Raw genomic sequence first — 72089 nt, 5'->3', positions numbered from 1 at the left:
TGAAAATTCGTTTTCATGCTGTTCTTGGAAAAGCCCCTGAGGAAGTTTGGTCTTTAATGAAAATCAAGAAGGTGATCAGTATGAAAAGGGATGTGGTTTTCGAAAACACAGTCCAAAATTTTAAGTATGTGGTTGCCAGGGCAAATGGAAATATCTGCGAATTCACTGTTGCAGATTTTCCATTAATGAACTTGTATGATCTTATACTAGTTGCATTACTTTTGAAAGACAAATCATTCTCATACCTTCAAAACACAGAACCAGATGAATTCAAGCTTGGAGTAGCTCACATCAAGATTTTTATCGAAAACTATTATGAGTGCTTGGCACTAACAAATGTTGAATTAGCTACTGCCAAAGGAATGGAAATTAAAGCTCTGATGGCTCCTACGAAGACTCAGGCGGAATTGAAGAAGTATGCTGATGGTGAAATTTGCCTGAAGCCTTTTGGAATTGTCTTCGCAGGAAAAGACAAAGCTGGAAAGTCTAAACGGTTCTTATTCCAAGCAAGTGAAGTAGAGAGATACTCAACATCTCAATATACGAACTTGATTGTTCGTATGAATCATTGCAAGAAAAACAATGAAGGTGACAAGAAAGAGCTGAAGAAGATTATCTCCTGGTACACGGAGATTCGAAGAGTATTACTGTATTCCATCACACTTCTTACAAATTGAAGACTTCGACTATGATTACAAATGGGGAGATTGTAAGGGTCGAATTGTTGTAATTAGTCGAAGTATGTTTTGGACTCTTCGAATATTTTGTAATGTATTTTACTATGGCACTTTTATTCGAAGCTTTAGAGTCAATGCCTTAGTATATTTTTTGTATGCTTTCTGTTCCCTATAAATAGGGTTATTTACTAGAGTTAGATAAGAACTTTTACAGACTTGTCTACTGTACTCTGTAAAGAATTCGAAAGCATAATAGAGCATAACAGATCATATTTACATCCGGTGTTCAAATATCGTATTCTTATTTGAATTCATACTCTGATTAATTCATTACTCGATTCATTGGTTCTTCAATATTAATATAATAATATCTTCTCTCTCTCTTCATAAATCACTCTGTCAAGTTGCTATGGTGAAGGCAACCCAAAAGGACCATGCACAACCGGGTCAAGTACTTACCAAATATACTTACGGGCTTAGACACTAATCCAACAGTCTCCTGCTTGGATAAGTCTAGTAACCATAAATGCAAACACAATCCGATTAGCAATCGTAGCTCTCAAAGACGCTGTCAAACTCTGATCTTATCAGTAACCTGTCCTTCAGATAACGGATCGTATAATCCTCTGTTCTTGATATCGTGTGGACAATTACATGGAACATTGTCATACTTATTGTCCAACAATTGGTTTCTCGATCTCAGATTCATTTGACATAGAACTTAATTGAACACATCAATTCAGTCCTGAGCGGGCCCGGCACATAAGTGAAATCAAATCATCGAGGGGCCCTGATATCGCTTTTACCCTCTTAGGATAAAAGGAACAGATAAACTTCGACTTATATGCATTTACTATCCACTAATCAAATCATACACAACAATGCGTTTTATAACATCAAGTTACTGATGCGTTTACGCATTATCAATGCACAATCAATTAGCAAACAATAAACCATATATCTAGGTTTTAAGACCATATGATATTACCATCTTGCGATCACTCGTGATAAATTCCATGAAGTGATTCCAGAAAGTGTGGGTTTATTCCAATGTTCAAATCAAGTTCATAAGCACTCATGAACGTTGTAGCAATCTTTTGCTATGTCTAATACACTTTAGACAATCTACACACCAATTCATGACAGTCTTCATTCATATCTACTTCCAACATATGAACGACTGTGGACCGTTTGAATAATTCGATTATTATCAAATAATTCAATTATTCAGGAAGTCAAAACATGCAAAATGAAACAATAGGTAAATGATTAACATAAAACAGTAACATTACTAATAAATAATACCCTTTTATTTAATCATCAAATGTTAATTACAATTTATCTATTACACGTTTCCAAACTATCTAATCTAAACTAATGTTGTCCTTCAGCCCTATGCTCCTAGCGTGCTGCAAGTGCTTAACCCTGCTCAGTCCCTTCGTAAGCGGATGTGCTGGGTTATCTTCTGACGATACCCTCTTTACTACGAGGAGTCCTTCTTCCACCCGATGTCGAATAAAATGATATTTTCTGTCGATATGTCGAGATCTACCGTGATCTCTTGGTTCCTTGGTCAAGACAACCGCTCCTTCATTATCACAGAAAATCTCCATGGGCTCCTTTATGACTGGCACAACTCCAAGGTCTCCAATGAAGTTCTTCAACCATATTGCCTCCTTTGACGCTTCGCTCGCTGCAATGTACTCTGATTCACACGTTGAATCAGCTACGGTTTCCTGTTTGGAATTTTTCCAAGTCACTGCTCCTCCATTGAGGGTAAAGACCCAGCCCGACTACGAACGATAGTTGTCCCTGTCGGTCTGGAAACTAGGATCACTGTACCCTCGCACCTTTAAGTCATCACTCCCACCGAGGACTAGAAACCATTCCTTGGTCCTCCGAAGGTACTTAAGAATATTCTTGACTGTGATCCAATGTTCTCTGCCAGGGTTCCCTTGATATCTGTTGACCATGCTCAAAGAGAAGGCCACATCAGGGCGAGTACAAGTCATAGCATACATGATTGAGCCAACTGCGGAAGCGTAAGGTACTCGGCTCATCTCTGCTATCTCGACTTCAGCTCTCCGACTTTGAGTCTTACTCAACTTGGCATTACTTTGGATTGGTAACTCCCCTTTCTTTGAATTCTCCATACTAAAACGTTTTAGTACCTTGTCCAAGTAAGTATTCTGACTAAGTCCTATTAGTCTCTTACTTCTGTTTCTCACTATCCTTATTCCCAAAATATAGGAAGCCTCTCCGAGGTCCTTCATAGCGAAGCACTTCCCGAGCCAGGACTTAACCTCCTGCAGTGTCGGGATGTCGTTTCCTATGAGTAGTATGTCATCGACATACAAAACAAGAAAGCTTACTACACTCCCACTGGCTTTGACATATACACATGATTCATCTTCGCTTTGCAGAAAACCAAACTCTTTGACCTTCTCATCAAAACAAAGATTCCATCTGTGAGACGCTTGCTTAAGTCCATAAATGGACTTCTCAAGCTTACACACTCTATTGGGATGCTTCGCATTGACAAAACCCTCTGGCTGAGCCATGTAAACATCCTCAGCCAACTTCCCATTAAGGAAAGCGGTTTTGACATCCATCTGCCATATTTCATAGTCATCAAATGCAGCAACGGCCAGCATCACCCTGATAGACTTTATCTTCGCAATTGGTGAGAAGGTTTCGTCGTAGTCAACTCCAACAGTTTGAGTGAAACCTTTCGCAACCAATCGCGCCTTATAAGTGTGCACATTCCCATCCACGTCAGTCTTCTTCTTGAAGATCCACATGCACCCGACCATCTTACGACCTGGTACATTGTCAACCAAATTCCAAACTTGGTTGTCATACATGGGCTGAATGTCACTGTCCATAGCCTCTTTCCATTTCGCAGACTCCGGGCCTGCCATGGCTTCCTTATAGCTGTTAGGTTCGTCCATATTCACTAGTGTACTATCACAAATGAACGTATCGCCTTCCATAGTAATATGAAAACCATAAAACTGGGGTGGAACACTAACCCTTTCGGAACGTCTAAGAGGTAAGGGCTCGTCAATCGATTCAACCGGAGTTTCCTCCTCAGGTTGAGCGTCAGCGTTAGAGGTTCCTTCATCGCTCGACTCTTGAAGCTCTTCAAGATCGATTTTCCTCCCACTGTCTCCTTTGCTTATGAGTTCTCGCTCTCGGAAAACCCCTCTCCTCGCAACGAAGATAACATTGTCACTCGGTCTGTAGAAGAGATATCCAAAGGATTTCTGCGGGTAGCCGATGAAAATACATCACTCACTACGAGGTTCGAGCTTGTCGTAAGTCTCTCGTCTTACGAAAGCCTCGCAACCCTAAACCTTGATATGTACCAACGAGGGAGCCTTCCCTGTCCACATTTCGTGAGGTGTTTTGGCAACCTTCTTCGTAGGAACTAAGTTAAGGATATGGGCGGCAGTCTCTAAGGCATACCCCCAGAATGAGATAGGTAGTGAAGCACGACTCATCATGGAACGAACCATGTCTATCAAGGATCGATTACGCCTCTCAGCCACACCATTCAATTGCGGTGTCCTAGGTGGCGTCAATTGCGAAACTATTCCGCATTCCTTGAGGTAGTCGTGGAATTCAAGACTTAGGTACTCTCCACCTCGATCAGATCGAAGCATCTTGATTTTCCTGCCCAACTGATTCTCCGCTTCTTGTTTGAACTCTTTGAACATTTCAAAGTTTTCTGACTTGTGCTTGATTAAGTAGATATACCCATATCTGCTATAATCGTCTGTGAAAGTCACATAGAAGCGATTCGCATCCCTTGTGGTGGATCTAAAGGGTCCACATACATCTGTATGTATGAGATCCAATAAACCCTCACCCCTCGCACAAGTGCCAGTGAAGGGTGACTTGGTCATCTTTCCAAGTAAACAAGACTCGCACACGTCATCGTCCCTAAGGTCGAATGACTCCAACACTCCATCCTTTTGGAGTTGGGCTATGTATTTCTTGTTGACATGTCCAAGATGACAATGCCACAAGCATGCTTTATCCATACGATTGGAAGAATCCACACACAATACATCATTTCCTAAGTTGTCTACAACCATCACAGTTTCATATATTACATTACAAGGTAATGCTTCAAAATATAAAACATTATTAAAATAAGCATAAATAGAACCCTTTTCATTATCAAATGAATATCTAAAACCTTGTCTATATAAACCATGAAATGAAGTGATGTTTCTAGCCATATCTGGCGAATTGCAACAATTATTCAAATCCAAATCTAATCCATTACTAAGCACTAAGGAGTAAACTCCAATCTTGGTCACAGGCGACGATCTTCCGTTTCTCATGATCAGATTCATCCTTCCATTCTCCACATCCCTATTTCTTTTTAGTCCCTGCAAATCAGAACATATGTGAAAACGACATCCTGTATCAAGAACCCAAGAAGTAGCATGTGATAAACTATTAGATTTAATTGTGTAAATACCTGCGAAAGATGGCTTGATCTTCCTATCCTTGATGGCCTGTAGATATGCTGGGCAGCTTCTCTTCCAATGCCCTATCTTTTGGCAGTAGTGGCACTCTGCCTCTTTAGGGTTTGAGTTGGGTTTAGCAAAACCAACTTTGGTTCCACTAGAAGAGGTGCCATCTTGGGACTTTCCCTTGTGGTGGCCCCTTGAGGGAGCCTTCCTCTTCTTACCCTTCCCTTGCCCTATCGAAGTGATGATCTCGTACCTCTCTTGCCTAGCGCTCTGGTGGTAGCGTTCCAGCAGATCCTGATGCATCTCATAGGGGTACTTGTCCTCATTAGACTTCTGGAGTTCTGCAGTCATAGTCGCTAGCATGATGCAATGGACTTTCGTGGCATCACGCTCGTGGGCCTCAGAGGCCGCGATCTCTTCAGCTGTAGCAGTGTCGATGTCAATCTCCTTTAGCTTCTCATCGATGACATATTCTTTGTCCTCATAGCGAGTGACCATGCGAATGTTGCGGAGCCAATTATTGAAATTGGTCCCATCAAAGATCACTTTCCCACACAAGTTCATGAGTGAGAATGAACTAGAGGATTTTGAACCAGAAGCGTTGTTGTTTGCGTTCGACATCTGAAAAAAGAAAAAGAACAAAGTTGATTAGAAATGAATTTCCCCAATTAATCACCCAAATGAGAAATTAGGGCTAGGAACCAACAACATTATTCACCAATTAGAAAAGGGATGCCGTAATCTAACAAGTAAATAATTTGAAGGCAAGTGAATGTCGATTCACTAATTCTCCACCATGAAAAACGAAAAGGAAATTAGGTTTTAAATGTATTGAAAAACTCCTAGATACTTTGAGATTCATTGAAATTTTCAATGGCATGTTTAAATCTCGATATGCCCCTCTAGTTTGTGACTGGGATGCCGAGGATCACAAAGTGGGCGTGAATAACCATGCAAATGTACATGGTGCCCTCATTGTTACAGTAACCTATTTGGTGTGTCGGTTAACCACACACGCTCCATCGAACTATGACAAACAATGAGTCACCCTTTTCCACCTTTTCTTAGAACCCAATTAATGTGCCGGTTAACCACACACACTCCATTAATATCTTAGCATGGGTGCAAAGTGTAATTTCATGGAATTGCATCAAATTCACTTTTGGCTAAAGTAACTAAGATTGGGAATTTTTGTAAAAGCATTTAGTTACTTTATATAGATTAATTATACTTTTAATGAGGAAAGGTTTGCCCTATCCTACCCGTTCGGCTAACGACCCTCCACCAATCAAGGAAGCGGTGGGTGAGAATGGACACCCATTAAACGACCATTTTATAGGCCATAACCTTATACCCCCCTTATAGACCGGCTTCGTGAATGAGGCGTACTAACGGTAAGACTACCATTTAAGTTATATATATATATATATATATATATATATATATATATATATATATGTATGTATATTAATCTTATAATATTATAAGTATAAGGTTGAATTTAAAAACTTGTAAAATTCTAAGGTTTAAAATTTAAATAGTTCAAATTAAAAACTTTTAATACAAAACTTCAAATTCAAAACTTGAGGACAAGTTTTGAACTTTTCAAAACATAAATGATCAAATAGCAAATAATATAAATTAACTAATTAATTTAATGATTATCTAAATTTGACCTAGTCAATATTACTTGCAACATAATTCAACAATTAATTCAAATAATCAATTATTATCAAATAAGGAAATTATTGTTTAAACAAATGGTAATTATCTTTTGTTTTGTCAAGGATATAGTCAACCATGTGATAAAATTCTGATTTTATTGACCCAAAATGATTTAGGTAAGAATCCTTAAGCAAAACAGCAAGAAATTCCGAAAATCACTCTGACAGACGCTCCGAATCGCCGAGTCCCCTTATGAACTCGTCGAGTTCATACGACTCGTCGAGTCCACAATGGGACTCGGCGAGTCTGTCAGTCAGGGGGCAGAAAAAACGATTTTTCAAGGCTAGAACAATTAAACAATGCATCAATTCAATAGAAATCAATCAAAGCTCTGATACCACTGATGGGTTTGAGGCATAAGAACTTTCCTATGTGCACATGCAAACCCTAATGCTTGGATCTAGTTTTCTCTAATTGAACATGCAATTATCCAAGTCTTGCAAACCCTAGATCTAGTGTATACAATTCTAATTTGACATGAGAATTCAGATCTAGATAATTACCTCTTGTTGCTTGCTTGAATCTTTTTGTTCTTGGAGCTTAGAGTCACAATTGTCACTCCTCTAATGGCTTACAAACACCAACTAGCAAGAGGATGATTTGGAGAGAGGATGTAGGCACAAAATCGGCTCTTGGAACTCCTTAGGGTTTCTGTTAGCCGATTTCTATAGCCTTTAGGGTCTTTAAATACTTGAGCTGCTAGGGTTACCTCCTGAAACCCTAATTGGATAACTTAGGCCTTAAGCAATCCAAGGATCCTTCTAGAGTATGGCTTGGACGAATTCAAGGAGTCCATACACCTTAATTTCGTCCACCCTATAACCCACAAGGATCCATAGCCCAAAAACCAACTATCACACAATTGACTGTTCTAGTCCCCTTTATTTAATTAATCTCTTTTAGTCACCAAATTAATTCCTAATTAATCTATGAATAATATTAATTAAATAATAATATAATTATTCCTTTAATATATTATTCTCATAATATATTAATATAATAATATCTTCTCTCTCTTCATAAATCACCCTATCAAGTTGCTATGGTGAAGGCAACCCAAAAGGACCATGCACAACCGGGTCAAGTACTTACCAAATATAGTTACGGGCTTAGACACTAATCCAACATACAGCCATGCAAAGGCTTAAAGGTTTCGACTTTATGGATTAAGAGGTATTAGAATGACCAGATCTGAAATGTGAGCTTATGTCTTAACCGTTTAAGACCAAAAACATGAGAAGTAGGAAAGTGGGATTTACGTTGGGCGTAATCCCAGTACGCGCAGCATAAGGGGTCGAGCTCCCCGATTCTGTGAAGCTTTCGAGTACGCCCAGCGTACAGAGCTGGTACGCGCCGCGTACTTCGGAGGGTTGACTTTTGTTGACTTTAGGGTTTAGTCAACATTTGGACCTTTGGGCCATTGGAGGGGTAAAATGGTCTGTTACCCTTCTAAGATAATATAGGGAGGGACTAGTCTAGCCTTTGAGAGCCGTATTAATTAGAGATAATTATTTTCTGTGATTAGGCGGAGGCTAGATTAGTATTTCGAGTTCGAGATTATCCGAGTTACCCGAGGTGAGTCTTCTCACTATACATTAGCTAGAGTGGTATCTATGTGCAGACCGGAGGGTCTTATGAGTTATGTGATTACTTGAGATTATATGCATTGTGATTTATGTATGCTATGTGATATTTAGACCGGACCGGAGGGTCCAACGATTTAGACCGGACCAGAGGGTCCAACGATTTAGACCGGACCAGAGGGTCCAATGAGCTAGACCGGACCGGAGGGTCCAACGAGCTAGACCGGACCGGAGGGTCCAACGAGCTACGGGACTGGAGGGTCCCGCTGAGACACATTGACCAGAGGGTCTTACCGAGTTATAGCCTCGAGTGGCATATGTGTTGTATGTGGTATTTTGGGGAACTCACTAAGCATTTATGCTTACCGTGTTATGTGATATGTGCTTCAGGTATTAGCGAGGATCGCAGGAAGGCGCCGACATGATTTGTGCACACTGGCAGAGGATTATGTTTTTTTTTAGATTCTGGGATATGTTTTATTGTGATGACAGTTTATACATATGAGATTTTGAGAATATTATATGAGCTTTATTATGTTTGAAAAATGAAAAATTGTTTTAAAATTTACGTCGTTACAAGTTGGTATCAGAGCCTTGGTTTGAGGGAGTCGGATGCACCTTCGGGCGTATCTGGACTCAAACTGAGGATTTGAGAAAAATTTTCATAAAAGAAACAATTTTTCTAAAAAGAGTAAAAGATTTTGAGAAACACAGAACGGATCAGTGTGTACGATCAGCCAGCGCCCGAACAGTAATTTACCAAAATACCCTTACATTATGTGTTATGAGATATTATGTGATATGCTATGCATGCTAGAGTTGGCTAGGTATTCATATTTAGGACTAGAGTGGGCCTGATTTGTGATGCCTTAGCCTAGGAGTTACTGCTACTATGAGATACTTCGAGAGTGAGTAGGTAGCATCGAGGAGTTTATGAGTGGTCTACTGGGGGGTAGCCTGTGTTTGGCGAGATATAGAGTACTTGTGATCTGGGATCCTAGGAGGAGGACTTGGGGTGAACATCGATGCGTTGTGGAAGGTAGTACAGGGCCCATACTACTGGAAACACCGGATCAGTGAGCAGTCCAAGTAAGAATCCTTAGGGTACTAAGGAACGAGTAGGGTTGAGTTATCGAGTGCGAGTATACTCGAGCGAGTCTCTGATTTCTTTTGTGTTGTGTTTCAAAGACATTATGGTGGGTACGCGCCACACTCCAGAGAGCAGCGGTGTTAACGATGATGAGATTCGCAGGATGATTCATGATGAGGTGGCGGCAGCCATTCGAGCTGAGATACCAGAGATGTTCGGGTCTATCAAGACCACGCTGATTGAGACATTTGATGAGCGGTATGCTGCTCTTATCGATGCTGCAGTTGCTGCGGCCACCGCAGCCGTCGCCGCTGCTAGGCCACAGGGGGGTGACTCGTTGTTGTACCGGCAGTTCAGCAACACGAAGCCACCAGAGTTTGATGGGACTCAGGATCCGATAGCCGCGATGAGATGGATCTCTGACATTGAGGGATGCTTCTACACATGTTCTTGCCCTGAGCATCAGAGGGTACGGTTCGCGCTGAACCAGCTTCACTTGGGAGCGAAGGACTGGTGGAAGTTCGTGACGGCAGACTTCACTCCTGCAGAGATTACATCGGTGACCTGGGAGAGGTTCACCACCATGTTCCGAGATGAGTATGTTCCCCCGGTGGAAAGGGAACGGTTGGTACAGGAGTTCTTGTCCCTCAAGCAGGGGACGAAGTCCGTGACTGTGATTACACGGATGTTTAATGAGAGGGCGTTGTTTTTCCCTGAGCACGTGTCTACCGAGCAGGCACGTATGAGCCGATATCTGAGCATACTGAGGAGGGACATTCGTGACTTCGTGGAGAACTTTACATACCGGACATTTTCCGAGCACCAGGCGAATGCCCGGAAGAGGGAGATTGAGCTAGAGACTCAGCCCAAGGAGGAGGTCGAGTCTCAGAGGAGGGATAGGCAGCCGGCACAGTCTCAGCCAGCAACCAAGCGGGAAAAGCCCGCTGATTCGAGATCTGGGGGTCCGAAGGGCCGCACTTGCGGGAAGTGCGGAAAGAGCCATGAGGGAGTGTGCAGAGCCGGGGTGTGCTACAAGTGTGGAAAGGAGGGGCATTTCGCGAGGGATTGCCCCAAGGGGTTTGCAGTTTGCTTTCACTTCAACCAGACTGGCCATCGGAAGGTCGAGTGTCCACAGCTACTTCAGGGATAAGCACAGGGATCTACACCTGCTGCTAGAGCTACCGAGGTCCGGCTAGCAAAGGCCGAGGCTCCGAAGGCTCGCGGGAGAGCCTTTCAGTTGACAACGGAGAAGGTCCGCGCAGCGCCCGATGTGGTGGCTGGTATGTATTCGTTCATTTACTTTTCTTGTGAGTTCTGTACCTGCTTTGGTGTTATTTGACTCGGGTGTGAGTCGGTCTTTCGTGTCATTAGCGTTTAGCCAGCACATCAGTATCCGACAAGAGGCGTTGAGTCGACCTTTACGAGTTTCTATAGCTGGCGAGCGAGCTACTGATGTGATTCGAGGATGTGTACTCAAGATTTTCGGTGTTGAGTTCCCGATAGATCTGGTACCTATTGCGATGGGGATGTCTGTGTCATCGTGGGCATGGACTGGTTGAGCCGATTCGGAGCTGTTATCGACTGCGAGCGTCAGTTGGTGGCCATACGAGACCCCAGTGGGGGAGTACTTACGGTGTATGGCGTGGGTACCCGATCTGGGTCAGCATTTTGTTCGGCTGCCAGAGCGAGACAGAGTCTACAGCAGGGCTGTAGAGGGTTTGTAGCCTATGTGATGGATACACGAGTTGCCGCAGAGAGGCCGAGTTCTGTCGGTGAGGTACCGATACTGCGAGAGTTTCTGGATGTTTTCCCCAAGGAGTTGCCGTGTGTGCCACCCAAGAGACAGGTGGAGTTTCGCATCGATTTGATTCCGGGGGCGGCACCTATTGCCAAGGCACCCTATCGCCTTGCGCCACCGGAGATGCAGGATTTATCCTCGCAGCTTCAGGAGCTATTGGGGAAGGGATTCATCCGACCGAGTAGCTCACCGTGGGTAGCGCCGATCCTTTTTGTAAACAAAAAGGATGGTTCACACTGGATGTGCATTGATTACCAGGAGTTGAACAAATTAACGGTCAAGAACTGTTATCCATTATCGAGGATCGATGATCTGTTCAATCAGTTGCAGGGTGCGTCTTGGTTTTCCAATATAGACTTGAGGTCTGGATATCACCAGATGAGGGTGCGTGATGAGGATATCCAGAAGACGGCGTTTAGGAATCGTTATGGGTATTACGAGTTCGTGGTGATGCCTTTTGGGCTCACCAATGCACCAGCTGCGTTCATGGATCTCATGAACCGAGTATGCAGGCCGATGTTGGACTGGTCGGTGATTGTGTTCATCGACGACATTCTAGTGTATTCGAGATCCAGAGAGCAGAATGAGGAGCATCTGAGGGAGATCCTTGGACTGTTGAGATCGGAGAGGCCTTATGCCAAATTCTCCAAGTGTGATTTCTGGTTACGAGAGGTTCAGTTCTTGGGGCACCTCGTTAATCAGAATGGGATTTAGTCGATCCGGCCAAGATTGAGGCTGTTATGAGTTGGGAGGTGCCGAGATCCCCCACCGAGATCAGGAGTTTTCTGGGATTGGCCGGCTACTATCGGAGATTTATTAGAGACTTCTCCAAGATTGTCGTTCCCTCACCAGATTGACCCGGAAGGGCGTTGCTTTTACTTGGGGTCCAGAGCAGCAGACCTCATTTGAGACTCTTCACCAAAGACTATGCGAAGCCCCGGTGTTAGCCCTTCCCGAGGGAATGGAGGATTTTGTGGTTTACTGCGATGCGTCTATATCAGGGTTGGGTGCGGTACTCACGCAGAGAGAGCACGTGATAGCATACGCATCGAGGCAGCTGAAGCCTCACGAGACGAGGTACCCCACCCATGATTTAGAGTTGGGGGCAGTGGTATTTGCCCTCAAGATATGGCACCATTATTTGTATGGGGTTCGGTGTACCATATACACGGACCACAAGAGTTTGAAGTATCTGATGGATCAGCTCAACCTGGATGTGCGCCAGAGGAGATGGTTGGATGTGGTAAAGGATTACGACTGTGAGATCCTGTACCAACCGGGCAAGGCTAACGTGGTAGCCGATGCTCTGAGCCGTAGGGTGGAGAGTGCCCCAATTCAAGATATATGTATGAGGATGACGGTGATGACTCCGGTGTTGGATACCATTCGAGAGGCCCAGGCAGAGGCTATGAGACTGGAGAACCGCAAGAGGGAGCGGGTGATTGGACAGGTTTTCGAGTTTATTACTGATAGCCGAGGGCTTATGACCTTCCATGGTCGGATTTGGGTGCCGTTTACGGGTCGGGCACGTAGCATACTGATGGAGGAGGCGCACAGATCAAGGCTCTCTATCCATCCCAGGGCCACTAAGATGTATTTGGATCTGAAGAGAGATTACTGGTGGCCCTGTATGAAGAGGGATGTTGTGTGGGTAGTTGAGAGGTGCTTGACCTGTCGCCGGGTTAAGGCCGAGCACCAGCGTCCGCGTGGTAAGTTGAAGCCACTAGAGGTTCCCCAGTGGAAGTGGTAACAAATTACTATGGATTTTATCACCAAATTGCCGAGAACCGCGAGGGGTGTTGCCGTAATTTGGGTGATTGTGGATCGGTTGACGAAGAGCGCTCACTTCCTTGCTATCAGTGAGAGCTCTTCTGCAGAGAGACTGGCAGAGATGTATGTGAGAGAGGTGGTGTCGCGGCATGGAGTGCCGATCTCAATTGTGTCAGACCGAGATGTACGTTTTACTTCCAGGTTCTAGAAGAAGTTTCATGAGGAGTTGGGTACGAGATTACACTTCAGTACTGCTTATCACCCACAGACGGACGGGCAGAGTGAGCGGATGATACAGACGCTCGAGGACATGCTTCGAGCATGTGTTATGGACTTCGGTAGAAGTTGGGATACATACCTACCCTTGGCTGAGTTTTCTTACAACAACATCCACCATTCAAGTATTGGTATGCCTCCCTTTGAGCTTCTATATGGGAGGAGGTGTCGGACTCCCATCTGTTGGGGAGAGGTAGGGCAGCAAGTGATGGGTAGCACTGAGATAGTGCTTAAGATAACTAAGCAGATACAACAGGTCAGACAGAGGTTACTGACATCCCAGAGCCGCCAGAAGAGTTATGCGGATAGGCGGCGATCCGAGCTCGAGTTCCAGGTTGGAGATTTCGTACTCCTGAAGGTATCTCCTTGGAAAGGAGTGATCCGATTCAGAAAGAGGGGCAAGCTGGGGCCTCGATACATTGGTCCGTTCAGGGTGACCGCGAGAGTGGGTAAGGTAGCATACCGTCTGGAGCTACCCAAGGAGTTGAGTCAGATCCATGATACCTTCCACGTATCCCAGTTGAAGAAGTGTATAACCGATGAGACGGCGGTAGTGCCGCTAGAGGATATTCAGGTGGATGCGAGCCTGAATTACATTGAGAGACCGATCGCGATTTTGGATCGGAAGATCAAGGTTCTGAGGAACAAGGAGGTGCCTTTGGTTCAGGTCCAGTGGCAACATTGGAGAGTGTCCGAGCTGACTTGGGAGCCGGAGTCGGAGATGCGGGAGCAGCATCCGGAGTTATTTTCGGCATGAGACTTCGAGGGCGAAGTCTGATTCTAGTGGGGGAGAATTGTAACAACCCGAAGTGCATGTATATCTCTTTAATTCTTCTTCTTTCCCAAATTGTCAAAATTGGCCCAAAATAGAAAATGATGATAAGTGGGTACGCTGGGCGTACTGAAGAGTACGCTGCGCGTACCCATGGGCGTGCCTTTGACGCGGACTCAACCCAGTACGCTGGGCATACCTTATATTACGCTGAGCGTACTGGGCCCAGACTCAAAACCCTAAATGAGACTTGAACACTATAAAAGGAATGCTATGACCTCTATTCCAGCCACCATTTCAAGAGAGTGAAACCCTAAGAGAGCCAAGCCTTCGTTCTAAGCTTGTGTGTGTGTGTGTTTTGAGCTTGAAAGTATCATTATGTGGTTGTGAAGAAGAAGAGAGGGCCATTATGGAAGCTAGAGTTGGAGTGCAAGCTTTGGATCTGAGCTTTGCAGAGGTTGAGGCACCACTTGTAGGTAAAAAGCTCAAAGCTTAATTCATCATTTTGGATTTGTGCATTATGGACCAATTTTTTAGGGTTTTGTCCCAAGATGGAGACTTTATGAGTAAATAGTCTCCATAAGCCTTGATCTGCCCTATTTCAGTGTATCTTGTGTTATAGATCCATAAAAATCCAATCTTGGACGTTAAGATTAAGTCATGCATGAGATAAGGGCTTAATGAGGAAAGAGGAAAGGTGTTTGGAGTGATTGGTGACCTTTACAGCCATGCAAAGGCTTAAAGGTTTCGACTTTATGGATTAAGAGGTATTAGAATGACCAGATCTGAAATGTGAACTTATGTCTTAACCGTTTAAGACCAAAAACATGAGAAGTAGGAAACTGGGATTTACGCTGGGCGTCATCCCAGTACGCGCAGCGTAAGGGGTCGAGCTCCCCGATTCTGTGAAGCCAGCGTACAGAGCTGGTACGCGCCGCGTACTCCGGAGGGTTGACTTTTGTTGACTTTTAGGGTTTAGTCAACATTTGGACCTTTGGGCCGTTGGAGGGGTAAAATGGTCTTTTACCCTTCTGAGATAATATAGGGAGGTACTAGTCTAGCCTTTGAGAGCCGTATTAGTTAGAGATAATTATTTTGTGTGATTAGGCGGAGGCTAGATCAGTATTTCGAGTTCGAGATTATCCGAGTTACCCGAGGTGAGTCTTCTCACTATACATTAGCTAGAGTGGTATCTATGTGCAGACCGGAGGGTCTTATGAGTTATGTGATTACTTGAGATTATGTGCACTGTGATTTATGTATGCTATGTGATATTTAGACCGGACCGGAGGGTCCAACGATTTAGATCGGACTAGAGGGTCCAACGATTTAGACCGGACCGGAGGGTCCAACGAGCTACGGGACTGGAGGGTCCCGCTGAGACACATTGACCATAGGGTCTTACCGAGTTATAGCCTCGAGTGGCTTATGCGCTGTATGTGGTATTTTGGGGAACTCACTAAGCATTTATGCTTACCATGTTATGTCACACCCCAAAACCGGAACGGCGGAAACGTTCGGGGGTGGAGGACGTCATGTTCAGTATCACAACAATGCAAAGTAGTAAACAAGCAACAACATCATCCATTGCATTAATAATATAATTTCATACAAGTGTGTTCTGTCAAGTTATATAGACACCAAAAATATACATCAAAAATAAAAGATGAGTCTTGAACGAGCTCCATCTTCTCAGAACCTGACACCGGTACCTGTCTACTGGTGACCTGAGAATACAAGTTATTTTGAAAGAGTTTATCAGCTTTAAAGCTGGTGAGATCATAAGTATATTAGTGTCTGTGTTTGTATGAAAGCGTTTGTAAGATGTTTGTAATGTATAAGTTTTGTAAAAGTTTGTAATTGTTTGAACACTCCAAGAAAACCCTATGTTTCCTACTAACAGTAGCCTTCTACCAAGGCATCTAGTATCTGTGTGTGTGTCTCTTGTAAGAGTGTGTATTTTCCCTAATCTGACTATTTTTAACCAAAAATATAGTTCTTACATTATTGTTTATTGTGTGAATATCACAAGGTAAATGTAAAGGGAAAATGAATTAGTACTGTAGTGTTGTATTAAGTAACTACTTCTGTACTAATTACTTTAAACTATTTGTTATTTAAAGTACCATGTGATCGGCCTGTATCCTGCTACCGACTCTATAGTAAAACGACGATGTAAGACGTCGTAAGAAATGACGTTTGGCACCCGTAGACTTGCAAGTCCCACTCTAGCGAGCAGCAAGGTGTAGGATAGTCAATCCAGTATAGATCTATACACAAACTCATACGCTCCCCAATTAAGGAGATTATGGATACAAAACGGGTCAGGACAGGTAGTGTCATGCCCCCGTTAAGTGGCTCACATAACTATATATAATGTATATGTATATGTATATGTATGTGCTAACTGTATTGTGTGTTCTTTCTCTGTCTAGCCTGTATGTTTTGTTTCTCATCACTGTGTATTATGTTTGTTTCTCATCACTATGTAGTATGTTTGTTTCTCATCACTATGTGTTATGTTTGTTTCTCATCACTATGTATTATGTTTGTTTCTCATCACTATGTATTATGTTTGTTTCTCATCACTATCTATTACTCATGAATGAACTGACTCATTGTATGTTTCATTGTTCTAGTAATAATATCTTCCTAAACTATACCTATTATAGTTTACTAGTAATGTTGTTTGTGTATATGAACATGTTTGTATACCTTTGCTACCCAAAGGCATTGAACTGAATGAAAGAAGTAACCTTTTATATCTATACACATATACAGGATATATAACTAGTATTCAAACGACCTTCGAACAAATAACCTTGATACCCTAAGTCCACAACCAAACAAGGAACAGGAAGTAAGGTAGGCTATCAGTCCTAAGTCCTTTCAATCCTACTTATATAACTATATCTACATAGATACACAGAATATAAGTTTAAAAGAGTTTAAGTAACAGTAATTGACCTGTAAAGGAGTTTGATAAAAGCATTTGGTATGAAAAGAGTTTGTAAAACAGTTTGAAGTAAAACAGTTTGGTAACACAGTTTGAAAAGTAAGAATCCACTTGTTTAGTAGCTATTAATCACATGTGATTGATATAATAACTATAATTGTTCAACTTGTATCCCCCCCCCATAAAAGCATTTAAAAACATTTAAAAGGTTAATTAAGGGGTATGAACTCACCTGTAGTGAGTGGTTTGGATGAACGGAATGTATAGGATGCTAAGTGTCAAGTGAAGACTTGAGCACACACACGGATCCTATTTAACATATAATAACACATATATGTATCCAATTAGTCATTTAACAACTAATTAACCAAGTTAAGACACCCTAAGACATGGAAAACACTTTGATTCAAGTGCTAGAAGTACCAAGGGTTGCATCTAAGGGTTGTATAGCCACTTAAAGGAGTTTTCGGTCCAAAGAGGTTTTCGGTCCATATGGTTTTCGGTCCATATGGTTTTCGGTCCAAGTGGTATTCGGTTTTTAGGGTTTTCGGTCCCTGAGTTTAAGACCGAAAACTCATGATTTTTGGTGCATAAGGTGATTTTCAAGGGCTTTCAACAATCAATGAAGTGTTCTAGACTCAATACTAAGTATTAGGAAAGGCTTAAACTCATTTTGCACCCTTAATAAGGGTTTTCGGTCTAAGGAGATGCACTAGACCGAAAACGCCTTTTGTTCTTGGATAAATGACGTTTTCAAGGCCCTAAATCAAGTATCCTTACTAGATAACAAGTATAGGAGATAGATACTTACAATATGGAAGCAAAGAAGGGTGTTTTCGGCCCAAAAGACTAGTGTATGTTCTTGGTGTTCTTGGTGAAATGAAGAACACTTGAAGATCTAAGAAAATGGAATGATTTCACAGATGAAATCATGTAAGATCACTAGATAATGGAAGAGATCAACTAAATAGGGTAAGAAACACTTACATTTTAAAGATCTAGAAGGAAAAATCGGATGGTACTTGAGAGGATTTCGGTTCTTGTTCTTGAAAGAGTGAAAAAGTGAAAAATATGGCTAAGTGTCATATATATACTCATGGGGGTTTTCGGTCCAAACACCATTTGGGCCGAAAACTCTTAACTCTTGGAGTTTTTGCGAAAATGATGCACAATGAACCTAGGGCATCCTCTCTCCTGTTGTTCTTTGAAGTGCTAAGCTTTAAAACACTTAAACTTATTCCAAAAAGCTTGAAAATTAGCAGAAACAGTTCTGACTTCTATTGAAGTGAATGGTTGTACAAAATAGAAATTTCGGGTTGTCACATTATCCCCCCCTTAGAAGGAATTTCGTCTCGAAATTAGAGTTTAATCAAATAAGTAGTTACAAATAACTAAGTGAAAAGATGAGGATATTTCAGTTTCATCTTATCCTCTCGCTCCCAAGTGAATTCAGGTCCTCGCTTGGCGTTCCAGCGAACCTTTACTATCGGGATACGCCTTTGTTTCGTTCGTTTGACCTCTCGGTCCATGATCTCTACAGGTTCTTCCACGAAGTTGAGGCTCTCGTTGATCTCGATCTCGTCGAGTGGGATTACAAAAGTCTCGTCGGACAGACACTTATTCAAGTTCGAGACGTGGAAAGTAGAATGTACGTTACTGAGTTCGCGCGGTAAGTTAAGTTTGTACGCTACAGGGCCGATTCTAGCGAAAATCTCGAAAGGCCCTATGTACCTTGGATTTAGCTTTCCACGCTTTCCGAAGCGTATCAAGCCGTTCCAGGGTGAGACCTTCAATAGAACACGTTCGCCCACCTGGAATTCCAAGGGTTTCCTTCGTTTATCAGCGTAGCTTTTCTGTCGGTCTCTAGAGGCTTTCAATCATTCACGAATCTGAACGATCTTCTCTGTCGTTTCCCGAATGATTTCCGGACCTGTGAGAGTGCTATCAGGAACTCGTCCTTTAGCTAACTGGGTATCACCCACCTCAGCCCAGCACAGAGGGGGTCTGCACTTTCGGCCATAGAGGGCCTCGAATGGAGCAGCCTTTATGCTTGTGTGATAACTGTTGTTGTAGGAAAATTCTACAAGGGGTAAATGAGTATCCCATGCTTTCCCAAAGTCGATCACACAGGCGCGCAACATATCTTCCAAGGTTTGGATAGTCCTCTCACTTTGCCCGTCTGTCTATGGATGGTAGGCTGTACTCATGTCCAGCCTAGTTCCGAGGGAACTTTGTAATGACTGTCAGAACCTCGACGTGAATCTACTATCTCTGTCTGAGATAATGGATATGGGAACACCATGCAGTCGTACAATCTCCCTAATGTAAGTTCTTGTAAGCTTCTTCATCTTGTCTGTTTCCTTTATAGGCAGGAAGTGTGCGGACTTGGTCAATCTGTCGACGATGACCCATATGGTATCAAGTCCACCCGTTGTCTTGGGCAACTTGGTTATGAAATCCATAGTGATCCGCTCCCACTTCCATTCCGGTATCTCTGGCTGTTGTAGTAGACCCGAGGGTTTCTGGTATTCGACCTTGACCTTGGCGCAAGTAAGGCATTTACTTACGAAGGTAGAAATCTCTGCTTTCATTTTAGGCCACCAGTATAGCTTTTTAAGATCCAGATACATCTTATCTGAACCTGGGTGGACGGAATAATGAGTGTTGTGTGCCTCGTTCATGACCAAGTCTCTGAAACCACCAAGTTTCGGGGTCCAGATCCGATCCATGAAATAATAAGCTCCGCCACCCTTAACCTCCAAGTTCTTATCCATCCCTCTCAGGGATTCACCCGCCACATTTTCAGGTTTCAAAGCGTCGAGTTGAGCCTCCTTAATTTGCGTGGACAAGTGTGACTGGATAGTCATAGTCAACGACTTGACTCTACGACCAGAATATTCTTTCCGACTTAGGGTGTCAGCTACTACGTTGGCTTTACCCGGATGATAACGAATTTCGCATTCGTAGTCACTGAGTAGCTTGACCCACCGTCGTTGTCTCATGTTGAGCTCTTTCTGGTCGAATATGTGTTGTAGACTGTTGTGGTCTGTAAAGATTGTGCTCTTTGTACCGTACAGGTAGTGTCGCCAGATCTTCAGAGCAAACACAACTGCTCCCAGTTCAAGATCGTGGGTAGTGTAGTTGACCTCATGTGTCTTTAGCTGTCTCAAGGCATAGGCGATGACCTTACCTCGATGCATCAGAACACATCCGAGTCCTTGATTCGACGCATCGCAATAGACAACGAAGTCTTCTATCCCTTCGGGGAGGGATAGTATTGGTGCGGTGCACAAGGCTCTTTTGAGCGTTTGGAACACTCTCTCCTGCTTCTCTTCCCAGTCAAAGGCCACGCCTTTCTGGGTTAGTTTCGTAAGAGGTTTCACAATGCAGGAGAAGTTCTGAATGAACCTGCGATAGTAGCCAGCGAGACCTAGAAATTGACGAATTTCTGTAGGCGTCTTCGGTGCTGACCAGTTCTCAATGGCTTTAATTTTGGAAGGGTCCACGTGTATTCCCTCTTCGCTAACCACGTGCCCTAAGAATTCGACTCGTCGGATCCAAAATTCGCATTTCGAGAACTTCGCATAGAGCTTCTCCGAACGAAGGGTTTCTAAGACTAGTCGCAGATGTTGACTATGCTCCTCCTCACTACGAGAGTAGATAAGTATGTCATCGATGAAGACGATGACGAACTGATCCAAGTAAGGACGACACACCCTATTCATTAAGTCCATGAACACTGCGGGCGCGTTTGTTAATCCGAACGGCATCACTACGAATTCGTAGTGCCCATAACGAGTTCGGAAGGCTGTCTTCGGAACATCCTCCCCTAGCACTCGCAGTTGGTGATATCCGGATCTTAAGTCGATTTTGGAAAAGAAATTCGCCCCTTGAAGTTGGTCAAATAAATCGTCAATACGAGGCAAAGGATAACGATTCTTGACGGTCAGTTTGTTGAGCTCTAGTCGATGCACATACGAAACGATCCGTCTTTCTTCTTGACGAAAAAGACTGGAGCTCCCCAGGGTGAGAAGCTTGGTCTTATAAAGCCCTTGCTGAGCAGTTCGTTAAGCTGACAGGACAGTTCTTGCATCTCTGCAGGTGCTAGCCGATAGGGCGATTTGGCTACGGGGGTAGCCCCTGGAACTAAGTCGATTCGGAACTCGACTTGACGTTGCGGAGGTAATCCTCGGAGTTCTTCCGGAAAGATGTCAGGAAAGTCGCGTACTACTGGAATGTTCTGAATGTCTTTCGTTTCTTGGCTCACATCGAGCACATGAGCAAGGAATACGCGACATTCCTTTCGCAAGAATTTCTGAGCTTGAATACTCGAGATGATACGAAGGTTCGTGTCGGGTTTGTCGCCATAAACTACTAGGGTTTCGCCAGACGGCAGATTAAGGCGTACAGCCTTTTCGTAACACATGATGTCGGCACGATGAAGACTTAACCAATCCATGCCGATAATGACGTCGAAACTTTTAATAGAAACCGACATGAGGGCGATCGAAAATGAATGGTTATCAAGTGTTAGGGTACACCCTATGAATATATTGCTAGTGATCTCTGTCTTTCCATTAGCCATTTCTACAATGAACGGTTCTTTAAGTGCTCGTGATTTTTGCTTAAGTAAATGAGCAAATTTTTGGTTCACGAAACTCCTCTCCGCTCCACTATCAAACAGTATGCATGCATAAGAGTTATCGAGGAGAAACGTACCAGTGACCATTGTGGGGTCGGCAACCGCTTCCTCGTGGCCTATGGCCAGAACTCTTGCCACTCCACCGGCATTCCCTGCCTTCGGGCAGTTCCTTTTGTAGTGGCCCACCTCGCCACAACCGTAGCAAGTTTGGCTCACACCAGCGCCGGGGACTTGGGTGATTGGCCTCGCCGGAGCTTTGTAGAAACGGGCAGTGTGCCCCTTCCTGTTGCAGTTCAAACACTGCATTTCCCGGCAGGCTCCTACATGGTGGAAGTTGTATTTGTTGCACTTAGGCAAACTTCCAGCGTACTGCTTTACCGGAGCAGCAGCGGCAGGTGCTATCGCAGCATGAACTGCCACGACCTGCTGCTTTTTGGCAGCCTTTGTCTTTCTCTTGTCATCCCAAAACTTCCGCTTGGAATCAGCGGTTCTGGCGGGTTCTGAGATGGCCAGGGTTGTTGTTGCGGCTGGGGTACGAACCCCATGGTCTATAAGCCGCTGTGCCAATCGCTTGGCACTATCGAATGTAGTGGGGTTTGAAGCCAAAACATTTCCCTGGAATGGAGGCACCAGCCCCCATATGTATCTTTCAATCTTCTTCCCCTCTGTAGGAACAATGTTGGGACAGAGGGTCACCAGTTCACAGAACCTGGCGGTGTAGGAGACTATGTTGGAGCCCTTCATGGTTAGGCTCCACAGTTCTTCCTCCAGCTTTTGGATTTCGCCCCTCGGGCAGTACTCCTCCACCATCAGCTCTCTCAGAGCTTCCCAGCTCATAGCATTTGCCACTATAAGGGATAGTGACTTGACATGGCTATTCCACCATGTTAGGGCTTTTGACTCGAAGGTGCAAGCAGCAAACTTGACCTTGCTGCCCTTCGGGCATGAGCAGATCTCAAAGACCGACTCTGTCTTTTCGAACCATTGCGAAAGGGCAATGACTCCGCCAGTCCCCTTAAAGGACAATGGTTTGCAGTTTGTGAAGTCCTTGTAGGAGCATTCTCTAGAGCGCACAGGGATTTCACCATGAGTAGATAGGACAGGGGTTCCTCCTCCAGTGGAACTAGAAGAATGATATTGTGTCATGGCCGTAGCCACAGCCGCAGCTACAGCAGCATTCAGGGCTGCCATGTCGAATTGAGGAGCAGGTGGTGTTGGTGCGGGAGGATCGCGTCTTGTCGATTTACGTGGAGGCATCTTTTAACTATAAGTTTAGAAAGATGAAGATATTGATAAGAATTTAATAGGAAGTAGATAAGAATGACTCATGGACTAACTCTCCATAGTCCAACAGCACAAATGAATAACACGATTGATTGTAAACGAAAGTATTTGGATATAATTTCCATGAGATTAGATATCTGTCAATAATACTGGAATTACAGATGTAATGAGTTCGGGAAAAATGACCTAGAAGCAGGTCTTACATCAACCAAGATGGAAAATTTTGACAGACTACTACCTAATCAAGACCTAACGGGTCTAAGACTTACAAAGATAGGAAATTAGACTAGAGTTTTTACACAAACTAGGATATATCCAAAAGAGAAGTTGATGAGAATATAACGGCGATGAGAACTACCAGAGTGAGTTCTTGATTCCGACAAAAGACGTTCTATGTCCCTCACGCGCCTATCAGATCTTGCTTGCTGAGCTCGAAATTCCCTGACTTCAGCTTGGGTTTCAGAAAGTTCCCTCTGCAGAACTGCATTGCGGACCTGAGTCCTTTCATGAGCAGACTCCAGTTGTCGAATGCGGACGGTGTTAACGCCAGAGTTGGCGTCAATCTCCACGACTCGGTCGATAGCTGCTCAACCCTGCTCTGTGTTCCGAGCAATCCTACAGACCATTATGGGTAGGACCCTGTCACCTAAACCTCCCTTAGTGAGGTTGTAGAAACTTCTGTCTCCATTGTAGGGTATGGGTTGACCCTGTTCCTGACTCCATCTATTCAAGTTTGTGGCCCACAGAGGAGTGGGTCCTTGAAATGTTGGACGATGGTTTGGGTCTTGAGCAGCTGGGGATAGGTTGTTGACTTCAGGCTCTGAGTCAGAACCATCAGAAAAGCCTTCGGCTTCGTGATCATCCAAAGGGATTGGGTGATCATCTTCTGGCTCTTCTCCCAGCCATCCTACATTGCCGTTGTTGGGATAGTACGGGTCTCCGGGAAAATGGAATCCAGCCATTATATCTACGCGAGAAAAGGGATAAGGAAATAATTAATAGACGAACTAACTAGATATTTATAAGATGATCTTTATCAGTTACTCCAACATTTGCGTAGTGCATACCAGTCATATGTAACCTAGACATGATAGACCTTCGAATAAGTAACCCTAACTCTAAGCCCACAACCAAACAAGGAACAGGAAGTAAAGAAAAGATCACAGATTCTAATTCTATGATATCCTAGACACATATAACCTTAGCGTATCCATTCCGCAACTATTGACATACTTAATAAAGACCTTTAGTTCTCAGATAAGTAATTAATAGTAACACAAAATACTCCTATAGTATTTTAAGTTTATGTTCTGTTCTATTGTACTTGTTGTAGAAGTGTTGGTAAGTTTTTAGACTTGTTGCAACCTCACAACCATACTTAGGCACATGCTAATCACTCCTCGGATAATGTAGTTGATCAGGCTACATCTTCCCAGGGTTGACCATATGTCTCTAAGTCTACTTGTGCTGTCCAACAATCGTAATACTTTTGTTCTGTCCTAGTGACACTGATTTTAGTATGAATGCAGGTATGTATACTTAGTTAAATATTTTATTATTTAAAAGTATAAACTCTTTATCAGAGTATTTTAATCCCGCTGTGTTTATATTTTGTATATCTTTTATGGGTTGATACACTCGATTCACTATAAACAATGCTCTGATACCAATCTGTCACACCCCAAAACCGGAACGGCGGAAACGTTCGGGGGTGGAGGACGTCATGTTCAGTATCACAACAATGCAAAGTAGTAAACAAGCAACAACATCATCCATTGCATTAATAATATAATTTCATACAAGTGTGTTCTGTCAAGTTATATATACACCAAAAATATACATCAAAAATAAAAGATGAGTCTTGAACGAGCTCCATCTTCTCAGAACCTGACACCGGTACCTGTCTACTGGTGACCTGAGAATACAAGTTATTTTGAAAGAGTTTATCAGCTTTAAAGCTGGTGAGATCATAAGTATATTAGTGTCTGTGTTTGTATGAAAGCGTTTGTAAGATGTTTGTAATGTATAAGTTTTGTAAAAGTTTGTAATTGTTTGAACACTCCTAAAAAACCCTATGTTTCCTACTAACAGTAGCCTTCTACCAAGGCATCTAGTATCTGTGTGTGTGTCTCTTGTAAGAGTGTGTATTTTCCCAAATCTGACTATTTTTAACCAAAAATATAGTTCTTACATTATTGTTTATTGTGTGAATATCACAAGGTAAATGTAAAGGGAAAATTAATTAGTACTGTAGTGTTGTATTAAGTAACTACTGCTATACTAATTACTTTAAACTATTTGTTATTTAAAGTACCATGTGATCGGCCTGTATCCTGCTACCGACTCTATAGTAAAACGACGATGTAAGACGTCGTAAGAAATGACGTTTGGCACCCGTAGACTTGCAAGTCCCACTGTAGCGAGCAGCAAGGTGCAGGATAGTCAATCCAGTATAGATCTATACACAAACTCATACGCTCCCCAATTACGGAGATTCTGGATACAAAACGGTTCATGACAGGTAGTGTCATGCCCCCGTTAAGTGGCTCACATAACTATATGTAATGTATATGTATATGTATATGTATGTGCTAGCTGTATTGTGTGTTCTTTCTCTGTCTAGCCTGTATGTTTTGTTTCTCATCACTGTGTATTATGTTTGTTTCTCATCACTATGTGTTATGTTTGTTTCTCATCACTATGTATTATGTTTGTTTCTCATCACTATGTGTTATGTTTGTTTCTCATCACTATGTGTTATGTTTGTTTCTCATCACTATGTATTATGTTTGTTTCTCATCACTATGTATTACTCATGAATGAACTGACGCATTGTATGTTTCATTGTTCTAGTAATAGTATCTTCCTAAACTATACCTATTATAGTTTACTAGTAATGTTGTTTGTGTACATGAACATGTTTGTATACCTTTGCTACCCAAAGGCATTGAACTGAATGAAAGAAGTAAACTTTTATATCTATACACATATACAAGATATATAACTAGGATTCAAACGACCTTCGGACAAATAACATTGATACCCTAAGTCCACAACCAAACAAGGAACAGGAAGTAAGGTAGGCTATCAGTCCTAAGTCCTTTCAATCCTACTTATATAACTATATCTACATAGATACACAGAATATAAGTTTAAAAGAGTTTAAGTAACAATAAGTGACCTGTAAAGGAGTTTGATAAAAGCATTTGGTATGAAAAGAGTTTGTAAAATAGTTTGAAGTAAAACAGTTTGGTAACACAGTTTGAAAAGTAAGAATCCACTTGTTTAGTAGCTATTAATCACATGTGATTGATATAATAACTATAATTGTTCAACTTGTATCCCCCCCCCCATAAAAGCATTTAAAAACATTTAAAAGGTTAATTAAGGGGTATAAACTCACCTGTAGTGAGTGGTTTGGATGAACGGAATGTATAGGATGCTAAGTGTCAAGTGAAGACTTGAGCACACACACGGATCCTATTTAACATATAATAACACATATATGTATCCAATTAGTCATTTAACAACTAATTAACCAAGTTAAGACACCCTAGGACATGGAAAACACTTTGATTCAAGTGCTAGAAGTACCAAGGGTTGCATCTAAGGGTTGTATAGCCACTTAAAGGAGTTTTCGGTCCAACGAGGTTTTCGGTCCATATGGTTTTCGGTCCATATGGTTTTCGGTCCAAGTGGTATTCGGTTTTTAGGGTTTTTGGTCCCTGAGTTTAAGACCGAAAACTCATGATTTTTGGTGCATAAGGTGATTTTCAAGGGCTTTCTACAATCAATGAAGTGTTCTAGGCTCAATACTAAGTATTAGGAAAGGCTTAAAGTCATTTTGCACCCTTAATAAGGGTTTTCGGTCTAAGGAGATGCACTAGACCGAAAACGCCTTTTGTTCTTGGATAAATGACGTTTTCAAGGCCCTAAATCAAGTATCCTTACTAGATAACAAGTATAGGAGATAGATACTTACAATATGGAAGCAAAGAAGGGTGTTTTCGGCCCAAAACACTAGTGTGTGTTCTTGGTGAAATGAAGAACACTTGAAGATCTAAGAAAATGGAATGATTTCACGGATGAAATCATGTAAGATCACTAGATAATGGAAGAGATCAACTAAATAGGGTAAGAAACACTTACATTTTAAAGATCTAGAAGGAAAAATCGGATGGTACTTGAGAGGATTTCGGTTCTTGTTCTTGAAAGAGTGAAAAAGTGAAAAATATGGCTAAGTGTCATATATATAGTCATGGGGGTTTTCAGTCCAAACACCATTTGGGCCGAAAACTCTTAACTCTTGGAGTTTTTGCGAAAATGATGCACAATGAACCTAAGGCATCCTCTCTCCTGTTGTTCTTTGAAGTGCTAAGCTTTAAAACACTTAAACTTATTCCAAAAAGCTTGAAAATTAGCAGAAACAGTTCTGACTTCTATTGAAGTGAATGGTTGTACAAAATAGAAATTTCGGGTTGTCACATGTTATGTGATATGTGTTTTAGGTACTAGCGAGGATTGTGGGAAGGCACCGGCATGATTTGTACACACTTGAAGAGGATTATGTTTTTTTTGAGATTCTAGGATATGTTTTATTGTGATGACAGTTGATACATTAGAGATTTTGAGAATATTATATGAGCTTTATTATGTATGAAAAATGAAAAATTGTTTTAAAATTTACGTCGTTACATATTTCCTATTCCTCGTTTGGTTATGGTCCTAGGGTAGAGTCTTTTATTAGACAGTCTATTTGATCCTTTTCTGTGTATAATTTGCATGCATAAGGCAACCGACAGTGATGGTGGAAATTTCTAGTATGAGTGGTAGTATGTGGGATTGGATGCTCGTGATTATTCTATGGATTGGAGTGTTCCTGCACAAATGCTGCTTGCTTTATGCTTTGTGGAACTCTTAGGTGATGGGAGTTAGCTACTAAGTGAATATGTCAAGTCACATGCGAAAAAGGTTGAATAATCCCTGGGTGATGGATTTCCCCTATTACGCAGCTCTTGTACGAGTCCAACCGTTATAGGGATGAGTCTATTACTCAAAGGATTATCTAAGGTTTGTTGGATTTTATTGTATTCATGAGGTGGGTGACTGGCATTATGGGGAGTTCTTCAGTAGCTGATGACAGGGTGAGGTCGAGAACCTAAGAAAGCCTAGGGATTGCTTCAAAGGGTTGTTGCACTGGGAAGCTAATATTGGGTGTACGGATTTAAGAAGGCGGCTTAGAGGATTCGGGAGGATCCTTGAGCAAAGTATGGATATCTGTGGAAGGTAGTATTGGGCCTATACTACTGAAATAACAAGATCCATACTCGAATCGGGGAGAGTCGTGGAAAATCTAGGAAGCTGGTGGGATGAGAATTCCTAGGTATATTCAGATCTTTTGCATGTTGTCTTTGGTATGGTGTTGATCACCCATCAAATGGGTTTAGGTTCTGGTTCCGGCTTAGGAGCAGGTACTGAGCCGATCAATGCATGGATGCAAAAGTTAATCTCATCAAGAGGTTACTCGCAATATTTGGGAATGGACCTCGGTGGTCTTTGTTTCAGTCATGGAATGGATTTTTGAGCTCTTGAATAGTCATCTCGGGGCCTTTCAGGCCGAGGTTGTAGTAGGGAATTTGGGGGATCATCTGGAGCCCAAAGCTTGTGGATCCCTACAATCTTACAGGAAGGAGGATCCTATGGAAATTTCTTGTCTTTTGGGATCGAAAGGGAGTTTTGCACCATGTCCTCAGGATGGACAGGGTAACCCAGGAGGAGGAGATCAGAATTTGTTCAGACGCTTTTGTGAGTATGTTATCTTTTGCATTCTTCTGGGTTGTTATCGGGAATTTGTATTGCTTTGGAATTTTGGTTGGGATCGAGTAAATTATATATCGGGTTGGTTCTCTGTTATTTTGTGGGTTATCCAGGATTGTTATATGCCATTCTGCATGCGAGAGCCTTCAATGAATCTTTAGAGGGTCGTATCTTGTTGAGCGGGTTTCAGCGTGTTCGGTTGTTAATTCGGTTCTTGGTAGGATCAGTTCACGGTTATTTCTTGCAGGATCTTTAGTCAGGGTTAGTGGGTTAGTTCTCTAGTGAAGTCAAGGTTCAGTGGTTTTTTCATCTGTTCTGGTGTGAGCGGCGGTTGCCTATGAAAGAACTTCTGGGTTTAAACACTATCGTTGCTATGAGAGGAGCGGTAGCAGGAAGATAGTGGTGTCAATTGCATGAGTTGTTTAGTCATTAGATGTGTCAGGGGAGTTGTATATTTGTATGGATTGTATACGATTAGATTTTAGTGGTTCTTTGAGAATGGAAGCTGGGGTGAAGATTAGTCAGTTCGTATGAGGAAGTTATGATTTTTCGACTTCGTATGAGGAAGTTATGATTTTTCGAGAGCGTGCATAAAAAGAACGTCTAAATCAGACTTCGTATGAGGAAGTTATGATTTTTCGAAGTTTCGACTTAGCGGTATGCAGCCCAAAGTTTGAATATGAGATCGAGTGATTTCTAGCCGTAACAATCTAAACGAGAATCGAAGATCTCGTCGATAGTAGTCCAACGACAAAACGACAGACGAAAACGGACATCGGATGAAGGAGTTATGAATTTCTAACGGAGTTTTCCTGTCCCGGCCTACTAAAAATAATATAATAAAAATTAAATCAAAATTAGCCGACGGAGTCTAAATGAGAGTTGTAGATCATAATCTCATCTACGCGTGTCTATAAAGAACGTCGAAAACGGAGCTCGTATGCGAGATATATGAATTTCTGAAGTTCGGGGCACGAACTTCCACCACTGTCAAAGTTCACGACGTGAACAGATGATGGACGTCTTCCAGAGCCTGGCAGACCCAAGTTGCAATGACGCACCTGATGACGACTGAAGTCACGACGTGAACTTGTAGTTCACGACGTGAATCCAGAAAATTGGCCCTATAAATAGAAACCAAAGGGCAGCCGGCCATGGTTGCTAATTCACCATTCTCTCACTATGTATACCCTCTCTAAGCCATCTTGAAGAACCCCCGAAGTCCCGGTATCATCCCGATACCCGAAGCAAGTCCTGAAGCCCCGAAGATCCCGAGAAAAAGAGTTTTCGAGCCGAAACTCCGCCCGCGAGAAGCCCGGTTTTCTGAGAAAACATCCCGGTTTCATCGAAGAATATTATTTTAAGAGACGAAGTGATGTCCAATCGTCGTATTATCAGGTGAGTGTATAGTCACTTTCATCTTACACATAGATATGAAGTATTTTATAAAATACGTGCTATATATATATATATATATATATATATATATATATATAGTTTGTTTATTAAGATAGATCAGACATACCCGATCCGGGAATATGGGTTAGGTAAGGAGGTAAATTTTAGATCCGGGAGTACGGATTATGTATTTTTGAACTATGTGTTCATCCGATAAGGTATCATGTGCATGATCCCTTTCATGGACATGATTTTAATACAAGTATTGATTAAAGTATTAAATATATATGTATGTGAAATATTTGTTATTGCCCAAAATACGTGTGAGATATATATTTGATGATATACAACGTGCGAATCAGTTATGGTTCAGTATGTGTTAAGATGTGTATATATGATATTATTACTTAAAACTCTGTGTTAAGTATACACTAGTTAGCGTTGCCTAAACGGAGATAGTATCGAAAATTGATTATAAGCATTGTAGGTTTGCCTAGTGATGGGTTAAGACTTAAAAAGGATGTTTAGTTCAATTAAGTTTGGACATTAGGTAGCCTCTTATTAAGAGTACGTGTGTGGTGAGATCGATGATCGGTGGAGTACACCATACGTACAGAAGTACATTTTATGTACAAAGTCCTTTTCAAAGCCCTGTGTCTTAGGTGCTGCTTGTGTCGGGGTAGTATTATGTTCTCGGGTACGAGTCCTACGCATACCAGAGTACTATAATGTGCCAGAAGTACTATCATGTACAAAGTCTTTTTGACACTATTGTGTGTCGGTTACGAGAGCGTACGGGAGTACTCAATTAGTATTTTCCCATACTTTTTATTTTGAAAGAGCTTTGGAGTCATCGTTTCTTTTATGAAGTGATCGGACGAGCTTCATGTGTTAGTGTTTCCTTTCACGAAGTAATTGAGGGAACTTCGTAGACTGCCTAATAAAGTGTGTCGGTAATAGACCACTACTAGGTATGTCTGGTGTTATATTGCCGGATAGGGTGAGTCTGGGGGTAAAATACCTCACGGTGTCAGACCACTGCTAGGAAAAGTTCGATGCTGGATAGGGTGAGTCTGGGGGTAAAATACCTCACGATATTCGGACCACTACTAGGCACTGTTATCTATATAACTACCCCCTAACTTAATTGTCTTGTGGTTCTTTCTTTTACGAACGAAGGTTCGTGGTGAAACTTATTCCATTCCCCTCATTTGATGTCTTTATTGATCCTCGGTGGCTGCTAGGGAATTTCCGAAGCAACTTCGTCAGTTTGTTGTTCATATCGATTCCTTAGGCTAGATCTCGTAAGATCATTGTATAGGGTCAGTTCGTGGGGATCGACGAGATGGGATAGATTGCTTTAGAAATATGATATATATGTGTGTTAATAATAATAGTGGTCTTGAAGGATTTAGATATACATTATTATCACATTGTTTGAACTAGGTGTTCATTAAGTATTTTCAAACGGAGTGTTTACCAAGTATTTTGATTTAAGTGTTCACTAGTTTTAATCTAAATATCCTGGCAGCTGCGCCTAAAGGATTATATTGGCAGATATAGATTTAGTGCCTTATAGATGTATGTTGGAAGCTATGGATTTAGTGTCTTATAGATGTGCTATGAGAGTATGGATTTAGTATTGTATAGATGAATATTGGTAGCTATGGAATTAGTGCCTGTTGTATAAACCCTGGTGACGATGTACTATCGTGCCTATTTGACATAAATTGCAGAGGAAAGCAATGTTGTCACCCCTTTGGTTGTCTATTTGACATAAACTGCTGGGGAAAGCAATGTTGTCACTCCGATGGTTGCCCTATTTGACATAAATTACTAAGGAAACCCTAAAGCAGTGTTGTCGCCCCATTGAAAAATCCTTAGACTAGGTCCCTTATAAATAGATACTTTAGGGACGTAAAGTGAGGAATACGGGAACGGGTAATCACCTTAGGAATAAATGAATGGAGGACAGATAATTATTAAGATCTTTAAGAATAAAGAAGATAATGGGGATGGGAAAATTTGGTTAGATGTTTGATGTTTAAACATAATAAATTTACTTATTGTGGGTTGAAAACCCTATATGCTCACCAGGCTCCCAAGCCTGACTCACTCAGTTTTTCTGTATTACAGGTAGTGGAACAAGAGCATAGTTGGACGATGACGAGGGATTTTGGATTATAGGCCAGCAGATATGAATAAATGTTGTAAGGCCTATATGGTACTGTTTATGCTTTTGGTTTGTATCGGAACATGACATCCCGAGGTTTTGTTATGAAATGGAAAATATATTTCTTTAAGAAATGATTTGATAAGTTCTTATCATATTTTGTTTTGGGAACAAATTCCGCAATACTTTTAATCAAAGGATTACTCTGATTTTATTTTAAAAAGCATAAACGAAATCGGTCTTTTCTGGCCGTGAAAATGGGGATGTCACATTTAGCATATGTCATAGGCAGTTCATGCTGTATGAGGCTGATGGGTTGGGAATCCATTAGGATTTAAGAGATGAGAGAGCTTCGTTGAATCCAAGTGGGGGAGAATCGATCAGAATTTCCGGAAATTTGGAAGGGTGTGGAACTAGGGAAAGTTTCATATCCTGGGCAGGAAGAGAAACGACCCAAGCGGCCATTTAGATTGAGATTGTGTAAGTGGGAGTTCAGAAAACTTTCAACCGTTGGGCAGCGTCTTCTTTATTGTGCATAGCAGGGTCATGGTTGAGTTCGGGTTGAGGGCTTTGGGATTCGAAGCGTGACCCGAACACCTGATTGGATAAAATTGGATGTAGGTTTCGGCTCAGGAGGCATGGGGTTGTGATGGTTATGGTTGATTAGAAGTGTTGTAAGACTGCGATAGAATCGTAGCATTCACCAGTTCGAGGTAGACTGACGTTAGAGATGGTCATGAGCGTAAAGGGGGAATCAATTCGTGCCTTGGGCATGCCGGTCAGGATTGTCGAGGAGTGTTTCTCTGTTTTGGGTTGAGGACCGTTAGGGTCTGAGGTGGAGTCGAACCTGTGTAGCTTCAGATGGGTGGGACCCGTGGGCGAGGCCTGTGCGATTATAGCAATTCAGGTGGGACCTGGTAGAGACCGTTGGGTTAAGGTTTTGGATCTTAAGTTGCAGGATTAAGTGGGGGGTCAGTGTGCGACGCGGAGGGGTTTATAGGCTCGTTAGCCTTGTTATTTCGACTCTTGGGAACCTGGTGGTTGGACCAGGTGCGAGACTGGTAGTCTCATCGATGGTTGGGAACCTTTATATCTTGGGTTAGTGAAGGGTTCTCATGAATCAGAAGGTTTGGTGTGAAATGAAAGTGTAGTTCCGTGGATCTCTGTCACACCCCCGAACCAGACGGCGGAATCGTCCGGGGGCTCGTGTGACTATCAATTGAATTATCATCACAATGAATATACATGAAACATAACACAATCATCACCAAACATTACATAGTACAACTGATATTGTTTACATCAAGTACATTGTCTTGGGTTACATATTCCAAAATATTAATTGTACGATGATTCATATTACACAAAAGAAATTCACACACTTGAAGGTTCTTCTGCTTAACGGTTACTTGAGAACACAGGTTATTTTGAAAATGGTCAACATATATAATGTTGGTGAGTTCATAAGCATGTTTGAATGAAAGATTTTTGTATTGTTTGTAAAACCCAGAAAATCCGATATTTTCTGTAAAAATTCTGAAAAATGATGTGAAAATCGAGAATAGTTTCATGTGTGAATTTCATAGTAAAAACATGTATAAGTATGCAATCCAAATTTCTTTGTATTCTTTCTGTTGTAAGTAGAAGGTATTTGAATAATAGTGTTTCCCCAGAAAATCCGATATTTTCTGATTTATAAAAATGTTGCAGTCCTTGCATTATCGTATGATTTGTTTGGTATCAATATGATTTACGAGTTTTGATTTTCGTAATGTCGTGATGGTAATGGATCTCTATATGAGTCGTTATAATCATGCATGATAGTGACTGAATTGTCTGTCTTGGCATTTTTCCAAACGCCGGATTTGATCAAGGTTTTGTCACCCTAGACTGGCCTAGTCTAACTGTAGCGAACAGCTCAGGTGTGGGGGAGACCCCCGTATAGATCTATACAAAAACTCTCGCTCTCCCTCCAGGAGACTCTGATTACAACTACAAGCTACGGCCATACACTCAATCGTGTCAACCGACAAGTCTCACTAGATCCCAGTTATTGCCACATGAATATGTATAACGTTATATGTATTTAGAATTACGAACAACAGATGATACATGAACGTGAAAGGATAAGGTCCAACAAACATGAAGAAAAGACAACTGTGGCCCATTGGACATGTAAGTTATTTCCAGGCTTGTTAAGTATGCAATGGACACACTAAAGTCGATTAAGCATATGATGAATTATTCCAGGCTAAATTAGCATGTAAATGGGCCACTAAGGCCCAATAACATGTAAAGACTAATTTAGGCCCATTAAGCATGTAATTGGATCGCGAAGGCCCAATCGACATGAAATGATTATACTGGGCCCAATAAAAATGCATATGGATCACGAATGCCCAAAAAGCATGTATAGCGAGTACCAGGCCCAATAATCGTACCGTTGTTGTATTTCGTTTGTCTGCTACAGTATAGTCCATTTAGTCGAAACATTTATCCATAATGTTATAAAAAATCCAGTGTTTTGTTATAATGATCTTTTTAGTTTGATACGTCAAAATTCTATAATTTGAACCCGTATTTATTAAAAATTACACTTTAGGTCCCTTAAGAAGTAATTTGAACATTTAAAGGCTTATTTTTACATAAAATATCATTTTGGTCTATTTTAATGAAAAATAACATTGAAGCCCATAAATTTATAAAAATTTATATTTTCGCCCCAAATGTTTAGTAATTGACAGGTTTGGCCCAAAAATACATATATTGACATTTTCAGCCCATTTTTGCAGAAAATTACATTTTCAGCCCTTATTTGAATAAAATGACATTGTCGGCCCGAACTTTATAAAATTTACATTATTGGCCCAATTTTGAAATAAGTGTCATTTTCAGCCCCTAAATTTGTAAGTTTTCATTTTTGACTCAAGTTTTGATCAAATAACATTTTTGGTCCATAAAAATTTATATTTTTGCAATTTGGACCCAAAAAGTCGTAAGTCCCAAATTAAGGCCCATAATGCAAAATATTACACTTTTGGTCCTTTGGAAGGTATAGTTGTTAGAAAAACTCATTTATATACAAATGTGACCCTTTTGATCCTTACAAAACTGTAAGTGGCAAAATTTTCCCAATCTTTTGTTTACTTGTCAAAAATGATCCTTATACAATATTTTTGTTTTGTTTTTCACATCTTAGGCATGTATAACACTTTTATGCTTGTAGTGTGATGTTTAGAGTGTTTTAGTTTATGAATCTCACCCATTTTTGTTAGAGTATTCGAGATTCATCAAGATTTATCACATAATCACAACATAAACCAAGAAAATCACACACAACATGCATAAATACATAGATCTACACATGAACACTTGTATTCTCCCCCCAAAAACATGTAAAACCGAAAACAAAGGGGGTATGAACTCACCTTGCTTGTTTGTTCTCGGTTTGGTGAAGAAAAGAGAGGTTTCGGCTCTAGCAAGCTTTCCTTGAGTAGATCTTGAGCTTATGGGGTTTTCTAAGAGTATGATCACAAACAATGTTTAGAAGGAGTGATCTAACATAAGAATGAAGTTATATAACTTAGATATGTAGGGACTTACCAAGGAAAGATGATTTTTGGTGGAAATCTCCTTGAAACAACTCTAGATCTTCGAAAATTTGGAGAAGAAAGGAGGTTTTCTAGAGAGAGTTCCTTGAAAGATTTTTGAAAGAATTGAGGTGGTGTGAGGGTGTTTCGGCCGAGAAGAAGAAGGGAGAAGAGAGAGAGAGAGAGAGAGAGAGTGAAGTGATGTTGCATGGAAATCCACCATGCAATAAGGATGTGTCTAATGCTCATTAAACCTCTTAATTTCATTTTTTTATACTCATTGGGCCCAGAATGGGCTCAATGAATGAAGATGAAATGGATTTGGGCTCAAATCATTGGCTTTGTTCGAATTTCATGGGCCCAATATTATTTTTTGGTCCATTGGTCCCATTAGATGGTTCACGACCCATTTGAATGAAAGAAAGGGAGTTTATGGCCCATTAAGGCCCATTCGGGTTAGAATGAATCATTCTAGGCCCATATGGTCCAAAATGTTATAAATTTATGAATTGGGTCCATTTAGAATCCAGATAGTGTTTATAAGCCCAATATAGTCGAATTGGATGCTTATTTGTCCATTAGGCCCAATAAGAAAATCCTAGTCCATAAAGAACTTGAACCGAGATTTTTAGGGTTTCCAACTCCCAATTGACTTTATGAAATGTTTTGCATAGAGTTTTGAACTACAATTGTGGATTTTGACTAAGTTTGTTTTCATAGAATGAAAGTTAGAGTTACAAATATTATCACAGATGACATTTACATGATCACATAATTTCCTAGCTAAAATGCCAGTTGTGACAATCTCAGGTTATGAATTGAGTATCAGATTGGTTTTTGGTTGATATCTCGAGTTTGGCATCGCGAGTGTTTATGTGCAGGATTCTTCTTTCAGTGGGATAAGTATTGGGATATCTATATGCCAAGGGAATCAATTGAAGGGTTCAGGGTAAGGATTGCATTCAGTTTTGATGATAGATTAAGCCACTATGATTGTGTCTTGGATTGGTTCTATCTATGAAGGGCATTAAGATAAGTCAAGGCGGTATTATTGATTTGGAACTCGTGTGTGGGGTCTCTTGTTATTCGGAGAATATGATAGGTTACTTTCAGTTTGGGTTAAATAATCTCAAAGTAAAAGATTTGACCATGTTGTGCAACTCTCGTCTGAGTCTAACCATTACAGGGATGAGTCCTCTACTCGAAGGATTATCTAAGCCTTCTATCAAGTAAAAGTGTTCTACAACAATATTTGGTTGGGATCTTGTTTTCTAGTGGGAACCTCAAGTTATCAAAAGTTGAGTAGTCAGTTGGGAGATAAGTGGAATGGATTTAGAAATGGTTCGGTATGGGTGGTCTGTCAGGGAGTCAAACCAACTCGAGACTTCATATTTCAGGTTGAATAGATGTAGCCAATTCGCGAAGGATTATTTTCATGTAGAGAAAGGATTTGTTTATCTTCGGGTTGAAGAGCCCTGCTAGGGTTGGTTCCGGTAGCCTTGGTAAGGTTGTGGTGTGCTTGGGGTTGTGGCCGTGTTGCACAAGTTGTTTGGCGTGCCGGGGATGGGAAGGAAAAATTTCGAGGACGAAATCTAATTTAAGTGGGGGAGAGTTGTAACGCCCTGTTTTGAATCGTTTCTAATTTGGGGTGGTGATCAAGGATTGGGTATTAGCAGACTTAGGACCCTTGAAGAATTGAGATTTGGACTCATTTTGGGGTGGATGATGTATTAATATATTATATGGATGATATGTTAATTAAGAAATCATATTATTTAATTTGTATTGATCAAGAATAAAATTGGAATTAATTTAGTGATCAAAAGAGACTGATTAAATTAACAGGGACTGATTAGGTAAATAAGTAATACTTATTGTTTGGGCTAATGATCCATGTTGATTAGGGATGGACTAAATCTATGTGAGTGTCCATGAAGATTTAGTCCAAAGGGCCTATCATATGGGTTATTGGATTGATTAAGACCTAATCATATGAATTAGGATTTCCAAGATGAAACCCTAGGGATTCCACACTATAAATACTAATCCTTGCACTCCCAAAATCGGGACTTCTGTTCCAAGAAATAACCCTAGTTGTTTGGCGCCTCCAAACCTCTCTCTCATATTCCTCCATTTTTCTTTTGGTGTTTGTGACTTTTTAGAGGTATCACATTTGAGGTAATAAGCTTTTGAAAGGCCAAAAACTACAAGCTACAACTAAGAGGTATTCATCAAACTAGATTTTATGTTGTAAATCTCCAATTATATGCTAGTTAGGGTTTATGCTTTGGATGAAATCAAATTGCATGTATAACTTGAGAAAACTTAGATCCAAATCATTAGGGTTGTATGTGCACCATAGGATTGTTATAGTGCTCAAAACTCATCAGTGGTATCAGAGCCTAGGGTGTTTTCTGTTATTGATGCAATTGTATTGTTTTCAAAGATGAAAAAGTTTCATTTTTTGCCTCTGAATGCTGGACTCGACGAGTCCCATGAGGGAACTCGACGAGTTGGATTATCTGGTGACGAACTCGACGAGTCCATGTCCTGACTTGACGAGTTGGACCATCTGTTGGCAGATTTTTCGAGTTCTTGACCAGATTTGGATTAGGATCATTACCACAAACTGTTTTGACTGATAAAATTCGATTTTCTCTGATAAGGTAATGATTATCCTCATCCAATTTAATGATGATTGTCTAATTTTAAGATAATTACTTGATTTTGTGAAAAATTAATTATTTGTATGATTTGATTTGAATCATCTTGCTATATGAAATTAGATTATGTCAATTTTGTGATATAGATAAATCATATGTATAATTTAATTGTTTTCAAATTGATCCAAAATGTTTTGAAAAGTTTCAAAATTTGCCCTTAAGTTTTGGAATTTAAAATTTTATTAAAAGTTTTAATTGTGAAATACTAAATTCTAAAACCCTAGTATTTTAAATGTTTAAAATACATTCTTTTGGTTTCATAATTTAAATTTAGAATTAAAAGGTTTTAGTTATGGCTTCGTTGATAATTAATTAAAAGATTAATTAAAAGAGTATTAATAAATCCATAATAGAATGGTTTAAAGTTTCAATTGAATTAAAAGTCTAATTTATTTAAAAGATTAAACCTCCTAGTATTTTAAAGGTTTAAAATACACCCTTATACTATATAAAATTAAAAGTCTGATATATTATATATGTATAAGTTAAAATTCAGTCTTACCGTTAGTAGGCCTCATTCACGAAGCTAGTCTATAAGAGGTGTTTAAGGAAACAGCCTGCAAAATAACCGCCATTGGGTATACACTCTTACTCATCGCACTTTTGACTAGTGGATGGTCGTTAGCCGAACGGGTAGGATAAGACATTCTCATTAATAAGTATAATGAAAATACAAGTAACTAAACCTTTTATAAATTCTCAATCTTAGTTACTTAAGAAAAAAAATATGAATTTGATGCTAACTCATTAAATTGCACATTACACCTTATTGGTCGTTAGTGGAGCGTTTGTGGTTAACCGGCACACTAATATTGGACTAATGAAGGATGACAATGGGTAGGTTGTAGGTTATCATAGATCAATGGAGTGTGTGTGGCTAACCGGCACATTGATTAGGTGATAAATTACTTCGGGAGTATCAAACTAATCTGCATGGTTATTCACACCTTGTTTGTTTGTGATCATCGGTATCCCAGTCACAAACTTGAATGACATAATCGATATTACTGAAAAGTTCAATGAATCTCAAAAGATCTAGGAGTTTCATTTAAAAACCAATTTGTTTAAGATTTTTTTTTCATGGTGGCATTGGTAAATCGTCATTTACCTACCGACAAATAATTTACAATTGGATTACGGCATCCCACTTTCAAATTGTGAATTATTGTGTTGGGTCCTACCCTTAATATTTCATTTGGGTGTTTTATTAAGGTCTGAATCAACTAACTTGAATTTCTCCCCTTTTTAGAGATGTCTAGTTTTGACAACTATGGTATTCCTCAATCCTTTGGAAAAGGCTTTCCATTCGAAGATGATATTCCACATGAAGATCGAGGTGAAACATCAATCCCTTCTTCGTGCATTGGTGGAACTTCTTTTCCTCCACCTCATCTAATTATTCTCCCAGACCCACGTGTTCGTCGACTTGAAAAGTTCAAGGTCACTCAAGCCCTATTGGCAAGCAAACACCAAGATGGAAGGTCTGTGTGTGCACACGTCTTGGAGATGAAGTCACACATTGATAGACTATGGATGTTGGGTATCGTTTTCCCGAGGAAGTTGGTCGTTGACTTGGTTCTTCAGTCACTCCCCGAGTCATATAGTCAGTTTGCTATAGACTACTATATGACAGAACACGACGTGACCGTTATTGATCTGACATATTTTCTAATTGCTGCTGAATCAACAATGCTTTGATGCACTGGTGAAGTAAATTTGACTGAAAGATCAATCTCCCAAACTTCCATGGACATTGTCATTGGCAACATTGGAAGTCCAAAAAAATTCTCTCTTCCCAATGGAAAGGGATCGACCAAGGTCAAACCGTTTGACCAAAAGAGAAACACTGAGTCTGAGATTATCCCATGTACCATTCCGAAAGAGTATTTGTTTCTATTGTCAAGAGAAGAGGCATTGGATGCGAAGCTGTCGTATCTACCTGAAAGATCGCAAGGATGGTAAAGTCAAAATGTATGACTCTACTTCAATCACAGCCTTCAGGCATCCACAATGACACCGTCTTTTCAGATTTCAAGCATATACAACGTTTGGAGCCTTAACACAGATGCTATTTCACATACATTAATGAACACACAAATCAATTTAAACTAAAAAAAAGTATATCATTTTAGTAAAATCCATACAACTTCATGTTAATCTCAACTTTTGCAAGATGTAAGCAAAGTCAAAATTGCAATTAATGAAAAATAAAAGTAATTAATAACCGTATAACATAGTTTCTTTTATTGCTGAAAAGGACTTGGCAATAGGATTGCATACTTTTCTGCAAATAGACATAAAAACTTCTTCTCTTAACATTGCACTAACTGGACTAATAATTATGAGTCTCAACTGTTACTCTGCCCCTTGAAAATGTCAAAATATACCATAATTAGTTACTAATGGTATATTTGCAGAAAAACAAAACAGACTTTATGTATACGACACTTCTATCCAGACAAACGTAATTACCTATACAGGACTTGATTCATATAAAATCATAAGTTCAATAAAAATTAAAAGGCGTGAAACTACTTACTGGTGTCACGATATCTGTAATGAAATGAAGGAAGACCATCCCTTGACCCCATCACTTTACAACTGCATTCCAGATGTCCTGAAAACAAAATAGGCATAAGTGAGAAGTACACTAATTAAGTTAAGCCTATGTAGTCATGAGTAATTAAAAAATGTAATAATTAGAATTAATATGAAATTAGGACACTTTTAACCATATCCATGTTGTTTCACGGGCTTCCAAGCTTATGCATGTTGTTACATAAATTGTGTCTTATTCTCGGATCTGGGTGAAGGTAAAAATTTTAAAAAGAATCACGGAATGATTCAAATGAGTTGATAATAATATTAACGGTTTAAATAAATAATGTGGTATACCTCATTGGAAAACATGAGATTTAGAACCTCTATGACAATATCTGATTCTGGAGAAGAAGCCTCTACTCAAGATCGTTTTCTCTTGAACTGCATCGGCTTCTCTATATAGTTTCAACAGAAAATCAAAGTCACTTCTTTCAAGAGTAATTAAAGTTCTCATAATAGAAATGTAAGCAGCCTGAAGAAATTAAAAACTTGAACAAATTTGTACTTATAAAAAGAATAATGAGAGTTATCTCATATCTGTCAGTTTATGCTTATCTTTCTAATATCAACAGGAAACACTAATGTGCCTTATCATTTATGTATGTCTGAAATCGTTTCTTTAATTCTTCTTGAGTTTAACCTGAACCAAATCTAAAAGCATAAAGGATAATATATATTTACATTTTGCCATTCGATACACGGACAAATAAGCATAGGCTCTCATTCTAGAACAATGATAAGTTCAAAGTCAATAAGTGACAGATTGTTGTCTTCCTTCACACTAAAAGTAGTTGCATCAGTAATTTCAACACGACCCCTTTTTGTCCACTGGAAGTCTCATTGGCCCTTTGTACATGTCCACCTTTACATTCCTCAAAATCTCAGTCCCTCCTCCTTCATCACATCTACCACCAAAATAAATTTAAAAATCACAATTTTGTTTTGTTCAGTTCTGGATAAAAACCAAATCCGATAAATGGAAAACCAAAACCTCGATCCCTAACTCTACAGAATTCACTCAAAGGTTACAGAATCAGCAACCCTGATCCCATTTTTATATGGTACAACACAATTCGATTATGTCACCATTGAGTGGATTCTGTAGAACATGGCCATTGTGTAGAAGACTCTTGAGCTACAAAGCAGAGATGACATCAGAAAATCAAATCCAATACCGATTTACTTGGTTAAACTTTGCTATATCCAGTTCACGTGTGACCGGGTCGTAGATGTCCTGCTTTTGTTTGAAAAATATGTAACTAAAGATCTGGAGGTAGCCTATGATAGGGTAAATGTCAAAAAAAATAAAATCTCCAATGTTCTTTTAAACTACTTTTCTCTTTTCTTGATGGCGACCTGTGAAAGATAACAAAAATACTAGGGATGCAATAAAAATTCAGCATCTTGTATATTGAAATACCCCAATCAAAAAGAACAAAGGTATACTTTCGTTTTTTATGAAGCTTGACTGATGTTTATTGAAACCTTTGTGATAACCAATATTCAAGCTTTAAAAGCATTTATCTCCTTTTGATGACTTTGGGCATTATTCTTCTTATGCTTCCTCTCTCAATCATGAAGTAGATTTTCTTATAATATTACTACATTTCCCACAACAATCAAAGCACCAAGGATGATGACCTGGTAGTAATGCAATTTGTACTTAAAAAAATTAACTTTTAAAGTGTAAAGGCAGTAGATCAGGTTGGGTAAAGACGTAAAGTCATGTATCTAAGGCAATAAACCCTCCAACAATGATTTTAGTTAACTTCAATATGTCAACCACATGACCATTTTGCCCTTGTCTTCTTGATTTTATTCAGATTTTTCCAAGAAACTCCTGAAAACCAATGTTAAGACATCGATAGTTTTGTTTTTGTTTTTAGGGTTCTTTTTTATTTATTTTTAAAGATTAAATTTCGAGGTTTTGGTTTTCCATTTATAAAGATGAAGAAAATAAAGTAGATAAAGGTAAACTGGTCACTTTCATAAATCAACACCTGGATTATTACCGTAGATCGTTTTGATGCTTTCTTCCCCAAATTTTGCAAATCCATAAGTCAGTTAAATCCGATTGCTTCTCTCAACTTCTTTCTCCGATTATTTAATCAACGAACTGATACGTATCAGATAGCGATAGCAAAGTAAGCAAGTCTTTAATACCTTCCCATTAACATCAAACTGAAAACAACACGACAATCAGTATGGATTTGAATTATACTACATCTATTATAGTAACCGAAAATACGTTATGATAGGTGGTCGATAGTCTTTGGGTATTCAAAAAAATAAATAGAAAACAGATTCAAACCCGTTAATCTTAATATGGAATTGAAGCAAAGAAGCAATATAACTACAAACCTGCAACACCCGATGATCGGTGACAACTGCTTGATTACTTGGTTTCTCGAGAGGCAAGAACATTTTACAGAAGCTATGAATTAGGAGATGGGTCGGTGTGTACGATTGCTGATGTCGACGATGCTGCTTCTTCGCTCGTATCTGATATGAACGCACCTAATGTTTGACAGAGTTTCAGGGAAAGATGGTATATAGGGGAGGGGATAATCGATCAGTGTTTAAATTACCGATGTACAACTTTGAATTGAATAGAAGAAACGAAGCTTAAGAAGGAGAATGGTAAGCTGATGAAATCCGTCTAGGTTTCGATTAAGAAAACGACCGGGAAGTAAACATCTGAGAGCAAGAGCAGAGAGCAGACTAAAGTAATTGCGATAGTGGAAGGATGATGAAGTACCAAATTATATATTATATATATATATATATATATATATATATATATATATATATATATTAAAGCTAAGGGAGCTTAGGAACAGTAAAGTTCCAGCTCTTCACACTATTGCCACATAATTTTCTTCATTTGTCAACTATTGCCACAAAATTTTCTTTTTTTGTCCCATCCTAAGCAAAGTTCCAGCTCTTCACACTATTGCCACACAATTTTCTTCATTTGTCCCAAATATTTATTAAGTTTTCTTTATACTATTGCCACAAAATTTTCTTTTTTTTCCCAAATATTTAGTGAATTTGACATTTTTGGTTTCTAAAATCAAAACTTTACATTTTTACGTTTTTATTAAGTTTTCGTGCCTTTACAATTTTGACACAAATCTTTAGTGTCTTTGACACTTTTAGTCCTTACAGTCAAAACTTTTATATTTTGGTATTTTTGCCACAAATCTTTAATGAGTTTGACAATTTTCGTCCTTAAAGTCAAAACTTTTACAGTTTCACATAAAAAACACAAAAAATATTCTTTAAAATTTTCCCACCATATTTTCCAAAACTTTGGCAACTTTCATACTATAGCCACAACATTTTTGGGTTTTCTCCATCAGTGTTCTTTTTTTTTTTACACTTTCGACATCTAATTTTAGGGATTGTTGACTTTCTCCCCTATTTATGGCGATTTACACTTTCAACACATCTTTTAAAGTTTGCCGATTTTTAACTTCTATGACATAGTCCAAAAGTGGCGGAGCCGCGTGCCCTTTTCTAGTGATGATGAAGTCTGTGTATATGCCTAATGTAACTGAGTGAAAAAAACGGTGGAAGGAGAAGGGTAGGAATGGCGTTGAAGGAATGTAAAAGAGAAAAAAGAAGCGGTGGGAAGGTTTATCGGATGCAATGGCGGTGGAGTGGAGACGTAATAATAGTGTTGTTGACGATGAAGGAGAGAATGAGCGCGATGAAGGGATCTAGAAGAAAAAAGAAGCGGTGGAAGCTACGATATGATTGGAGGCGATGGCGGTGGAGGACAGACTGAATAAAAAAATAGCTTTGGTCCAATAGGATTAATTTACTGTTCTCAAGGGAACAAACTATTAATCTGTATATAAATATTTGTGTAAAATTTATGAATAACCTGACAATATATTATTTTGAAATATATAATACAAAATCTATTAAAAGAAATATATAACTAAGAAAACTACATAATTTCATGACTTAATGGTTTATTAAAAATAAGATATTTTAACAAATTACAATGCAAAATAAATAAATAAGTAAATACATGAAAGGTAGTGTTATTTCTTTCTGCTAGAAATCTTTTGATTTTTGGTTGATATTTTTTATAGATTTGCTTTGTTTGTGGTTTTTTTTCTCATAAATTATAATGAATTATAGGAAATATATAAGGTTTCTAGTAGTGATTCAGTGTTTAATTACCGAATGAAAAGAAAAAATTGAGCACGGTATAAATCATAAATCAGTAAATCACCGTAACTAACACAATTTATCAAATAAAATGTCATCTTATCATTTTTGCATATGCTGTTGTAAGAATCCGATGAGCAACTTCATTTGTTAATTAAAATGGCATTAATTTGTTTTAGAAAAAAACATCATAAATGGTCCCCGTGGTTTTTCCATATCTGAAGTTTAGTCCCCGTGGTTTAATAACATCATAGATGGTGCATGTGCTTTCAAAACTTTTGACGATTGGTCCTTTTTGCCAACTCCGTTAGCTTTTGGCCGTTAACTATTATTTTATTATTATATTCGGGGGCATTTTCGTCATTTACTTTTTTTATTAAAAAATATATGTATTATTTAATTCTCTCTCTCTCTCTCTCACACACACACACACACACACACACAAACACAGACTTCGTCTTCATAAAGATCCCCCAAATCTCAAATCTATACCGACCTGGTAACTTGATTAAAAATGGCTTCGCAAAACCTAAAAAATTCTAGAAATTTGTATCTAGATCTAATTCTATCACCCAAATTCAGCACCAACATTTCATTATACATCATCATTTTCTTATACATCATCATCATCGTATTCTCCTTCTACTTTGTATCTATATCCAAGTACTGATATGAAAGATATACACAACTAATGTCAACATTCGAATCATCTGAGGAAATTGCAGGTTCAATCATCCACTTAATCGACAAGCAACATAGCATCGAGCTTGCTTCTGGGGAATTAGAAAAAATCCGTCTCCGCCAAGGGAACACCATTAGAGGAGTTCGATCGGGTTTTGGAGAAGTATAGTGCGTTTTCGGTGAAAGAGGTCAAGAAAAGTGTGTCGTTAGCAATGCTAGTAGATAATGGTGTTCTGAAGAGGCTAAAGCGACGACGTATTCGACAATGTTGGCTCCAAATATTGAGGATAACAGTGGGTATGTTGCGAGGATGATTATTACAAGATCAATTCGGTTAATTAAGGGGATTTTGTAGTGTGGATATGTACTTGTGGATCAATTAAATTGGGGAAACGAGTTCTTGAAGAAGATGATGAAACATGGTTCAAAATATGATGTTAGTCCAACATATTTGAAAAATGGGAATAGGTGTCATCTTGTTTTCTTCTACTGTATTATTTTCACTCACCGAATACTTTCTAATTTCATATCTATTTAATATGATTCAGTAATTCATTGTCGATTTGAATTAGATTTTTTGCTTGGTATTCAAATGTATAATCATAAACTTTCTTCTAGGATTTGTCTGAAAAAATATGAGATTGTGAACCTACAAAAAAAATGATATTCTAGTATTCAAACTCACAATCGGAAGCTTTCTTGTTAAATTCTTGATTTTTTAATGGAGGAAATCACTCCAAGGATTTGAAAATGGAGTCCAAGGAGAGCCTGCTTGTTATGAGGTTGGAGAAATGGTTTCCAATGTAAAAACCCATTTGGTAGGAATCTTCAGAGGGCTCGAATTCACAAATCTCCAAGCTCTTGTCAGCTTCCATGGTTGTTACTGACTTTGTGCAAGTGTGTTTTTAGAGAGAGAGAGAGAGAGAGAGTGAGAGAATTAAATAATACATATATTTTTTTAAATAAAAAAGCATCATAAATGGTTCCTGTAACGATGAAAATGCCCCCGAATATAATAATTAAATAATAGTTAACGGCCGAAAGCTAACGGAGTTAGCAAAAATGACTAATCGTCAATGGTTTTGAAAACACAGGGACCATCTATGATGTTTTTAAACCATGGGGACTAAACTTCAGATCTGAGGAAATCACAGAGACCATTTATGATGTTTTTTCTTTGTTTTACCAGCGGAAATCTATTTTCTATATAAAATTAAAAAATAATAACATCAAATGAAAAACATGAGAATAATAACATCAAGAAGTTTTTATATGCTTGACGGTAGATATAAAATGTCTGTTTTTTATTAACGCTTTTCAAATTGACAATTAAGTATAATATTTTATTATTATTTATCTTATCTATTTTTATTGTATTATTTGTTAAAGTTATTCTTTTAATATATTTTTAACAAAAGATAAATGCATATAATATAATATAAACAAAACAAAAATTTAACTACAAATCTATCCTAATAAATAAAAATCATTTTTGCCAAATGTCATATTCTTATTATATTTGATACACATTATTTTTTAAGATTTTTTGATTTATTGTTTTTTCCACTTGTCATTTTATGGTTTTTATTTTATTTTATTGAATTTCATATAATATTTAAATATAATAATTATAATAAATGTAATAATAAATGAATACGAATTTAATTAATGCAAGTTTCTTTTTAATTTCTAAGTTTCTAAATTTAAGCCTTTTATTTTAGTATTTGTTTATTTATTTATATTATTTGTTTAAATTTAAAAGAGAAATATAAAAAAAATTTAAAAATAATAAATTGAACATAACATTTTAATAATTTAATATTTTTTCTTTATAAATTTAAAGTTCCTAAATTTATAAATATTCATATTTTTTTTAATAAATGCGTGTAATAAAAAAGTTTCACAAATAATAATGCAAATAAATTAAGATGCATGTGAAATGGTTAAATATAAAAGACAAAATTGCAAAAATGGTCCCTGTGGTTGGCAAAATTCTGTAGTTTTGGTCAAAAACGAAATGTTGGTGCACCACTGGTCCAATTTTAGATACATTGTGTGGTTTTGGTCTCTATGGTTGTATTTTCTTGTGTTTTTGGTCCACATCCCACCTAAAATGACTAATATGCCCCTTAAATAATTATATTTTAATTTCTTTTATCTATTTTCTTATTATTATAGTAAAATGAAAACAAAAACAAAAATAAACCCACCACACACACACACACACTTTCTCTATCTTTCTCAACAAAAGGAAATGTGTTCTTCTTCCTCAAATAAAACTGTCAACTCAAACACCCTAAAGATTTTGAGGCTGTTCTTCCTTCATCTTTGAGCACCTGCCAAGAACACACACCATTAGAGTGGCTGATTATCTGTGAAATCAAGAAAATGCCACCCTTTTCCCCATTTCCATTGCTGTTAATTAAAACAAAGCTGGAAAAAAAATTCTTATCTTTCTTCCTTGATTTTCGGCCTGTTTCTTCGTCCTCTGTCATGAACCACTGGCCGTAGTGGTGCTTCGGTGAGCTATCGAGACAACAGCCTCACCTCTCGCGTATATTTTCTTCTCTAGTCAAAGCAAACACCACCGAACCACCTGCGACGTTGTGCTTCTCGTCCAAACTCTTTTATGGCCTCCTTCCCTTTGAAACCCCTAGCTACACCGAGAAACGACAGTTTCTCTTCCCGATGAATGATAAGGGGCGACGACCTCTTGTGTTGGTCGCCCCTACTCGCGAATTCGGCCACTGGACCATCGATCGACCTTGGGGTTGTTCCCATTCGTATTTCTTTTTCTCCATCGGACGAGGATCGAACTCCTCTTCCTCCCAATCGATTCTGCCTCCATTCTTCTCTTCGTGTTCCCTTCATCTGCACTCGTTCATTTGCGTCCGGTGATTTCTAGGTGGAGATGGAGGTGCTTGTAGGTGGTGCTGGCGGACAGTGGTGGCACTCATTTATTTGTGTGTGTGTGTGTATTTAAGAAGACGAAGTTAAAGAACCCAGATGAAGATTTAGTTAGAGAGAGAGAGAGAGATGTGTGTTTGTGTGTGTGTGTATATGGAAATTTTTAACTTTTTATGGAGTATATAAGATTTATATTCACTCTAGTATATAAAGATTTTTTTTTGTCATATGTCACACTCTCATTCATTTTCCAATATACAATTTGTGGTAATTCCAAATTAGTTTTTTTTCACATGTATTTTCATGGTTTTACATTTTATAAAATTCCACATAATATTTAAATGTAACAATTGCAATAAGTATAATAATAAATGCATATCAATTTTATTAATTACATTCCTTCTGATTTCAAAATTTCAAAATTAAAACATCATTAATTTTCTTTGTTTATTTATCTAAACTATTTGTTTAAATTTAAAAGAATTCAATATTTTTCTTATTTTTTTTAATAAATTCAAACTTGTCAAATGTTTATAATTTTATATTTAATTTTTCTTTTAAATAAACTGATGTAATACATGAGTCTTACACCTAGTTTATTATAAGTTTGTATTATTTGTTGCAAAATTATAATGTGGGATATCATGCTTTTATGTTGTACATAAAAGAACTTGGCAAAAGATGTTATAGTAGATGACTTCTACCGCCACTAGAAAAGGAGGTATATAGGTGAGAACCAAGAAATTAAGGGTTTAATTAATTAATATAAACTTGAAGACTTAAGGGGTTTAAGTATAATGTTTTAAAAGTAAAATCTTGTGGATAATTACTTAGTGACCAAGTAATTATCCAATAAGGATTTCTAACTGACAAAACCCTCAATTCGGCGACCCCTCTCCCTTCTCAAAGAAACAGTCATATTGTCATCTACACATCGCATAGAGTGCTTCACTACGTCGCTCGTCCCGAAGAAAACCCTAATTGTGTAGGGTTTGGTGCTTTGGTGTTTTGGTTTTGGTTAAAGTTGCTTAAACTTGTAACACCCTGTTCCGAATCGTTTCCTATGTGGGGGTGGTGACCCGAAGACCGAGTATAATCAGTCTTAGGTCCTTTGAGGAAAAGAGATTTAGACAAATTTGGTTGTGGGTAATGTAATTTGGACGATCTGGAAGTTCGGTCTGTGTTTTGGTGCCAAGGGGTATTTCGGTAAAGTTTCAGTTCGGGCATTTATGAATTTTGGATTTTTGTTCGGGAAGTTTAATGTAACATCCCAAATATCTAAACCTACAATTTTATTTTTGATATAACGATTCATAATACATTTAAAGAAAACACCATCGAGTTATTTCATATCATAAAAACTATAGATCATATGTCTCAAAAGCATGTCATAAAATAGTAACAATTTCAGAGTACAAATCCCAAGAATCTCATATGCAGAAAATCGTGTGTGCGATGCGCTGCTACCATGCCGACTCCTTTCGCTACGCGGAAGAAGTACCTGAAACCAAAACTGAAATCGGTAAGCACAAAGCTTAGTGAGTTCCCCCATCATACCACATACCAAACATAACACATAATGTCTAACATATCCGAGTACTAGCTACCCCTTCGGTCTCTTTCAACCGGTAACTTGCCTAGCATATCAGGGAGCTGGCCTACCCCTCCGGTCATTTTGACTGGTATCTTGTTTAGCATATTAGGGTGCTAGCCTACCCCTTCGGTCCTATCGACCGGTACTTCGCCTAGCATATCAGGGTGCTGCCCTACCCCTTCGGTCCTTTCGACCGGTACCGAGGACTATTTCACCCCCTACTCCTACCACATAGCATCCTAGTGCATAAACATACATGTCATATACTGCCTAGCTTATCCGGGTGCTGGCATACCACCTTCGACCCTATCGACCGGTACTGGGGTCTATCCTACCCCTCCTACCACTATCGCATAAAATCATAGCATACTAGCACATAAGCATAACAGGTAGTGACATACCAAATAATTATCACAAAGACAATCATCTCTACTATAGCTCTACTAGTGGGCCGACATTGGTGCCTTCGACCTACTTCTACTGGAAGGTAACTCACCTCAATGTCGTGAAGTAGCTGAACTGTCCTCGTTGCTGGGATCAACTCCTCTCAAACTCCTACATATAATAATCTCCTTTAATTACTCTTTCATACTAATAACCCCTTTAAGGGTCAACTCTGGTCAATGGTCAAAGTAAAAGTCAACATCCTGGTCAAAGTCAACATTCTGGTTGACTCAAATCGCCGAGTTTGTCCATCAACTCGCCGAGTTCCATAATCCATAAAACCTTGAAATTTCGATCTTACTCGTCGAGTTCCATGATTCGTGAAACTCTGAAACCCCCGATCTTACTCGTCGACTTCTTTCATGAACTCGTCGAGTTCTTCCTTATAACGTAGTCGAGACCTTTTATTTATAACTCGCCGAGTTCCTCCTTGAACTCGTCGAGTTCTCCTTCATACAGAGTCAGGACATTTTGTTCATAATTCGCCGAGTTCCTCCTTGAACTCGTCGAGTTCTCCTTCATTCTTCAAGCCCAAACATGTCCAACTCGTTGAGTCATCTCCTAGACTTAATGAGTCTACTCAGTAACAGAAAAGGTTGGGAGACCACGACCCAACTCGCCGAGTCGTATGAATAACTCGTCGAGTCCCCCATAGTCTAAATCCATACAGTCGATTTTAGTCAGGCTTAATGCATTCAAAAAACAAATCTGGTCCCCTAGGGTCGATAACTTTATGTGGATGCATGGTTTATTTAGCTCAAAAAGCCCTAAAAAGTGGTTCATATGATGCATGGGACTCCCTTGGCCATAAAGTTGGCACCATTATGCCATGGAGTCCCTCAAAGACTCTGTATCTGAAGTTATTACCCCAAAACATGTTTGCATCCATGAATGGTTCCATAATATGCTCCATATAGCCCTAAACTACCCCATGAAGATATCTAGTAAACATATAGACAAGGTATAGACTTTATACCTCAAATGAACTGGAAATGAAGTTCTTCTGGATCCAAAGTTCCTTCCTTCAATGAAGCACTTTTAGCTTCCACTCCTTCAAGAAAGTACCAAAGAATCACTCATTTTTCACTCACACACGCTCACAAAGCTCAAGACCACGAATTAGGGTTTGCTGGACTAAGGGAGGCGATGAGGGAGGCCACAATGGGGGTGTTCAGGTCTTTAAATAGGGTGCAAACCCTGAAAATTAGGGTTTCACTCTGGCATCCCTAATCGTCGAGTCGAGGCTTCTTGACTCGTCGAGTAGACTTCAAGTCCCGCGTCCAAAAATCCCATTCCTACTCGACAAGTTTGGGGCCTCCAACTCGTCGAGTCCCTTTGCAAAAATGAATAATTCTTTATTAAAATACATACCAGGAACCGGGCGTTACAAAAATTCCCGGCTTACTTTAGACTTCGTCCTCGAAGTCTGCTGCATCTGGAAATAGCTCGGGGTAGTGCTCCCTCATCTCGTCCTCCGGCTCCCAAGTCCATTCTGAGCCCTTGCGGTGCTCCTATTGCACTTTCACCAACTCGACCTTCTTGTTCCTCAGATCCTTTGTCTTCTGTCGAGGATGGCTACCGGCCGCTCGATGTAGTTTAGGCTATCGTCCACCTGCATATCCTATTGAGATACCATCACGAAGTCATCTACCAGGCACTTCCGCAGCTGGGAAACATGAAAGGTACTGTGGATCTGACTAAGTTCGGCTGGCAGATCCAGCCTATATGCCACCTTGCCCACCCGGGCTGCAATCCTGAAAGGACCAATGTACCTGGGGCCCAACATGCCCCGCTTCCTGAACCGGATGACACCTTTCGAAGGTGACACCTTCAAGGGAACCATATCCCCGACCTGGAACTCCAGGTTCGATCGGCGCCTGTCGGCGTAGCTCTTCTGCCGACTCTGAGCCGTCTGAAGCCTGCTCCTGACCTGCTATATCCTCTCCGTCGTCTTGAGTACCACTTCGGTACTCCCATGACCCTATGTCCAACCTCACCCCAACATATCGGGGTTTTGCACTTCCTCCCATATAAAATCTTGAAGGGAGGACGATCAATACTCGCGTGGTAGCTATTATTGTAGTAAAACTCTGCCAAGGGAAGGTAGGTATCCCAGTTACCACCGAAGTCGAGGATGCATGCCCGCATCATATACTCTAGATTCTAGATGGTCCAATCACTCTGACCATCCATCTACATGTGAAAGACCGTGCTAAAGTGCAGACGAGTACCCAACTCGTCATGAAATTTCTTCCAGAATCTGGAAGTAAATCGCACGTCTTGGTTAGAAATCACAGAAAATGGCACTCCGTGTCGAGCTACTACCTCTCTGATGTAAATGTCGTCCAGCTTCTCAGCCGAAATGCTCTCCTGGATCGGGATGAAATGTGCACTCTTGGTCAACCGATCCACGATGACCCAAATCAAATCCACTCCCCGTGCGGTCCTGGGAAGCTTCGTGATGAAATCCATAGTAATATCCTACTAATTCCACACAGGGATGTCCAACGGCTGCGTCTTGCCGTGAGGCCTCTGGTGCTCTGCCTTGTCCTTCCTACAGTTCAGGCATCTCTTGACGTACCATGATACATCCAGCTTCATGCAGGGACACCAGTATTCAGGGCGAAGATCTCTGTACATCTTCGTCGCCCCGAGATAGATGGAAAATATGGACTTGTGGGCCTCATGAATCAAAATCTGCCGCACTCCGCCCCAGTATGGAACACAGACCCTCCCATGCAGGGTCAGTAGCCCACGATTGTCATAGCAAATGTTGCCACCTTGCCTATGATCCGCTCACACTTCTGGAGCTCCTCTTTCATACCCTAAACCTGCGCCTCATGAATCCGCTCCAAAAGTCGAGTCACCATCGTCATCCTCACGCAAATGTCTCTTATAGGGGTTTCCTTGTAGCTAAGAGCATCGGCCATAATGTTGGCCTACCCCGGGTGGTAGAGGATCTCACAGTCGTAGTCCTTCACCACATCTAGCCATCAACGCTGCCTTATGTTTTGGTTTGGCTGATCCATGAGGTACCTCAAACTATTGTGGTCTGTGTAAATGGTACATCGGACCCCGTAGAGGTAGTGCCGCCAAATCTTGAGGGTGAAGACTGTTGGGTTTTGAGCAAACTAACACTCCTAAGGTGTTCATGCAACCCTAGAAACTTTGGATCTATGTTTGTCTAAAATACATGCAAAATAATTTTCCAAGGTTCATAACCTATCTAGCATACATGAGGTACTTTTAAACATAAAAGATACTAGAAGAATTACATACCTTTGTTAGTGAGTTGATTCCTTGAGAGTTTGAGAGCCAAGCACCAATAATGTGAATGCCTCAAATGGAAATCACAAATCACCACAAACTTGGAAAACTTATGAGAGAGTATCCAATCACTCTAGAAATTCGGCCACTCTTATGCACACACACATAGTCTCTTTTCAAGCACCATAAGCCTCTTTATATAGTGTAGATGATTAGGGTTATGAACCATGCAAACCCTAATAACCCATGTCTTTTCCTATTCCAAGGATCCATGGGTTAAAAGCTCAATGGATCATCCATGGACTCCCATTCAAGCTTAGCCCATTTCCTTATGAGTATTAGCCCACACTATATAAGTACAATAGCCCATTATTTAATTAGTCACCTTATGATCACTAAATTAATTCATAATTAATGTAAGATCAATACTAATTAAATAATACAATTTCATATTAATATATTATAACTTATAATATATTAGTAGGCCGCAAATATACTCTTCTCATAATGTTATCCATATAAATATTTCGGGTGAAGTGCAACCCAAATTGACCATGCCGGGTCGGGTCAAGTATATACCAAATAAGTTATGGACTTAGACACCTTATCCAACAGTCTCCCACTTGGATAAGTCTGATAACTGTATTTTCCTATATAGCTTCAGGAACCAACCGGCAATCGTAGCTCTCGAAAACTCTGTTGAACTATGAAGCGCCATTTTAGATAAGTGATCACATAATCCTCTGCTTTCATGATATCAGCCGGACAAATACATGGAACAATGTCTTACTTATTGTCCAGCAGTTTGTTTCCCGATTTCCGATTTGTTTGACAAAGAACTTAATCGAACACATCAATTTAGTTCTGACCGGGCCCGATACATAGGTCAAAACAAAATCATCGAGGGGCCCATATATCGCTTCTATTTCTAGAAGGAACAGATAAACTTCGACTCATATGCTTGTTCTACTACTTATTGAATTGCACACAAAAGCACGTTTTATAACATCAAGTTACTGATGCGTTTACGTGCAATCAATGCACAACCAACTCATAGGTAACAACTCATATCTCTAGGTTTGAAGACTTATATGATATTACCATCTCACGATCACTCGAGATAAATTCCATGAAGTGATACAAGTGAGCGTGGGTTTATTCCAATACTCATAACTTATGAGTACTCATGAATGTTGTAGCAACCATTGCTATGGCTAAACACCTTTAGTCATCTACAATCCCAATTCATGACAGTCTTGATTCATACCTACTTCCGACATATGACCGACTGTGGAGAGTTTGAATACACTTATTATTCTGGAAGTCAAAACATGCAAAGCTGAAACAATAGTAAATAATTGACAATGATAGAAACACCTTACTCATAAATAAATCACAACTTTTATTCATCATCAAACGTCGATTACATTTTACAAGTTTCAGTAATAACTATCTAATCTGTAAAACTAATATCGTCCCTCAGCCCGATGCGTCTCGCATGCTGCAAATGCTTCACCCTCGTCAGTCCCTTCGTAAGGGGATCCGCAGGGTTCTCATCTGACGATACCCTCTTTGCCATGAGGAGTCCCTCTTCTATCTTGTGTCTTATGAAGTGATATTTTCTGTCAATGTGTCGGGATCTGCCATGATCTCTTGCTTCCTTGGCTAAGGCAACCGCACTATTGCTGTCACAGAAAATCTCCATAGGCTCCTTAATAGCTGGTACAACTCCAAGGTCTCCGATGAAGTTCCTCAGCCATATCGCCTCCTTTGCCGCTTCACTCGCTGCTATGTGCTCTGATTCACAAGTCGAATCAGCTACAGTCTCCTGTTTGGAACTCTTCCAAGTGATTGCCCCTCCATTTAAGGTAAAGACCCAGCCCTACTGAGCGCGGAAGTTATCCCTATCAGTCTGAAAGCTAGCATCACTATACCCTACTACTCTCAAGTCATCACTCCCACCAAGGGTAAGGATCCAATCCTTAGTCCTCCGCAGGTACTTGAGAATATTCTTTACCGCAGTCCAATGAGCCTTGCCAGGGTTCCCCTGATATCTGCTGACCATGCTCAAAGCGAAGGCCACATCAGGACGGGTACAAGTCATAGCATACATGATCGAGCCAACAGCGGAAGCATAAGGTAATCGACTCATCTCAGCTATCTCATCTTCTGTACTCGGGCTCTGAGCCTTGCTCAGTTTGGCATTGCTTTGGATCGATAATTCTCCTTGCTTGGAATTCTGCATGTTGAACCTTTTCAACACCTTATCCAAGTAGATACTCTGACTAAGTCCAATTAGTCTTTTACTCATTTCTCTTAATATCCTTATCCCTAGGATATAGCCAGCTTCTCCAAGGTCCTTCATAGCAAAGCACTTCCCAAGTCACGACTTAACCTCCTGCAAGGTTGGGATGTCATTTCCTATGAGTAGTATGTCATCCACATACAGTACCAAAAAGCTAACTATACTCCCACTAGCTCTGACATACACGCAGGACTCATCTTCACTTCTTGAGAAACCAAACTCTTTGACCTTCTCATCGAAACAAAGATTCCAACTTCGAGATGCTTGTTTCAATCCATAAATGGATTTCTCAAGCTTGCACACTCTATTGGGGTACTCTGCACTGAAAAAACCTTCTGGCTGATTCATGTAAACATCCTCAGCCAACTTTCCGTTAAGGAAAGCAGTTTTGACATCCATTTGCCATATTTCATAATCATGAAATACAGCAATGGCTAGCATAACCCTAATAGACTTAATCTTTGCTACTGGTGAAAAGGTTTCATCATAATCAATACCCTGAGTCTGAGTAAAACCCTTCGCGACCAGTCGAGCCTTATAAGTGTGCACCTTCCCATCCATGTCGGCCTTCTTCATAAAGATCCATTTGCACCCGACTGTCTTACGGCCTGGTACATTGTCAACCAAGTTCCAAACTTGATTGTCATACATGGACTGTATCTCGCTGTCCATAGCCTCCTTCCATTTAGCAGACTCTGGGCCTGCCATGGCTTCCTTAACACTGTTAGGTTCATCCAGATTTACCAGTGTACTGTCACTGATAAATGTATCACCTTCCGTAGTAATATGAAATCCATAATAAAACTCAAGTGTGTTCCTAACCCTTGTGGAACGCCTCGGAAGTATAGACTCGTCAGCTGGATCAACATGAATTTCCTCCTCAAGTTGATTGCTAGTGTCTGAGGTTCCTTCACCAATTGAGTCATGAATTTCTTCAAGGTCAATTTGCCTCCCACTGTCTCCTTGGTTTATAAATTCTCTCTCTCGAAAGACCCCTCTCCTAGCCACAAAGACCACATTCTCACTGGGTCTGTAGAAAAGGTAACCAAAGGATTTTTGTGGGTAGCCGATGAAAATACACCTTTCACTTCGAGGTTCGAGCTTGTCATGAGTATCACGCCTCACGAAAGCCTCGCAACCCCAAATCTTGATATGGTCCAAATTGGGAACTTTCCCAGTCCACATTTCATGAGGTGTTTTGGCAACCTTCTTTGTAGGGACTAGATTAAGGATGTGGGCGGCAGTCTCTAAGGCATACCCCCAAAAAGAGATTGGTAGCGAAGTTCGACTCATCATAGAGCGAACCATGTCCAACAAAGTTCGATTATGCCTCTCAGCTACACCATTCAGCTATGGTGTCCTGGGAGGTGTCAATTGTGAGACAATCCCACACTCCTTAAGATAGTCGAGGAACTCAGTACTAAGATACTCACCACCTCGATCGGATCGAAGCATCTTAATGTTCCTGCCCAATTGATTTTCTACTTCATGTTTAAACTCTTTAAACCTTTCAAAAGTTTCTGACTTATGTTTGATTAAGTAGACATAACCATATCTACTAAAATCATCAATAAAAGTCACATAATAGCGATTAGCATCCCTTGTGGCGGTTTTGAATGGTCCACATACATCAGTATGTATAAGGTCCAACAAACCCTCACCCCTTGCACAACTACCAGTGAAGGGTGATTTTGTCATTTTTCCAAGTAGACAAGACACAACTATCATCCGACTTGAGGTCGAACGACTCCAAGACTCCATCCTTTTGGAGCTGGCCTATGCGTTTCTTGCTTACATGTCCAAGACGACAATGCCACAAAGATGCTTTATCCAAGCTAGTAGAAGAATCAATACATAATACATTATTTCCTAAGTTATCTACAACCGATACAGCTTCATACACACCATCACAAGGTAATGCTTTAAAATAAAGAACATTATTAAAGAAAGCATTAATACTACCAACTTCATTATCAAAAGAAAAGGGAAAACCTTGTTTGTACAAAGCATGAAAGGAAATAATATTCCTTGCCATTTCAGACGAGTACACACATTTATTCAAATCTAACTTTAACCCACTATCTAGCAACAAAGTATAAACTCCAATCTTGGCAACAGGTGCAACCTTCTTGTTCCCCATGATTAAGTTTATCTTTCCGTGCTCCACATCCTCACTTCTTCTTAGGCCCTGCAAGTCACAACAGATGTGAATACCACAACCTGTATCAAGAACCCAAGAATTAGAATATGGTGAGTTATTAGACAATATAGTGTAAATACCTGCATGGGATGGTTTCACTTTCCCATCCTTGACATCCTGCAAGTACTTTGGGCAGTTTCGCTTCGAGTGCCCCTTATTTTGATAGTAGAAGCATTTAGCATCCTTAGGGATGGCAGAAGGAGTGATAGAACCACCTTTGGTTCCAGATGAGGAGCCTTCCAGGGACTTTCCCTTGGTACCCTTCGAAGGGTGCTTCCTCTTCTTCCTTTTGCCTTGCCCGATAGCCAAAACAGGGGTAGTAGTAGGAGTAGGAGTAGTAACCGACTTACTCTTAAGACCACTTTCGGCAGTCTTCAGAAGTCCTTGAAGCTTACTGAATGTGACTTCCTCCTTGTTCATGTGGTATGTCATACGAAATTGATCATAACACGAGGGCAAGGAGTGCAAAATGATATCAATTGCCAACTCCTCAGGGAAGTTCACATTCAGTTTCATTACACGGTCCACATACCTTTGCATTTTCTGCATGTGGCTCGTGATTGGTTCGCTATCCTTCTTACGGGTAGTGATCATGGAGGAGATTATTTCATACCGCTCTTGACGAGCACTCTGATGGTACCTTTCCATTAGATCCTGATGCATCTCAAAAGGGTAATAGTCCTCATAGGACTTCTGGAGTTCAGCTGTCATGGTGGCCATCATGATGCATGCCACCTTGGTGGCATCTCTTTCATGTGCCTGATACTCAGCGACCTCCTCAGGAGTAGCAGTGGACTCATCAAGCTCCTTTAGCTCCTTATCGAGGACATATTCCTTGTCCTCGTAACGAGTGACCATCCTGATGTTCCAGATCCAATCCATGAAGTTAGAACCATCAAAGATGACCCTCCCACAAAGGTTCATGAGGGAATAGGAGCCAGTAGGGTTAGAGCCCGAAGCATTGTTGTTGGAAGACATCTAAAAAGAAGAAAACAAGTTTAGATTAGATATATCGAATCCTTAATAATACACCCAAATGTAATATTAAGGCTAGGATTCAACACAATATATTATAACTTAGAAGAGGGATGCCGTAATCTAAGCTATAACATATTTGAAGGTAGGTGAATGGCGATTCACCAATTTCCACCATGAAAACGAAATGAATTATTAGGTTTAATTGGTTTTGAAATTCCTAGATTCTTTTGAGATTCATTGAACTTTTCAATGGCATGTTTCAATCTCGATTGTGCCCTTCAAGTTTTGTGACTGGGATGCCGAGGATCACAAAACAAGGTGTGAATAACCATGCAAATTCACTTGGTACCCTTAATATTATCACCTAATCAATGTGCCGGTTAACCACACGCGCTCCACCAATCTATGATAAACATTAAGTCACCCTTCGTGATCCTTACTAGTCCAAGTTAGTGTGTCGGTTAACCACACACGCTCCACCAACGACTTGGTAAGGTACAAAGTGTGAATTTCATGGGTTAGCACCATATTCACATTTTCCTAAAGTAACTAAGACTGGGAATTTATTAAAGGTTTAGTTACTTTATAATATTCATTATACTTTTAATGAGAATTTAAAGTCATTGTCCTACCCGTTCGGCTAACGACCCTCCACCGATCAAGGAAGCGGTGGGTGAGAATGGACACCCATTAAGTTGCCATTTTATAGGCAACAACCTTATACCCCCCTTATAGACCGGCTTCGTGAATGAGGCCTACTAGCGGTAAAATGACTTAATCTTATACATATATATAATAATTAACCATTAATGTTATAAATAGTATAAGGCTTGAATTTTAACTTTTAAAACTCTAAGGGTTTGGAATTAAAGTATATTAAAGTGTGTGTAACTTTACAAATTCCAAAACTTGAGGACAAGTTTTGAAACTATTCAAAACTTTTCATTTCATAACTTATGAATTAAAGGTTCATAAAATGAAGACTCTTCATTTTCATGTAACGTATGTGTTTTAAGTGTGCATAAATGAAAGTGACCTTTGGAAATCCATAACTTGAGGACAAATTATGGACTCCATTAAAACACATAAATGATCAAGAATTCTCAATAAACAATTTAGCAAATAATTCCTATGATCTAACAATAATTCATAAGAACATGAACATCATATCAAAAATTCCAAGAACATATGAACACATATTATCATGCAATTTTGATATAAGCCATTGTAAATGGATTAGCATAAACATTACACCATCTAAAACAGGTTTTACAACACCAAAACAGTTTAGGGTAATGTTTCTAGTCCATTTCCAGCAGCAAAACTCGAAAATCTGCATTCTGAGGCTTCTACTCGTCGAGTGCACGAACCTACTCGACGAGTAGGATGAATTTACTCATGGACTCGGCGAGTCCCCCCATGGACTCGGCGAGTTCATGCTGCAGAATGCAGAAAACTTGAGTTTTTCAACAAGTTTGCAACAAGTATCAAACAAACAAGCCTAGGCTCTGATACCACTGTTGGGTTTTGAGCAAACTAACACTCCTAAGGTGTTCATGCAACCCTAGAAACCTTGGATCTATGTTTGTCTAAAATACATGCAAAATAATTTTCCAAGGTTCATAACCTATCTAGCATACATGGGGTACTTTTAAACATAAAAGATACTAGAAGAATTACATACCTTTGTTTGTGAGTTGATTCCTTGAGAGTTTGAGAGCCAAGCACCAATAATGTGAATGCCTCAAATGGAAATCACAAATCACCATAAACTTGGAAAACTTATGAGAGAGTATCCAATCACTCTAGAAATTCGGCCACTCTTATGCACACACATAGTCTCTTTTCAAGCACCATAAGCCTCTTTATATAGTGTAGATGATTAGGGTTATGAACCATGCAAACCCTAATAACCCATGTCTTTTCCTATTCCAAGGATCCATGGGTTAAAAGCTCCATGGATCATCCATGGACTCCCATTCAAGCTTAGCCCATTTCCTTATGAGTGTTAGCCCACACTATATAAGTACAATAGCCCATTATTTAATTAGTCACCTTATGATCACTAAATTAATTCATAATTAATTTAAGATCAATACTAATTAAATAATACAATTTCATATTAATATATTATAACTTATAATATATTAGTAGGCCGCAAATATACTCTTCTCATAATGTTATCCATATAAATAGTTCGGGTGAAGTGCAACCCAAATGGACCATGTCGGGTCGGGTCAAGTATATACCAAATAAGTTATGGACTTAGACACCTTATCCAACAAAGACAGCCGCCCCCAACTCCAGATCGTGCGTCGGGTAGTTCGCCTCGTGTGGCTTCAGCTGCCTCGAGGCATAGGCGATGACGTGTCCCCTCTACATCAATACTACGCCCAAACCCGATATGGACGTGTCACAGTATACTACAAAATCCTCCACGCCCTCTGGCAGGGCTAACATAGGCGCCTCACACAACCTCCGTCTCAACGTCTTGAATGTTGCCTACTGCTCAGGCCCCCAGCGAAAGACCACAACCTTCTTTATCAGCCGGGTCAAGGGTACTGCTATCTTGGAGAAGTCCTGTATGAACCTCTGGCAATAGCCTGCTAACCCAAGGAAAATCTGAATCTCAGATGGAGACTTCGGAACCTCCCATCTCATCACGGCCTGTACTTTGGCCGGGTCGACCAAAATACCGTTCTGGTTGACAAGGTGCCCAAGAAACTGCACCTCATGCACCCAGAACTCACACTTGGAGAACTTGGCATGCAAGCTCTCCCTCCTCAGGTTATCCAAAACCTCTCGCTAGTGCTCCTCATGCTGCTCCCGCGTCTTGGAGTAGACCAACATGTCATCGATAGAGTCTATCATAGACCGATCCTACATCGGTCTGCATACGCGGTCCATGAGGTCCATGAACGCAGCGGAAGCATTGGTGAGCTCATAGGGCATCACCATGAACTCGTAGCGGACATAGCGAGTCCGGAAAGTAGTCTTCTGTACATCCTCGTCTCTGAACCTCATCTGATGGCAGCCCGAACGTAAATCTATCTTGGAAAACCAAGATGCCCCATACATCTGGTCGAAGAGATCATCAATCCTCGGGAGTGGGTAACGGTTCTTCACCGTTACCTTGTTCAGCTCTCGGTAATCTATACACATCCTATGCGACCCGTCCTTCTTCTACACGAACAGGATGAAGGCTCCCCAAGGCAAACTACTTGGTCTAATGAATCCCTTGTCTAACAGCTCCTGCAGTTGTATAGACAACTTCTGCATCTCGGGAGGAGCCAACCAATATGGTGCCTTGGCTATGGGATCCGCACCAGGGACTAGGTCGATCCTGAACTTCACCTGTCTCTCCCGAGGTATCCCACACAGCTCCTCTGGAAATACATCTGGGATACTCTCACACCACTGGTACATCACTTACAGTCGCCTTATCTGCCTCCCGGGTATCCATAACGTAGGCGACATACCTTGTGTAACCCTACTGAAGGTAACGCCTAGCCCTCGCTGTTGAACACAAAGCTGGTCCGCGCTGTGGTCTCTCTCCCTGAATCACCAGCTCCCCCCCCTTAGGGTCCTGACATGTACCAACTACTACGCACAGTCGATCACCGCCCCATTAGGGCTCAACCAATCCATGTCGATGATAACCTTGTTCCTACGCAACGGAATGAGAACCAAATCCACTAGGTAGCACTCGTCATACATACTCAAAACACAATCTCTGAAAACCTCTGATGCCTAGACAGATTGGTCATTATCAATCTCGACCTCTAGAGGACAATCCAACATCCCTGATGGCTCAAAAAACCTCTTGCTATGAGCAGGAGAGACAAATGATCGGGTAGCCCCGGAGTCAAATAACACTTGTACTGGAATGTCGTTCACATGGAACGATCCTAACAAAAAACATAAAACATATAACATAAATAGCATTACCGAAATGTAATAACATTTAGGAGAAGAAAACATACTCGTCACCACATCCAGTGCGACACGCGCCTCCTCGGCGGTCAGATGGAAGGCTCGGCTCCTCACCACAGGACCATCTGTCTTACCCCGTCGGACATCCGTGATCCGTAGGGTCGTTGGAGCCGGCACCGCCACTGGCTCTCCTGATGTTTGTCTTGGGCAGTTGGCCTTCTTGTGGCCCTTCTGATTACAATGGTAGCAAATCAGGTCTTACGTCTGAAGGGTGGGGGTAAGGGCAGTACAATCCCTACCAAAGTGCCCAAGCTTGCCGCACTTATAACTGCCCATTGATCCTAGTCTACAAAATCTCTCATGAGTCTTGCCGCATTTCCCATAGTGGCTCCGGCCCTGCTGGCCCTTCGACCTAGTGTCGGATCCCTTGGGTTTCTTCCCCGAAACCCCAGTAACCTGCCCAGCCTCCGCATTCCTCTTCCGGATGTGCTCTATATCAATCTCTCTCTCTCTCTCTCTCTCTCTCTCTCTCTCTCTCTTTTGCCCTCGATATCATTTCCTCCAAAGTCGGGAATGTCGAGTAGCTGACATGTTTCCTGATGTCAACACTCAACATGTCATAGTACCGGGTATTCCGCATCTCCTCGTCCCCCGCGTACTGAGGCACTAGTAAGGCCTTCTCCTTAAACTTGGTGGTAATCTCCGCCACCGACTCAGTCATCTGTCTCATGTCAAGAAACTCCTTGGCCACCTGCTGAATCTCCACAGCTGGCGCAAACTAAACCCTAAACTTGGTCACAAAATCCGACCAAGTCATAGCCTCAATGGCTGGGGCTCCCAGCGAATCACTAACTGCCTCCCACCAGTCTCTAGCCATGTCCCTCAAGCACCCTACAGCATACCGGACCTTCGACCCCTCAGGGCAGAAGCTCGTTAACTGTACAGACTCGATCTCTGCAATTCACCTCCTGGCAACAATGGGGTCCTTCACCCCGTGGAAGTCTGGCGCACCGCATCCCCTGATGTCATTGAAGGATAGTGTGCGTGTGCTTGTTTGGCCAGATGCCAGGTTGCCCCTGAACGCCCTGAGATGCTCCTCCATCATCTCGAGGATCCCTTCCTTGATCGACCCGAAAATCACCGGGGTCGCCTCAAGGATGCCTCTTATAATCTCTAACGCAATGAACTCGTGTAACCCATCGTCAACCGGCTCGGAATCCGTACCCGAACCTAAACCTGAACCTCATCCTGACCTTGAACCTCCTGCTCTGAAACGTGTCACAACCATTCTTAAACAAAACACATAATCGTCAGGGTTATACATAATCTCAAGAGGTCTCACACACTCTACAAGTTTCCTGGTTCTATCTCAGCCCTCCTTGATTCGAGTATGGATCCTCTGCTTTCAGTAGTACGGGCCCATACTACCTTCCACATCTATCCGTACTTTCCTCAAGGATTGCCTTGACTTCACCAAGTCCCTTTCACTACTACTGATAGATGTACTAATCTCATCCTAGGCTTACCCTAGGGTAACTCTCCAACCCACTCTCCGCCATTAGTTGCGTAAGAAGTCCCTGTTACCTTTACCTAACTAGCTCGCATACATATCACTAAGACCAGATAATTTTTCGAATGAGAGGTCCTACCTTAAAACGGTTGGACTCAAACAAGAGCTGCGAAATAGGGCTAGACCTAACCTTCTGAAATTATTTAGTCATCGCAATATGTAACTTAACGTATTCGTTTACTACTTAGTTAAAGATAACTAGACCTCCTTAAAGCACAAAGCAAGCAGTATTCGACTTTGAGTATCCAAACCAAGCATATCATATTCAGGCCATCATCTCACTGACTAATCAATTCTGGCATGTAATTTAATAAGCACATATAGCAGGCACATAAGGCATCTTCCTAGACCCTTAGCCCTAATCTAGCATGTAGTTCTCATACACATACAATATGCATATAAGGCATCCTTCCTAGATACTTAGCCCTAATCTAACATGCAGTTTTCATAATCATATCATATATTATAACATAACATGTGTAGGTATCTTAGGGAAAACATACTTGAGCTCGGCCGATCGCACGCATCACACACCTTGTTCTTTCTCAAAACTTTTTATTTCAAATTTCAAAAAACAATTTCTTGTAAAAATCTTTCAAACCCTCGATTTGAGTCTAGACACCCCAAAGGTGTGTCCGAATCCCTCAAACCAAGGCTCTGATACCAACTTGTAACATCCAAAAATTCTAGACCAAAAATTTCATTTTAGATATAACAATTCATAAAACAATTTAAAGAAACCACCATCAAGTTATTTCATATCTTAAAAACCATAGATCATAGGTCTCAAAAGCATGTCATAAAATAGTAGCAATGTCAGAGTACAAATCCCAAGAATCTCATATAAGGAAAATTGTGTGTGTGATGCGCTGCTACGGTGCCGACTCTTTTCTCTTCGCGGAAGAAGTACCTGAAACGAAAACTGAAAACCATAAGCACAAAGCTTATTGAGTTCCCCCATCACACCTCATACCAAACATAGCACATACTATCTAACATATCCGGGTACTAGCTACCCCTTCGGTCTCTTTCAACCGATAACTTGCCTAGCATATTAGGGTGCTGGCCTACCCTTCGGTCCTTTCGACCGGTATCTTGCCTAGAATATCAGGGTGCTGGCCTACGCCTTCGGTCCTATCGACCGATACCTCGCCTAGCATATCAGGGTGCTGGCCTACCCCTTCGGTCCATTCAACTGGTACCGAGGACTATTTCACCCATACTCCTACCACATAGCATCCTAGTGCATAAACATAGAAGTCATATACTTCCTAGCTTATCTGGGTGCTGGCATACCCCCTTCGGCCCTATCGACCGGTACTAGGGTCTATCCTACCTATCCTACCACTATTGCATAACATCATAGCATACTAGCACATAAGCATAACAGGTAGTGACATACCAGATAATTATCACAAAGACAATCATCTCTACTATAGGTCTACTAGAGGGCCGACATTAATGCCTTCTACCCACTTCTACTGGAAGGTAACTCAACTCAATGTCGTGAAGTAGTTGAACTGTCCTCGGTGCTGGGATCAACTCCTCTCAAACTCCTACACGTAACAATCTCCTTTAATTACTCTTTCAAACTCATAACCCCTTTAAGGGTCAACTCTGGTCAATGGTCAAAGTCAAAGTCAACATCCTGGTTGACTCAACTCGCCGAGTTGGTCCTTCAACTCGTCGATTTCCATAATCCATAAAACCTTGAAATCTTGATCTTACTCGTCGAGTTCTTTAATGAACTCGTCGAGTTCCATGATTCGTGAAACTCTGAAACCCCCGATCCGACTCGTCGAGTTCTTTCATGAAATCGTCGAGTTATTCCTTATAACGTAGTCGGGACCTTTTGTTCATAACTCACCGAGTTCCTCCTTGAACTCGTCGAGTTCTCCTTCATACAGAGTCGGGACATTTTGTTTATAACTTGTCGAGTTCTCCTTCAATCTTCAAGCCCAAACATGTCCAACTCGCCAAGTCATCTCCTAGACTCAATGAGTCTACTCAGTAATAGAAAAGGTTGGGGGACCACGAACCAACTCGCCGAGTCGTATGAACAACGCGTCGAGTCCCCCATAGTCTAAATCCATACAGTAGATTTTAGTTGGGCTTAATGCATCCAAAACACAGATCTGGTCCCCTAGGGTCGATATATCACGTAAAGTTTCTAACTTTACGTGCATGCATGGGTTATTTAGCTCAAAAAGCCCTAAAAAGTGGTTAATGTGATGCATGGGACTCCCTTAGCCATAAAGTTGGCACCTTTATGCCTTGGAGTCCCTCAAAGAGTCTGGATCTGAAGTTATTACGCCAAAACATGCTTGCATCCATGAATGGTTCCATAATATGCTCCATATGGCCCTAAACTACCCCATGAAGAGATCTAGTAAACAAATAGACAAGCTATAGACTTTATACCTCAAATGAACTGGAAATGAAGTTCTTCTTCTGGATCCAAAGCTCCTTCCTTCAACCAAGCACTTCTAGCTTCCCTTCCTTCAAGAAAATACCAAAGAATCACTCCTTTTTCACTCACACACACTCACAAAGCTCAAGATCACGAATTAGGGTTTGTTGGACTAAGGGAGGCGATGCGGGAGGCCACAATGGGGGTGTTAAGGTCTTTAAATAGGGTGCAAACCCTGAAAATTAGGGTTTCACTATGGAATCCCTAATCGTTGAGTTGAGGCTTCTCGACTCGTTGAGTAGACTTCAAGTCCCACGTCCAAAAATCCCATTCCTACTCGACAAGTTTGGGGCCTCCAACTCGTCGAGTCCCTTTTCAAAAATGAATAATTCTTTATTAAAATACATACCACGAACCGGGCGTTACAAATCTACCCCGCTTACTTTAGACTTCGTCCTCGAAGTCTGCTGCATCTTGAAATAGCTCAGGTAGTGCTCCCTCATTGAGTCTGTGTAAATGGTACATCGGACCCCGTAGAGGTAGTGCCGCCAAATCATGAGGGCGAAGACAACCACCCCCAACTCCAGATCATGCGTCGGGTAGTTCGCCTCGTGTGGCTTCAGCTGCCTCGAGGCGTAGGCGATGACGTGCCCCGTCTGCATCAATATCGCGCCCAAACCCGATATGGACGCGTCATAGTATACTATAAAATCCTCCATGCCCTCTGGCAGGGCTAAGATAGGCGCCTCGCACAACCTCCGTCTCAGCGTCTCGAACGCTGCCTATTGCTCAGGCCCCCAGCGAAAGACCACGACCTTCTTTGTCAGCCGGGTCAAGGGTACTGCTATCTTGGAGAAGTCTTGTATGAACCTCTGGTAATAGCCTGCTAACCCAAGGAAACTCTGAATCTCAGATGGAGACTTCGGAACCTCCCATCTCATCACGACCTCCACTTTGGACGGGTCGACCAAAATAGCGTTCTGGTTGACAAGGTTCCCAATAAACTGCACATCGTGCAACCAGAACTCACACTTGGAGAAGTTGGCGTAAAAGCTCTCCCTCCTCAAGGTATCCAACACCTCTCGCAAGTGCTCCTCATGCTGCTCCTGTGTCTTGTAGTAAACCAATATGTCATCGATAAAGACTATCATAGACTGATCCAACGTCGGTCTGCATACGCGGTCCATGAGGTCCATGAACGCAGTAGGGGCATTGGTGAGCCCATAAGGCATCACCACGAACTCGTAGTGGCCATAGCGAGTCCGGAAAGTAGTCTTCTGTACGCCCTCGTCTCTGACCCTCATCTGATGGTAGCCCGAAGATAAATCTATCTTGGAAAAACAAGATGCTCCATGAATCTGGTCGAAGAGATCATCAATCCTCTGGAGTGGGTAACGGTTCTTCACCGTTACCTTTTTCAGCTCTCGGTAATCTATACACATCCGATGCGACCCGTTCTTCTTCTTCACGAACATCATCGAGGATCCCCAAGGCGAACTACTCGGTCTATTGAATCCCTTGTCTAACAGCTCCTGCAGCTGTGTAGACAACTCCTGCATCTCGGGAGCCAACCGATATGGTGCCTTGCCTATCGGATTAGCACCAGGGACCAGGTCGATCCTGAACTCCACCTGTCTCTCTGGAGGAATCCCAGGCAGATCCTCTGGAAATACATTCGGGGTACTCTCGCACCACTAGTACATCACTTACAGTCGCCTTATCTGCCTCCCGGGTATCCATAACGTAGGCGACATACCCTGCACAACCCTGCTGAAGGTAGCGTATAGCCCTCGCTACCGAACACAAAGTTGGTTCGTGCTGCGGCCTCTCTCCCTAAATCACCAGCTCTCCCCCCTTGGGGTCCTGACACGTACCAACTACTGCACACAGTTGATCACCGCCCCATTAGGGCTCAGCCAATCCATGCCGATGATAATCTTGTTCTGACGCAACGGAATGGGAACAAAATCCACTAGGTAGCGCTCGTCATATAACCTTGTTCCCACACAACGAAATTGGTCATTAGCAATCTTGACCTCTAGAGGATAATCCAACATCCCTGATGACTCAGAAAACCTCTTGCTATGAGCAAGAGAGACAAATGATCGGGTATCCCCCGAGTCAAATAACACATGTACTGGAATGCCGTTCACATGGAACGATCCCAAATGACCCGGTACGACACGCTCCTCCTTGGTGGTTAACTGGAAAGCTCGGCTCCTCACCACAAGAGCATCTGTCTTGCCCTGTCGGCCATTCGTGATCCGCAGGGTCGTTGGAGCAAGTGTCACCACTGGCTCTCCTGATGTCAGTCTCAGGCAGTTGGCCTTCTTGTGGCCCTTCTAATTACAATGGTAGCAAATCAGGTCTTACGACTGAATGGCGGGGGTAAGGGCAGTACAATCCCTAACAAAGTGCCCAAGCTTGCCGCACTTATAGCTGCCCGATGATCCTAGTCTACAAACTCCCTCTTGAATCTTGCCGCATTTCCCACAGTGGCTCCGGTCCTGCTGGCCCTTCGACCTAGTGTCGGATCCCTTGGGTTTCTTCCCCGAAACCCCAGTATCCTGCCTAGTGTCCGTATTCCTCTTCCGGATGTGCTCTATATCAATCTCCCTCACTCTCGCCTTGGATATCATGTCCTCCAAATTCGGGAATGCCGAGTAGCCGACATGTTTCCTGATGTCAACACTCAACATGTCATAGTACCGGGTCTTCCGCATCTCCTCGTCCCCCGCGTACTGAGGCACCAGTAAGTGTTAGGGTCGAATTATAGTGTAATATGTCGAAGTCTGTTTTACCCTTCGTACGTTTTGATAAGTTTATTTACTGAGGTGTATTTCGTACGAAGCTTAATTGTCAATGCCTTAGTATTTTTTGTATGCTTTCACTGTTCCTATAAATATGGACTTTACTAGAGTTAGATAAGAGTCCTTTACAGAACCTGTCTATTTTATCTGTAAAAGTTGAAAGCATAAATGAGCAAAAACCATATCTTATTTACATCGTTTGTTCAATCTGAATTCGTTTAACTCTGATTTTGATTAATACTTGATTCCACGTTTCTACAATTGGTATCAGAGCAGGAATCATGATCTGAGATCTAATTGTCATTCTGTTTCAAAAGGTTTTTGAATCAAAATTCTGGTTCAAAAAGTTTCGCATCTTTTGACGTGAAAAGCTTTCTAGATCTTGAGTTGTGATTTGATTGTGCAACAGATTTGTTGAATCGATTATTCTACTTTGTTTTTCTGTTCAATTCAGCAATTTGCTTTCAAATTCTCTTTGATTTCTCATAAATTCTCAAAAATTTTCTTCCGTACATCAATGGCGAACTTTAATCTCAACTCGATGACTTCATACTCTCATCTGCTAGGATCTTCAACTAAGATTCCTATGCTTATTCTTGAATACTATGATCAGTGGTCTGATCGTATGCAAGATTACTTGAATGGAATCGATGAAGAGCTTTGGTCTAGCATTTCAGGGAATGTTACTTTTCCAACAAACCTTCAACTAATTAGATCTTCATCAAGTACTACAAGTGTGGAAAATCAAAATAATCGCATGAAGAAACTTGAAAAACGATGCATAAGGGAGTTGCGTGGTGCATTGCCTCCAGTGGTGTATAACTATGTCAGAAGTTGTACAACTGCAAAGGAAATCTGGAATAATCTGAAAGAAAAGTTTCAAGGCAGCGAGAAGACAAAAATCAATTCAGTTAAGCAATGTTTGATTGAATTGAAGGATTTCAAGCAAAAAGATGGTGAAGCGATTGAAAGTTACTATGATAGGCTGAATGAGCTGATATATAAATGCAATCGTTATGGAATCACGAGGACTGCCATGTAATTCAATCTCATCTTTGTTATAGGAATCCGTAAAGAATGGAGAAGTGTTAGCATGATGGTGAAAAATCAACAGAGTTTCGATACATCTTCTTTGAATGATTTGTACAATCTACTGAAAACTCACGAAAGTGAAGTGAATGAAATGGCAGAAGAGTCGAAGCTTAGTCTGGGAGGTCCATTAGCACTTGTCTCAAAAGTGACTGAAAAGGAAACTGTCGAAAAAGATGATTCTGATGATGAAGAGGGGTTTATAATGAATTCGGATGATGAGGCAATTGCTTTTTACTCTAACAACCGAGTCAAAAAGTTTTTCAAGAAACCGTTTAATTCGAAGGTGAAGCAAAGTGAAGGAAAAGGAAGTTTTGTGAACAAAACTGCAGGAGAAGAGAAGAAGAAGTATGAGAA

The 72089-nt window shown here is 40.6% G+C and overlaps 1 long non-coding RNA gene across 3 annotated transcripts; it reads right to left on the bottom strand.

The window, feature by feature from the left end:
- Positions 1 to 39937: 39937 nt before the first annotated feature.
- LOC145120407 (uncharacterized) lies at positions 39938 to 44091 on the bottom strand. Of its 3 annotated transcripts, none has more exons than XR_013714178.1 (7): positions 43724 to 44091; positions 43375 to 43543; positions 42044 to 42267; positions 41657 to 41757; positions 41494 to 41564; positions 41301 to 41378; positions 39938 to 40700 (listed from the first exon to the last, which is right to left on the bottom strand). It is a non-coding gene; the product is annotated as an uncharacterized LOC145120407 (long non-coding RNA). The 3 variants fall into 3 exon arrangements; XR_013714177.1 differs by lacking the exon at positions 39938 to 40700 and adding an exon at positions 40990 to 41127 and having other exon boundaries at positions 43363 to 43543; XR_013714176.1 differs by lacking the exon at positions 39938 to 40700 and adding an exon at positions 40990 to 41127.
- Positions 44092 to 72089: the final 27998 nt, after the last annotated feature.

Source organism: Lactuca virosa, chromosome 6, assembly GCF_052849685.1.
Source record: "Lactuca virosa cultivar CGN04683 chromosome 6, Lactuca_virosa_CGN04683_v6, whole genome shotgun sequence".
Lineage (NCBI taxonomy): Eukaryota > Viridiplantae > Streptophyta > Magnoliopsida > Asterales > Asteraceae > Lactuca > Lactuca virosa.
The sequence above is the reverse complement of the archived record's forward strand: the minus strand, read 5'-3'. Positions and strand labels throughout refer to the sequence as shown.